The 72,089-nt window shown below is 41.4% G+C and overlaps 2 protein-coding genes across 5 annotated transcripts in view; one reads left to right on the plus strand and one right to left on the minus strand.

The window, feature by feature from the left end:
- Positions 1 to 14,108, plus strand: part of INTS6L (integrator complex subunit 6 like) — a gene marked incomplete at its 5' end in the record, with an annotated part of 49,384 nt that extends 35,276 nt beyond the window's left edge. For 3 of the 4 annotated variants that reach the window (XM_082681813.1, XM_082681812.1, XM_082681814.1), the window contains 9 exons: positions 1,266 to 1,360; positions 2,325 to 2,435; positions 4,643 to 4,861; positions 5,902 to 6,025; positions 7,378 to 7,520; positions 9,137 to 9,371; positions 11,105 to 11,476; positions 12,353 to 12,446; positions 13,172 to 14,108. In XM_082681813.1, coding sequence (XP_082537939.1) covers positions 1,266 to 1,360; positions 2,325 to 2,435; positions 4,643 to 4,861; positions 5,902 to 6,025; positions 7,378 to 7,520; positions 9,137 to 9,371; positions 11,105 to 11,476; positions 12,353 to 12,446; positions 13,172 to 13,274 — 1,496 coding nt within the window. In that variant the 3' untranslated portion in view covers positions 13,275 to 14,108. The remainder of the gene's footprint in view (positions 1 to 1,265; positions 1,361 to 2,324; positions 2,436 to 4,642; positions 4,862 to 5,901; positions 6,026 to 7,377; positions 7,521 to 9,136; positions 9,372 to 11,104; positions 11,477 to 12,352; positions 12,447 to 13,171) is intronic. The other variant, XM_082681815.1, reaches the window with a different exon arrangement.
- Positions 14,109 to 42,436: 28,328 nt separating this feature from the next.
- Positions 42,437 to 53,744, minus strand: LOC309817631 (integrator complex subunit 6-like; the record flags this gene model as incomplete). Its single annotated transcript, XM_082646901.1, has 4 exons — positions 42,437 to 42,518; positions 43,230 to 43,323; positions 51,629 to 52,000; positions 53,570 to 53,744. The coding sequence occupies 4 exons, from the start codon at positions 53,742 to 53,744 to the stop codon at positions 42,437 to 42,439; spliced, it is 723 nt and encodes a 240-aa protein (XP_082503027.1).
- Between the last annotated feature and the right edge of the window lie 18,345 nt (positions 53,745 to 72,089).

Raw genomic sequence — 72,089 nt, forward strand, 5'->3', positions numbered from 1 at the left:
GAGAGTGAATTTATAATATCTTTGATATTTATAGTAAGTGTGGCAGGTTCATGTTGGTTGATGTCTGGGAATATCAATTTTGAATTATTATATTAAAAAATTTCTTATCCTTGGAAGGAAATAATGAGATATTTTGGGAATTTTCCATGTAGTGTATACAATGCATTTGGATTATTTAAATAATTAAATTTGAGTGCAAAAATATAGGGGATATCTGCTTTTTTAAGGAAAATGTCTTTAGTTATATTAATAATACACTATATTCAAGAACCATACTTAGTTGTACAGAATTTTCAACTTCAACATACATCTCTACTTGCTTTTACTAGTGCCATCAGCCAATTGTTAACTAATGTTTGAGAGACCCAAAGTTTGGCTCAAAATGCCTGACCACTGAAATCAAGGAAATGAAGAGGGGGGAAATATGGATAAACAAAATATACACTGATTAAGGAGAATCCAAAACGTAATTTAGAGCGTGCCATCATTGCCCAGAAATTATTGAGGTATAATTGACATATTCTATTAGTCTCAGATGTGCAACATAATGATTCGATATTTGTATGTATTGCAAAATGATCACCACGATAAATCTAGTTAACATCCATCACCACACATAGTTCCAGTTCTTTCCTTGTGATGAGAAATATTAAGATCTACTCTCTTCGCAGCTTTCAAATATGCACTACAGCGTAGTTAATGTAATCATCACGCTGTACATTACATCCCCATGACTTATTTATGTTATAACTGGAAGTCTGTACCATTTGACCCCCTTCACCCATTTCACCCATCCCCCCACCCCAGCAACCACCAATCTGTTCTCTGTATCTATGAGTTCGTTTTGTTGTTGTTGTTCTTGTTGTTTTAACATTCTCTATTTAAATAAAAGAAATATTCCATCCACCAGTGACCATGGATTCCTTCTCAGGTGAAAATTACTACACTAGAGTTACCAATATGTAAGATAATATTTCACATAGATCAGAGTCCGTGTTTTAATATTATATTTTATGTAGCTTCACAGATGGAAGATGAATATGTAACCTGAGAATTTATTTCATTTTCTAGAAAACGGCTATATATAATTTTTTGGTACATAGTACCATAAAAAGATAATCAAATAAACTCCAATGAAATGTTCATCTAATGTAATTGAAACTGGAAATTTCTAGGAAATTATATAATAGATGTGGGTTGCTTGATTTAGATCTTGGGATTTAGGACTGGAATAGTATAATATTTTCTTGGATTTTCTCTTGCAGATGACTTGTTTAAAGTTCACAAGCTTAAGCCAAATGTGAAGTGGCGACAGGCTTTTGACAGCTACTTAAAAACTCTGCCTCCATACTACTTATTAGTATGTATTAACTCTATCCAATCAATCAAAAACTTCACCCCTGAAATAAGATAGTTTTATTTTTAATTTGTAAATTTGGGTCGCCATTGTCTTCTCAAATTATGTGTAAGAGCTTGGAGATGTCATGGCGGCACAAAAGAGGTCTGCTTATTTTATTTCCTTTAACTGCCATGGTTATTGTTATAAAACACATCTATGTTTCTCTTATAAAAACTAACCTTGTGAAATTATAATTTTGGAATTTAAGAAAAATAGGACTGGATTTATGTATTATATCAACTTCCCTTTTTAACTCTAGAAATTCGCACTATTGGGTTTTCCTCTGAAAAAAACACAAACAACCTCAAGACATTATATTTACTTATGGCTTGTTAAATGTGTCCTAGACACAGCATGAAGTAGGGGCACTGGTTAGAGGGAATCCAAAAAGAGTAAAAAATCACTTGGTGTCATTTGGATTTTTACAATTTGAGAAAAATATTCATAATTATTTTGAACGAGTCATATAAACTAAATCAAGATTATCAAAATCATTTCAGAGGTAGATGTGGTAAACTTTAAGCCAAGTTTCTAGAGGTGAAAAGGCAGAACCTTAAGTGGTACCATTGGTGTCACTGGGAGGAGAAATTGGGGTGTGTTAGTATTTACCATGGCAGGAATGGGGTGCACAATAAAATGCAATGTGAAATGATTTTATGACTTGGGAATTAAGACTGAAAGCAATTTACCTGTTTGAATTTGCTGTTACTTGCTCTTCTTATCCCACTCTCTTCTGATTTTTTTACTTTCTGCTCTTTACTTTTCTGCTATTTTCATTGCCACTTTTTAATGTTCCATGTTTGGTTTTATGTGCAGCACCTTGACTTCTAAGAAATGAATCATGTCCCTTTGCCCCTTATAACTGAAGTTTGAGTATTTTAAGATTTATTCTATTCTTACTGTTGTGTATTTTGTTTCCTTATAGCCATTAAAGAAAGCACTAAGGATGATGGGAGCTCCAAATCTGATATCAGATAATTTAGATTGTGGACTTAGTTACAGTGTTATCTCTTACCTTAAAAAACTCAGCCAACAGGTAGTATTGGTAAAAACAAACAAACAAAAATCCTTTGCCCTCAGAAGTGCATTTCCTTATTCTTTAGTATAACTGTAATTTTCAAATTAAATGTGTATATATTTCTACACTTTATGGATTAGTAATAATGTGATTCTCTATGGCTTCTAGCTTCACCATTAAACTGCAGTTAAGGGTCTGTCAGTATCATTTGATGCTGTGCCATTTCTCCTTTCGCTTGCCAGTTTGTTCTACCCACAAGCTGGTTGATATTTTGTGGCCTAGGAGGGGCAGAGGCTTAATAGAATTATCCATGGGTCACATTTTGTCTATCCTCAACCTAGTTTCTCCTCAAATCACGTTGGGCTAGAGCACCCCCCTTTTTAGGTCAGCACACTGAGGCATGGTGTGATTAATGACTTGCCTGAAATGCGTTTTTAGGCAATAAATATCAGTATGCTTTTTCTTGGAGAGGGGGAGATGAGACCAGCGTTCCTCGCACTGGAGGGTGACAGGCCCTCCATCTGTTCCCCCACCTCATTTGCATTATTCACCTTGTCCCTTGCCTGCCCCTCTCTATTAGTACCTCATCCTCCACTCACCCCTACTTATCGTACTTCTCACCTCTACCTAGCCCATTCTTGCAGGGTGGAAATGTTTGAGAACTACTGAGTTAGAGCTTTACTGCCATACAAATGTGTTATGTTACATGACAAATTAATGCAGCAGCTTTACTTTCTTCTTGTGCACAAATGTATTCCCAGGTAGGGAATAGTAGTAGCATTTGCAGTGACAATAATGCTTCAAGTTGGATATGTTTCAAAGTTGGGCCTTTAGAAAACAGAGCAAATAAGTGTCAGAGCAAATAACTGTCAGATTTCTGACACCAAAGAACCAAAATGACTCCACAATTTGGGATGCTGACACACCTTGCTAGGAACTGGCAAAAACTTAAGTATAGTCTGGAGTTTACCAGCTCCTACCAGACCACTGTGCTCATAAATGCAAAAGAAAGTAAAGGCAAACCCAGATTTCTGTTCTATCAAGTGTCCCCTTAACCCCTTTCCCTCTCTGCTAATAGATTTTTGTTGTTGTTGTTAAATGTTTTGTTTTGGTTATTTATTTATTTATTGATCTATTGATTTATATTTTTTTATTTGATGTTTACCTTAGGCCTTTAAGGCTGTGTCAGCAGGGTATGGCCAGAAGGAAGAATAGTGAACAGAGTTGAAACTCATGCAAGTTCTGGGGCTTTCTGGGACACGTTGCTTGTACAGTTTTATCAATGACCTTTCAGGACCAGTTTGTGGAAACAGACCCTTCATTTGCTCTTATCCCTTATTTCATGACTAAGTTTTTAAAAAGATAATAAACATACTTAATTCCAATAATTAGGGAAAATTTATGAGTATCTCTGACCAAGCCACAAGAAATTCAAAATTAATTTGGGCTTACTGGACATTGGTGGAATTCCACCTTTTAGAGAAAAAGAAAAGATCGTTACTAATTTATACTAGCTCTAATTACTAATTTAATTACTAATTTAATAACTCTATGTCACCAGTGTTCTTTGAACCATCTCAGATGTATGTAAATCACGAAATATGCCCAAATATATTGCTACAATACATTCTCAAGCAATATTTATCAATATGGTATAATAGTGTCTATTAAGAGGATTTTTTTTCTTGTGAGTTAGTAAGAAACTTACTGAGTACATATTACAAATTATTTACGTGGTAATATTTGTTAAGCATTACTTTTGGGGGGGTGGTCTGATATTAGAACTAAACACTATAAGTTTTTTTCAGATATAATGCAATCTATGTAATCTGAATTTTAGTACTAGTGTACTTCTATAAATACAGAGTTTTACCCTTTATGTCTGGGTCCGAAATGAATATGTTCACTTAGACTAGATTTTACAGTAGCAAAATGTGATTTTACATGTAATTCTTACCCATGGTTTTCATTCTCTCCATGATTCAATCATAATTTTGACACTAGACAAGAGAAAAAAGAAGTGTATTATTTGTCTTTCTAGCCCCCTCTCTCTGTTTGCTGTGGTAGTACAGAGAAGCACAGGAAAATGTTTAATTATCCGTTTTTCTGTGATTTGCGATTGAAATTTGTTCAATGGGGTTCTTAAAGTATTATCTTTCTTAAGTAGTAAAAACAATAGTGATAATATAGATCTTTTCATAACGTACTATGTACTTTCATTTTAGACCAAACTAGAGTCAGAACGAATACTAGCATCAGTGGGGAAGAAACCTCCCCAGGAAATTGGAATCAAAGTGAAAAATCATTCTGGAGGTGGCGTGTCCTTGACTCACAATAAAAATTTTAGAAAACTTTTGAAAGAAATCATAGGAGAAACAGCACCGAGACTGGCAGAATTGAATACCAAAGAATTTGCCGGCTTCCAAGTAGGGCTCTTAAACAAGGTAAACTGTGACATAAATAGATTGTTTGGGGTGGGGGGGGTGGTAAGGTCTGTGAAAGATAAAGGGGAGAAGGAACACGAGTAAGCAGAGAGAGCTTTCAGATCCCTTGCAGAACATTTGGTCCTAAACAAAATGTCCATAAGACATTTGGTCCACACCAAAAGGTCCTTGAAATCTGGTTCGATCCAAAACATATCCATGAGCATATTTGGTTCATGCCAAATGGTTTTGGACAGAACCAAATATCAAGGACCCTTTGGTGTGGACCACATGTCTCCATGGACATTTTGGACAGGACCAAGTGTGACCAATTATCAAGGACCTCTGGCGTGGACCAAATGTTGTACAGACATTTTGGACAGGACCAAATGTCTGCTAACCGTCAGATTATGCTGCTGAACTAACACTTGTGAGAGGGTGGGGGAAGGAAGGAGGAATGGGTATGAAGAGCCTCAGACATCAGTATAGCTTGTAGAAAATCTTAACCAGCCCAGAAGGGAAGCCTGGCACCACGATTTCCCATAGAGGAGCTCCGCATTGGGCAGAACTGGCCAGGCCCTAACATCCCCCATCATCCTCCATCACTGGCTGGGGGCAGCCTGGGGAAGAGCACAGCCTGGGCTCCAGTGCTGCCCCAGATCCCAAAGGTACTGGGGCTGGAGGTGCTCAGATCACTGCAGCCCTTGTAGGATCAGCCACTGCTTCCCGGATGGACATCCCAGCAGCTCACCTCCGTGGCTGCCGGCGGGCTACATCTAGATTACAAACAGTGGGCCTTGCAAGGCTTCCCCCGGCACAAATCTCAGGATTTGATGTTTTAAATGACATATTGAAAAAGGATATTCCCAGTGGCTTTAATGCTCTGTGGGTGTATTAGAATTCAGAACAGAGCCAGCGAAGGCAAATTTTCCACTGGCAAAATTCTACTGTAGTTAGTTGTAATGAATATCCCTCTCTTCACTAAGATTTTAAGAGGATTAGGAATTATATTTCTATATTAAAAGCCTCAGGAGTAACTGAAATTGTTTCATTTCAAATAGGATTTGAAACCTCAGACGTATAGAAATGCTTATGATATTCCACGTAGAGGTCTTTTAGACCAGTTAACCAGAATGCGATCCAATCTGCTGAAAACACACAAGTTTATTGTTGGACAAGATGAAGGTAAGTGAACAAAGAAGTACTTTTTGTTGATTAGGAAAATGTCAAGTATGACTCTCACGAAGATGTCTATTGCATAACGAGTAAGTTATTTTGTAATACTTTAATATTTATAATGCCTCTTTTCCTGAATCCCTTCAGCTACCCAGGCACAAGTTTATTGTTCTCGGGTTTAAAGGGAAGTGTGCATTAATCGGTGCATATATTATACTACACGTTGTAGCTCTTGTAAGTCTCAAAGCAACCCCATGAGATAGATGCTGTTTTTATGCCCATTTTTATGGACATTGGAACTGAGAGTGAGCATTTTAGTAGTTTGCCCAGGTTTAGTGAGTTGGAAAGTGGCAGAACCTAGGTCTATCAGATTCCGGAAATTGCATGCCCCGAAGCTATACCGCCCAGCCTACTGTGATGAATTCAATGCAAATTCCTCATTTACAGGAAAAGAATGAACCTGATATTGTCTAGGATAATTGGTGATGGTGTGTAATTCCCCTTTACTCCATTTTGCTCGATTTAAGCAGGGTCATTTGTCCATTAAAATGTGCAAATCTTAGCCTGGCCAACCTCCTGAAATTATACGCCATTTTGGTTTTGTTTTTGTTTTTTTGGCAGGGGGGACTTTTCTAGGAAGAGAGCCTGTAGATCTAATCAAATTTTCCAAGAGGGTGAGGCCCGCTAACCAAGATTCTCTGGATGATAAGAGAAAACCATGGAGCCTAGGCTCCTTTTTTTTAAAATAAATTTATTTTTAAAATTTATTTCATTTCTGGCTGTGTTGGGTCTTCGTTGCTGTGTGCGGGCTTTCTCTAGTTGCGGCGAGCAGGGGCTACTCTTCGTTGTGGTGCGCCGGCTTCTCATGGCGGTGGCTTCTCTTGTTGCGGAGCGCGGGCTCTAGAGTGCAGGCTTCAGTAGTTGTGCACGAGCTTAGCTGCTCCGCGGCATGTGGGATCTTCCCGGACCAGGGCTTGAACCCATGTCCCCCGCGTTGGCAGGTGGATTCTTAACCACTGTGCCACCAGGGAAGCCCTGAGCCTAGGCTCTTGAAAACACAAAATATGGGGGTTTGAGTTGGGATGGTGGTATAGGGAATGTCAGCCCATTCTCAAACTTGGTATGAAGAGTGAGGGAGTTGTTCTTGCCCTAGGGATTTGAGCTTGTAGGCCGTAGTGATGGTAGACTGAGTGATGAGTGGGATGAAGAGAGATGATTTTAGATCCAGGCTGCTAGATTCGAGATTTTAGACTGTCGGTTGCCAAGATACACAATGCTAAATCAGACTGTGATCATGTCCTCTCAAAAGGACCACACACTTCTGCTGTATAGTATCTGTTGCTTTTCCGGTGATTTTGCAGATTCCCTTCATAGTGTTCCAGTCGCACAAATGGGTAACTATCAAGAATATCTAAAGACACTGGCTTCTCCACTTCGAGAGATTGATCCAGATCAACCAAAAAGACTACATACTTTTGGCAATCCATTTAAGCAAGATAAGAAGGTGGGATACCTATTTCTATGTCTGCCTAGATCGTGATATTCTTGCAATAATTCCTTTCTTCTTGGCAACGTGTACGTAACTCAGAGGTTCTCCTTCTGTTTGTTTAAGAGATAAAATATGCCTCCAGGGCTCTTTGTGAATGGAAAGTGGGAGCCTCCTTATGCAAGAGTGTGTTGGTTAAACAAAGTGATAGCTGCCATTTACTGCTGTACATAGTAGGCGCTATTTTAAATGATAACATTGAATGCTCACAGCTGCAGATGAGTACTAGTCTGCCCTGTAATATGAAATCACAGCTCATAGTGGTCAAATGGTTCACCCCGAGTGACACAACTGATAAGAGCCAGGATTTGAACCCCCGTCTTTCCAGCTCCAGAGTCTGTATTTGTTCCCACCTCCACACACTAATTCCTTTAATATTGAGGTCACTGTTTATTTCCTCTGTTTACATTATTCAGCTCTGTAGTGCTGTATCTAGACAGTGATAAAAGTATTCCTCTTGAAATATGATGTACTAAGTGGTGTTGCCTGATTGGCTTGTTCTACATGTGAGATGTGTGCGTGTGCATGTGTGCGTGTGTGTGTGTATCTCTGTGTGTATAAGTGAGAGATATACTGACTTGACCATATAAACATGAAGACAAATGGAGATTATATCTGCATTCATAGAGGAGACCATTGTTATAAACGTGCAGACCGTGAAATAATGTCTTCTGTAGCAAAAGTAGACTGAAAGGTATTCTGCTTCACCTGAATCTTCAATTAACTGGAGTTTTCCTTAATCTTTCTGTGTCTTGGTTTCCTTGGTTTGTGGCACTGGAGATAACTATGACACCTAACTAATAGAGCTCTGTGGAGTATTGACTTAGTACCTGTACGCCATTTAGAACATTACCTGACACGTGGTACATGCTCAGTGACTATGTTTTCCCCTTTATGTACTGTTTTGCTTTGGGAAATGCTTTGGAAAAGTCATTTATTATGATTTTATTCAAATAATGGGAGTGCGCATTCTTGGATTATCCTTGGATGAGAACAGCTTTTAGTTAACCTTCTATACTGCTGGCTCTCATCCTTTATCTAGTCCCAAGGGTGAAAAGCCCCCTCCCTCATTTCTGTCCAGCACCAAGGTGGACATATTTGAATCTCTGTGAGATTGCTGTTGGGGGAATGACATTTTCCATCTACCTGCCCATCACCATTTTCATGCAGCATTCTATACAGTGACTATCAATATTTCTTAAGGATGGGTTTAAAGCACACAAAAGGGAATGAATTCCCTTACCAAGGGTTGATGCAGAATGGTTTGTATCTTCTTCAGAAAGGTCACTGTGGGTTTATTCCCACTTTGGAACTCTCATCGCGTTGCTCATTCCCCAAGCTTTCTGGTTAATCATGATTGTGTTATGTTTGACCTTACAACAAGTTTCCTCCTCATTCCACTTAGACTAGATTGAAATTGAGTAGCGTTTTCTGAGAACAGTCTCTGTGGGGTATGGCAAATCTTTGGCCGATGATTAAGATCTATATTGCTGATGTAGCGTATGATTGTATATGCATGTGAAGAGTTCGTGCAGTGTTGTCTTTAATGGAATATGTTCATTGATGTTTTCTAGGGAATGATGATTGATGAAGCAGATGAGTTTGTAACAGGGCCACAAAACAAAGTGAAACGTCCTGGAGAACCCAGCAGTCCTCTGTCATCTAAGAGAAGGCGGAGTATGTCCCTGCTGTTGAGGAAACCACAAACACCACCTACTGTAACTAACCACGTGGGCGGAAAGGGACCACCCTCAGCCTCGTGGTTCCCATCTTATCCAAACCTCATAAAACCCACCCTTGTACATACAGGTATAGAGTAGTGGTTGTGATTTCCTTATGGCCCCTAGAGGACTAAGACACTAAACAATTTTCTTTTCCTTTGTATTCATTTCTTTTGTATTCAGTTTTTGTTCGTTAAGTAAACCGTTATTAAACCATCTATGTGGTAGGTACCAAGGGCCCCGTGGGGAGTGGAGACTGTGTTTCAAGGATCTCAATATGTATGAGGGGAGGAAGATCCTTACTTTCATAGTAATTAACACAAGTTGGAGAAATGGCAAGAGATACGCCTGTTTGCTTTGCCAGGGCAAGGCGGAAGGATGTGCAGCCATTTGGAGTTGCTGAGTCAATAGGAGCAAATGGGCTCAATGAGGGATGGGTCTGCATGTGTGCTCTGTGTCCCCAATTCCTCTCTATGCTCCAGCCCAGTGCAGTCTGAACCAGCCTCCTCCATTCCACTGGATGGTGCCCAATACAAATCCCACATCCCACCATTTCTCTCCACTTTTCTGATCTGGGCTGCCCTCATGTCACCAAGCTACTCCAATAGCTTCTTATCTGATTTCCCTACTTCCCATCTTCTGCACATCTAAGTCACTTCCTGCCCTGCAGACAAAGTGATCACGCCAACACAGAAATGAGATCACGCCACATCCATGCTGAAGACCCATCATCACCTTTCCTAGGCACTCAGAACACAATCTGAGCTCCCGACCCTGGTCTCCCAGCTGTGCACGACCTGGCCCCGCCATCCTCTCCTAACACGTGGCCTGTCGTCTCCTCCTTGCTCTCTCTGCCTCTATCCTTTGCTCTGTGCTCCCTGGCCAGTCCCCTCCCCGGGGCTCTGCACGTGCCCTTGCCGCAGCCTGGAGCTCTTCCTCTGCACGTGCACAGGCCGGCTCTCTCTCCTCCTCCAGGCTCTGCCCAAAGGACACCTCCTCAGGAGGGCCTTCCCGACCACGTGGTCCGCTGGGGCTCCCCTCCTGCTCTCTGTCCCATCCCTGCTTGCCTCTTCCCTAACACGAATTCCAGCCGTAATAATTCTGTTGGATCGTTGTACACTTACTGCCTGGCGTCCCCATGAGCATGGAAGCTCCATAAGGGCGGGGATTGTTGGCGTCTGTCCTGTTGGCTGCCGCTCCCCGGCTCCTGGCACGGCGCCCGGCACAGAGCAGGACGAGTCAATGGAGAAGAGGTGTCAGACCTGGAGTAAAAAGAAACTCAGGTTTCTGAGAGAGAAAAGATGCATGAGGAAGATCTTATACTGACAGGGATTTGGGGTGGGGTGACGGGGGCCATACAGAGCCTTCAGGTCTAGTGGCCACCACCTGTGTTTCCTCAGAACTTTGGAGGGAGAGAGGCGGGAGTTTGGCGGGGGGGGGGGGCATGTAATCTGATGTCAAGCTCGGTAGAGCATGGCATTTCATAGGTAAAGGACAGGAATCATGCCACCAAGTGAGACTTGCTGCTTTTCAGCTTGTAAAGCACGAGCTGCAGCTCAACCCTCAGCACCAGGGACCTGAGCCTCTTTATTCGTTGTACTGTCTTACGTGGTTTCCATATGTGTTCATGGTGCCATGAAGAGAAGAAAGTGCGTTTGTCGTATTACTTCCTGAGCCCAATTTGAGGGGTCTCAGGCTCCATCTGGTACATCCTCTTGCTTTATGAAACAATTTCCTCAAAACTGAGGAGCACCGGGTGGTCCCTGTGGGGTTGCCATAATGCACCTACGTCACAGCTCCACTTGTTAATTTGGTTTCCAGATGTTACCGTCACTCACGATGTTCATGAGAAGATGGAAAATGGTCAAATCTCACCCGATGGCTTCTTGTCAAAATCTGCTGCCCCAGAGCTTATGAATATGGCAGGAGATAGTATCCCGCCCGACCAAGTGGATTGCCTGTCTGATGATTTCACTAGTCTCAGGAAAGATGACCTGATGTACAATCCTGGTAGTAATGCAGTCATAGGAGGAACCAAGAACTGCAGCGTCTCTGTAGATGATCGAAAAGTCTCGGTAACATCTGCTTTGGAAACTGGGCCAAATACATCGCAAATAACTCCTGCTATGGCACAAGGAATCAATGCTGATATAAAACACCAGTTAATGAAGGAAGTTCGAAAATTTGGGCGAAGTAAGTAGTGAAAGACCATCTATCAATAATATAATGGAGGTCCCTTTCCTTTTAGGATTCAGAATAGATTCAAGGTATCTCTTGAGGTGCATTTTGGGGAAGTATTGGGTTTTCACATAATTTAAAATGATTCCTCTGGCTTTACCTAAAAAAGACCCAATACACCTTTCTCTCTCTTTTTCCCCTTACTTACTGTAATAGTTTCCTTTTGCTGCTGTAACAAGTTATCACAAACTTCATGGCTGAAAACTGTATTATCTTAGAGTTGTGGAAGTCAGATCTGAAATTATTTTCACTGGGCTAGCAAGAAGGTGTTGGTAGGCCAGGGTTCCTTCTGCAGGCTCTAGGGAGAATCTGTTTCCTTGCCTCTTCCAGCTTCTACAGGCTGCCTGTGTTCCTTCGCTCGTGGGCCCTTCCTCCATCTTCAGGCCAGCAACTTAGCCCCTTCTCTCCTCTCTAACCTCTGCTCCCACCCTTACATCCTTTCTTTCTGACCAGCTCTACTGCCTCCCTTTTATAAGGATATTTGTGGTTACGTTGGGCAACATGTATAAACATGGATAATCTCCCCATCTCAAGAGCCATAACTTAATCACATCTGCAAAGTAAGGTCTCTTTTGCCATATAAGGTAACATGTTCACAGGTTCTCAGAATTAGGACATGGACAACTTGGGGGGCCATTATTCAGCAGGCCACATTTAATTAGTGTTTAGAGTTTCCGTAGCAGATATGTGCGGATATCTTGATCTGAGTATTTCAAATACAAACTATACCTAACTTTCCACACACAAGGAATGATTACTGATGATGTGTAAAGATTGAATTTTATTTTTCATCCATATTTTTAAAAATACTAATTTTTTTAATATCTTCAGAGTATGAAAGAATTTTCATTTTGCTTGAAGGAGTGCAAGGACCTCTTGCAGTGAGGAAACAATTCGTTGAATTTACCATCAAGGAAGCTGCAAGGTGGGTGTAAAGAGGAACTCTTCATTGTGTTTTTTGAAGCAGGAGGGCTGCCCAATGCAAGACAGGCGGAGGGATTGGTGCTGCCTTGCTTTTCTTTTTTTTTTTTTAATTAATTAATTAATTTAATTTTGGCTGCGTTGGGTCTTCATTGCTGTGCACGGGCTTTCTCAAGTTGCGGCGAGCGGGGGCTACTCTTTGTTGCAGTGCATGGGCTTCTCGTTGCGGTGGCTTCTCTCATTGCGGAGCACGGGCTCTAGGCGTGCGGGCTTCCGTAGTTGTGGCACGCGGGCTCACTAGTTGTGGCACGCGGGCTTAGTTGCTCCGCGGCATGGGGGATCTTCCCGGACCAGGGCTCAAACCCGTTTTCCCCTGCGTTGGCAGATGGATTCTTAACCACAGGGCCAACAGGGAAGTCCTGCCTGGCTTTCCTAAGCCCTGGCCCTCAGTCATAGTTACAACTGTCTGCAGAGGCGTTTAGATCAATACTACCTGAGGCCAATTCAATCATCCAGGTCTGTGGAGCCTTTTGCACTCCTCACAGTCTGAGGTGGGCTTGGGCTCTCAGCTGGTAATCTCGGTATTAGCTAAGCCCTATCTTTACACGGACATACATTTTCTATTTCCCATGTGAATGGCCATTCCAACTTTGTACCCCACACAGTGCCTCGCGCATCATAAATGCTTTAAGGACCTTTTGGATAATAAAATTTCTTTTTCTTTTTTAGGTTCAAAAGACGAGTCTTAATTCAGTACCTTGAGAAGCTACTAGAAAAAATAGAATCCCATCACCTTCTCAACAACGTTAATCACATCAACAGCAGATCATGATGTTAATGCAATGACCAAGGAGGAAAAAAGAATAAGTGTTCTGTGCTGTAGGATAGAATGGGATATTGTTGATTATCCTATGATGTTTTAGTCAAGGGAACTGCCTTCCAGAGGCTAAGAAAAAGCAGTGGAGCTTTTTGTTTTCAGTTTATCTGGCGGGAAAAGCTGGCTTTTGCCCTATGAGTTTTCTTTGAAAGTATTAATTGGTTATTTTGTTGTTACTTTTCCCAATTGAGGAAGGTGATGTTATTAATCCAGCAGGTTAAAATCAGTAAACCCTGTCGCCCCTACCACATGTGATAAGGGTTCACTCTTGAACTTGGCCGTCCTGGGCATTTCCAGAGTGACTAGGGGCTACGTGCAGGTGGGGCACTACTTGGTGCTCTTACTATGTCCTTCAGAAAGAATAGGTGTTCAGAGGCCAACTGGTAATCTTGTGTGTGCTGAACAAAGTTTTCAACCGTTCCTAGTTGTGCCTTTAAAACCATGCAAGATTCAGGACAGTTTGGATCAAAGAGTAAGAAAGCTGCTATTTGGGTAAGTTATTTCTCCATGGGAGAGGCAGGGGAAGTCACCAAACAATCTACCTCCAACTCTGTTCTATTTTGTCTAGAGACATTACAAAGTGCACCTGAGGCTGCCTCAACCCCTGACATTTGTTCTCGCATGTGACGACAGAAAGTCTTCAGGGGGACTTGTGCATTCTGTGCTTCAGAAGCACTAAAAGACAAAATAATGCATATATTTCCTTTAATGTTTATACAAAGGTTTATATGGGGCAGTATTGTTATCTTTGTATTAATTTGCAAAAATTTAAGTGTACAAAGAGATTTTGACTTGCATATATAAAATAAATCATTTTATTGATTTTTCACAAGGTCCCTGATGCTAGAGAAATTTCTAGTTTTCTGTTTCTTCTGATTTGTTATTCCTTTCAGAAAAAAAAAGTGCACACTGTTGTTGTTTTTATTAATAGATTTATTTTATTTCTTTACTTCTTTATTTTTTGGCTGCGTTGGGTCCTCCGTTGCTGCACTCGGGCTTTCTGTAGTTGCCGCGAACAGGGCCTACCCTTCATTGCGGTGCGCGGGCTTTCATTGCAGCGCCTTCTCTTGTTGTGGAGCACGGGCTGTAGGCGCGCGGGCTTCAGTAGTTGTGGCTCAGGGGCTCTAGAGCGCAGGCTCAGTAGTAGTGGCACACGGGCTTAGTTGCTCTATGGCATGTGGGATCTTCCTGGGCCAGGGCTCGAACCCGTGTCCCCTGCCTTGGCAGGCGGATTCCCAACCACTGCGCCACCAGGGAAGCCACCACACTGCTAAATTAAGATGTTAGCGGAAGGATGTAAACTTCAAAACGTCACTCACAGAACTTAGTGATATTGGTGAACGTGGTGTAGGGCACTCTGGGTAGGGTCCTCCAGGAACACTGGAAACACCGGGAAAACAATGATCGGAATCAAGTTTATTGGAACTCTGGAAGATCATCAGAGGTTTACAGCAACCAAGCGAATGTTAAGTCTGAAGAAGAGCCATGAAATGTGACAGGAGAATTTGCTGGCATTTTAAGTTATTCTTGCCCCAGCCCTTGCCTAGTAGAGCAGCTGTCTTGACGATGTCAGCGTGCATTCCAAGTGAGGGTTCCTGGCTCAGGAGGGAGGAGAGTAAGACCTTACTCCCAAGGAATTGTGTTTGTCTAGAAGGCTCCCTGAAGGACTGACGCAAGGGGATTTTTTGCATTTCTATTGTCTTAACTCTAAGCTCTTTTAGAGTGGAGAAGCAGCTATGTGAAGGACGTTCCTCAGAAACATTGAAAGGCAAGTGAATAAGCTGCCGATGCTTATGGCAAACAACAGACATGCCAAAATTCTGGAAAGAAAAACTGAGGAGTGAGATACTTTGGAAAAGTAAGGCTTTGAAATGCTCCCATGTATATCTGGGTATCTAGAAAGCCATGTGCATGCCCAGGGCAGGACTCAGTCAGAAAAGACCGGAGAAGACAGTAAGATTTCACCTCTGGCTAATCTTTAGGGTCAGCACAATAAATGACTAGAACAACTAGTTAGAACATCAGTAAGGAGGGACTTCCCTGGTGGCGCAGTGGTTAAGAATCCGCCTGCCAATGCAGGGGACATGGGTCTGAGCCCTGGTCCGGGAAGATCCCACATGCCGCGGATCAACTAAGCCCGTGCGCCACAACTACTGAACCTGTGCTCTAGAGCCCACAAGCCACAACTACTGAGCCTGCGGCCACAACTACTGAAGCCCGTGTGCCTAGAACCCGTGCTCCGCAACAAGAGAAGCCACCACAAGAGATGCCCACTCACCGCAATGAAGAGTAGCCCCCGCTCACCACAAGTAGAGAAAGCCCACGCGCAGCAACGAACACCCAACGCAGCCAAAAATAAATAAATACATAAAATTATATTTAATAAAAAAGGAGCTCAGTAAGGAAATAGAGGCCTTGAACAGCACTATAAACCAATTAGGTCTAATAGACACCTATACAACACCCCACACCACAAGAGCAAAGTACATATTCTTCTCAGGTACTCATGGAGTATTCTCCAGGGTTGACCATATATTAAGCCACAAAACAAGTCTCAATAAATTTTATAACATTGAAATCATACAACAAATCTTCTTTGCCATAATGGAGTCAAACCAGAAATCAGAAACAGAAGTTGGAGCCTCACCTCATACCATATACCAAAATTAATTAAAATGAATCAGTACCTACCTATAAGAGTTAAAAACACAAAATTCTAAGAAGGAAACTTTGGAGTAATAGTTTTTGACCTTGGATTTGGCAATGGTTTCTTAAATAAGACACCAAACACACAAGCAACAAAAGAAAGATATAGATAATTTGACTTCATTAAAATTCAAAGCTCTTGTGCGTCAAAGGACTCAATCAAGAGAGTGTGACAGGGCAGCCCATAGGATAGGGGGAAATATTTGCAAAGCATATATCTGATAAGGGTCTAGTGTCCATTATATAAATAGAATTCTTTCAACTCAACAACATAATCTAAGGAAGAAATAGGCAAAGAACTTGAAAAGACATTTCTCCAAAGAACATATACACATGGCCAACAAGCACATGAAAAGATGCTCAGCACCATTAGTCATTAGGGAAATGCAAATCAAAAGCACAATGAGATACCATTTCACACCTACTAGGATGGTAATAATCAAAAAGAGAAAGAGCAAGTGCGGAGGATGCAGAGAAACTGGAATGGAGCACTGATACATGGTACAGCATGGATGAACATTGAAAGCAGTATGCTAAGTGAAAGAAGCCAGAGGAATCAGAGCACATATTGTATGATTCCATTTATATGAAGTATCAAGAACCGGCAAATCCATAGAGATTGAAAGTAGATAACTGGTTGTGAGGGGCTGGGGAAGGGGGAAATGGGAATGACTGCTGATGGCGTTTCCTTTTAGGATCGTAGAATAGTTTTAGAACCAGATAGTTCTGTGATGGCTGCACAACGTTGTGTGAAGGTACTTTATGCCATTGAGTTGTACATTTTAAAATGGTAAATTTTACGGAATTCCCTGGCAGTCCAGTATTTAGGATTCCGCGCTTCCACTGCCAGGGGCCTGGGTTCGATCCCTGGTCGGGGAACTAAGATCCCACAAGCCACGTGGCGTGGCCAAAAAAATAAAAGGGTGAATTTTACGTACAATTTACAGCAACAAAATGCTCCAGAGCAGCCCAGCTGCCATCTGACACCACTTGATGCCATATGGAGCAGAGTGATTGCCAATCTCAGCCATGCTCAAATTCCTGACATACAAAATTATAAGATGTAATAGTGGCTTGTTTTGTTTTTTTTTTTTAAATCACTGACTTCTGGTTTCTGGTTCCTCATGTAAAGAGCTTGGAAGCCACCACTCTGTCCCAACAAGTAGAAGACTGAACAGACTGGATCTGTAAGAGTGGGAGGACATCGGGCAAACCTCCAATATTGGTGAGACGGACAGACAAATAATAGGGAGTCATGGCTTACTGGAGCAGAGATTCATGACTGAAAACCACTGTGAGAACCAGTGCCGGGGTAGGAAAACCTGAACTATAACTGACAAATTGCTAGGTGCTCAGTGTGGACAGTCTGAGAATTAAAAACTCCAACTTTTGGTTGTCAAGATGTCAGTTCTTCCCAACTTGATCTATAGATTCACTGCAATCCCAATCCAGATCCCAGCAAGTCCTCTTGTGGATATAGATAAACTGATTCTAACGTTTATATGGTGAAGCAAACAGTATTGAAGGAAAAGAACAAAGTTGGAGGACTGATGCTACCTGAGTTCAAGACTTACTGTAAAGCTACAGTGAAACCTAAATGTCCATTGACAGAGGAATGGATAAAGAAGATGTAGTACATATATACAATGGAATATTACTCAGCCGTAAAATGAATGAAATAATGCCATTTGCAGCAACATGGATGTACTTAGATATTGTCACACTGAGTGAAGTAAGTCAGGCAGAGAAAGACAAATATCATATGATATTGTTTATATGTGGAATCTAAAGTAAGGTACAAATGAACCTATTTACAAAACAGAAATAGAGTCACAGACGTAGAAAACAAACTTATTGTTACCAGGGGGAAAGGGGGGAAGGGATAAATTGGGAGATTGGGATTGACATACACATACGACTATATATAAAATAGGTAAGTAATAAGGACCTACTGTGTAGCACAGGGAACTCTACTCAATACTCTGTAATGACGTATATGGGAATAGAATCTAAAAAAGAGTGGATATATGCATATGTATAACTGATTCATTTTGCTGTATAGCAGAAACTAACACAACATTGTAAATCAACTATACTCCAATAGAAATTAATTTAAAACTAAAGCTACAGAGGTGCGCGAGGAGAGGGGATTCAGAGCACCGTCTAAATGAGCTCCAGAGATGGGCGTGAGCCATGGCTATCAGCGCGGACCCCAGAGACGGGCATGAGACGCTAAGGCTGCTGCTGCCGCCACCAAGAAGCCTGTGTGCGAGCACAGGTCACTATCTACACCTCCCTTCCGGGGAGCCTGTGCAGCCCGCCACTGCCAGGGTCCCTGGACCCAGGGACAACTCACCCGGGAGAACGCACGGCGCGCCTCAGGCTGGTGCAACGTCACGCCGGCCTCTGCCGCTGCAGGCTCGCCCCGCACTCCGTGCCCCTCCCTCCCCCCGGCCTGAGTGAGCAAGAGCCCCCGAATCAGCGGCTCCTTTAACCCCATCCTGTCTGAGCGAACAACAGATGCCCGCCGGCGACCTACACGCAGAGGCGGGGCCAAATCCAAAGCTGAGCCCCTGGGAGCTGTGAGAACAAAGAAGAGAAAGGGAAATCTCTCCCAGCAGCCTCAGAAGCAGCAGATTAAAGCTCCACAATCAACTTGATGGACCCTGCATCTGTGGAATACCTGAATAGACAACCAATCATCCGAAATTGACGAGGTGGGCTTTGAGAGCAAGATTTATGATTTTTTCCCCTTTTCCTCTTTTTGTGAGTGTGTATGTGTATGCTTCTGTGTGAGATTTTGTCTGTATAGCTTTGCTTCCACCATTTGTCCCAGGGTTCTGTCCGTTTTGTTTGTTTGTTTGTTTTTAGTATAGTTTTTAGTGCTTGTTATCATTGGTGGACTTGTTTTTTGGTTTGCTTGCTCTCTTCTTTCTTTTTTTAAATTTTATTACACTTTTATTTTAAATAATATTTTTTATTTTAATAACTTTTATTTTATTTTTTCTTCCTTTCTTTTTTTTCCTCCCTTTTCTTCTGAGCTGTGTGGCTGACAGGGTCTTGTTCCTCTGGCCGGGTGTCAGGCCTGTGCCTCTGAGGTGGGAGAGCGAGTTCAGGACACTGGTCCACCAGAGACCTCCCGGCTCCACGTAATATCAAACACCATAAGATGCGGTCCTGCCCACCAGAAAGACAGGATCCAGCCTCATCCAGCAGAACACAGGCACCAGTCCCCTCCACCAGGAAGCCTACACAACCCACTGAATCAACCTTAGCCACTGGGGACAGACACCAAAAACAACGGGAACTACGAACCTGCAGCCTGCAAAAAGGAGACGCCAAACACAGTAACTTAAGCAAAATGAGAAGACAGAGAAACACACAGCAGATGAAGGAGCAAGGTATAAACCCACCAGACCAAACAAATGAAGAGGAAATAGGCAGTCTCCCTGAAAAAAAATTCAGAGTAATGATAGTAAACATGATCCAAAATCTTGGAAATAGAATGGAGAAAATAGAAGAAACGTTTAACAAGGACCTTGAAGAACTAAAGAGCAAACAAACAATGATGAACAACACAATAAATGAAATTAAAAATTCTGTAGAAGGAATCAACAGCAGAGTAACTGAGGCAGAACGGATAAGTGACCTGGAAGATAAAATAGTGGAAATAACTACCAGAGAGCAGAATAAAGAAAAAAGAATGAAAAGAATTGAGGACAGTCTCAGAGACCTCTGGGACAACATTAAATGCACCAAGATTGTTTTTTATAAATTTATTATTTATTTGTTTATTTTTGTCTGTGTTGGGTCTTCGTTGCTGCACGTGAGCTTTCTCTAGTTGCTGCGAGCGGGGGCTACTCTTTGTTGCGGTGCGTGGGCTTCTCATTGCGGTGGCTTCTCTTGCTGTGGAGCACAGACTCTAGGTGCGCGGGCTTCAGTAGCTGTGGCACGTGGGCTCAGTAGTTGTGGCTTGCAGGCTCTAGAGAGCAGGCTCAGTAGTTGTGGTGCACAGGCTTAGTTGCTCTGCGGCATGTGGGATATTCCCGGACCAGGGCTTGAACCCGTGTCCTCTGCATTGGCAGGCGGATTCTTAACTGCTGCGCCACCAGGGAAGACCCTAAATGCACCAACATTTGAATTATAGGGGTCCCAGAAGAAGAAGAGAAAAAAAAAGGGACTGAGAAAATATTTGAAGAGATTATAGTTGAAAACTTCCCTAATATGGGAAAGGAAATAGTCAATCAAGTCCAGGAAATGTAGAGAGTCCCATATGGGATAAATTCAAGGAGAAACACACCAAGACACATATTAATCAAACTATCAAAAATTAAACACAAAGAAAACATATTAAAAGCAGCAAGGGAAAAACAGCAAATAACACACAAGGGAATCCCCATAAGGTTAACAGCTGATCTTTCAGCAGAAACTCTGCAAGCCAGAAGGGCGTGGCAGGACATATTTAAAGTGATGAAGGAGAAAAACCTACAACCAAGATTACTCTACCCAGCAAGGATCTTGTTCAGATTCGACAGAGAAATTAAAACCTTTACAGACAAGCAAAAGCTAAGAGAATTCAGCACCACCAAACCAGCTTTACAACAAATGCTAAAGGAACTTCTCTAGGCAGGAAACACAAGAGAAGGAAAAGACCATACTTAATCTCTAAATAGAGGCAATAACAAAATCATGATTCTGTCTAACCTGATGCATCTCTCCCACAACCAAGAAAACACTAACCTTTCTCTGAAAGAATGCACCTAGAGGGGTGGGATAGGGAGGATGGGAGAGAGGGAGACGCGAGAGGGAAGAGATATGGGAACATATGTATATGTATAACTGATTCACTTTGTTATAAAGCAGAAACTAATACACCATTATAAAGCAATTATACTCCGATAAGGTGTTAAAAAAATGTGTCTTGGCATATTTCTCCTTGGATTCACACCCCAGTTTAATATCCTGTATCTTAAACACTGAAAAATAAAATTAACTAATAATACATCTTGTGTTAGAAGATAAGGAGATGAGAGGCTGTCAAAGTCAAAATTATTTGGTTAATATATATGTGAATCAATTCATACAAAAACAAAGAAGTAATACAATCATTACAGTCCTTGTTTATGCATATGGTTATGTGGTTACTTCTACTATCCATCCCACATTTTTTTACCCTCACAAGCCCTTTCCCTGGTGATTGTCGTTTTCGTGATGGGGTGACCCAGCGTTTCACTCCGGAGATTCATGGCCATTAGGAGTCCTGAATGAATTAGGATGGTGTAGTTTCCGTTGACTTTAATCAGTGGGCGTGAGAGCACTGACAGGTCTCCTACAGGAGCTGTTACAGTGTTGAATAGAAGGGGTGATGGCTGGCATCCTTGTCTTGTTTTTTATCTTACATGGAATACTTCCACTTTTTCATATAGGAATAACGTATGCTATAGATTTCTGGTGTGTAACCTTCTTAACATACTTGCAAATTTTTCTTTATGAATAGTTGTTGCATTTCATCCCATGTGTTGTCCGCATTCATTGGGATATTGTATTACTTTCCTCTTTTAATCTGTCAATAAAATACGATGGTTCTATTGCCGGTAAGCTCCAAATTCACCTTTTTGTCCTGCTTCCATGAAAATGTTCTGGGTCCTTTCCATTTTTTTCTTGTGGCAGTTGTTACTGAAGTTTACCACTAGAGGGAGCCAGAGACAGTGAAAAGCTAGAGTTTTGCTTCCTGGTCCTGGATTGCTGGCACAGCTGGCTTCCGCTGGACACCAGGCTTCTCCAGTGCCAGCCTCTGCACCTCACGTGGCTTCTCCAGGGCCCGGCTGGTGCAGGGCAGTGTGGCCAGCACCACTCCATAGCCAGCAGCTTCCTTTAGACCTCCCTGGGGCAGTAATATATCAGAGTGTTTCTGGTGAGACACTTCCCCATGTACAACATTGCCAGTCACCTCAGGAAGATTTCCAGCAAATTCCAGAGGGCAGATTTCCAGAAAGTTCCACTGGTGTGGCTCCACTACAACTTTATTGACATTCTGTGAGTTTCTGCCAGGCTCCTCCAGCCAGGTGAGAATTTCAACACTAGGAGAGGCGATCATTTTCCTTGGGTGGAAAAGTATCTCCTGTGTGGGTTAGTTGAGTACTTTATTTCAGCCCTGTAGTGAGGTGCTGTCTCCAGGGCACTCCTAGCTCAGCCATGTTTCGGGAGGGACTTTTCCTTGGGTGACCTATCTCAGCCTTGGGACAAGGGATTTTGCCTTGGGTGCTTCATCTCTAATTTCAGAGGGTGGCACCGCAAAAATTCTCTGCCACACATTGAGTCACAGCTGGGCCTCTCCAGCAAGATCTAGACTTCCGCCCTTGAGGGGGTGGTTCCTTGTATCCTCACTCTAAGCATGGTGAGGACTTTTGCTGGTCTTTCATCTCAGCCTGAGGGTGGTTACTCTTCCTGGGAGAGGGCTCTTACATGAATGCGCTATCCCATCCCCAGGGGTGGATGGTTGGTTCCTCGTGGGCTCTGTCTCAATCTCTGTGGGGTGGGGCTATTTCTGAGGTGCTCTATCTCAGTCCTAGAAGGGAACTTTCCATAAGTGCTCTCTCTCTCTCAGTCCTGAGGGATGACATTTCTTGGGGGCTCGATCTCGCCCTTGGGGAGGGATACTTTTCCTTGGATGCTTTATATTAGCACTGTAGAGGACTCGGTTATGTTGAGGATGCTTTCCTTGGTTGCTCTATCTCTGTCCTGGGGTGGGGGATGACTATGCTTTCTCTAGGTGCTGTATCTCAACCCTGCGGGGGACACTTCCTTGGGTGTTCATCAGGGTGAAGTTGGGGGGTGCTTTCCTTGGATGCTGGACCTCAGCCTGGGTTGGGAACTCTTCATTGGGTGCTCTATCACATGTTTGGGAGGGCAGATTTCCAGCAGGTTCTGCCACTGTGGTACCACAATGCCTTCCCTGTCATTCAGTGATCCACTTCCAGACTTTTCCAACAAGGTCTGAGTTTCAGCTTGGGGAGGGTGCAGTGGGATTCTCATGGGCGCTATATCTCAGCCCAGGAGGAGTACTCTTTCTTGGTGGCTCTATATCATGTTCTAGAGCATGAAGTTCCAGCAAATTCCACTGGTGTGACACTACAACATCTTCTCTGCCACTATGCGAGCCACAGCTGGGCTTCTCCAACATGGTCTGGATTTCTGCCCATGGAGTGGAGGGGAGTGACTCTTTCTCTAGTGGGGGGTGCTCTTCTCTGGGTGCTCTGTTGTCCATCTGGGGTGGGAGGACATTTCCTTGGACGCTGCAGGCTGTGGCTTCTTCACTGAGTGCTCTCTCAGCTCGGGTGGGGACAATTTTCTTTGGATGTTCTACCTCAACCTGAGGCTCTTCTTTGGGAACTCTCTCAGCTGTGGGAAGGGTCAAATCAGTGGCTGCTTTATTTTAGTCTTTGTTGCCCGGCATCAGCTCTTCAGTTGGGGGGGGGGGGGTGGGGAGTATCCTTGGGTGTACATTTCAGCTGTGGAGGGATATCTAACTCGGATATTCTGTCAGTCTGGGATAATGGCTCATCATTAGCGTGCTTTGTATTACTTTTGGGGTGGGAGCTCTTTCTGTGGTTCTTTCTCCGTCCTGGCAGACAACTCTTCCTTGGGGACTCTATCTCAGCCCTGTTAGGTATAGGCTTTTCCTTGGATTCTCTATCTCAAACCCTAGGTGGCTTGTCCTTGGTATTCTCTTTCAGCATTGCTGGGATTTTCCTTAACTCTAAGGAATAGGACTTTTTCTTGAGTGCTCTATCCCCTGGGGAGGATTCTGCTTTGTGTCCTCTAACTCTACCCTGAGAGGATATAACTTGGTGCTCTGTCTCAACTTGGAGGGGATAGGGTGGTGGAGAATTGTACTTACGGTACTCTCTCTTTCCCAGGAGGGGTTTGAAGTCTTCTTCAGGGACTCTAAGTCATCCATGAAGAGGACTCTTCTTTGGGTCTCTATCTTAGCTCTGTAGGAAAGACTCTTCCTTGGGAGCTCTATCACAGCTCTCCCTGGTGCAGGGGCAGTGTGGAGGGACTTTGCCTTCGGTGCTCTATCTCAGCCTGGGCAGAATTCTTCCTTGGGTGCTTCTTCTCAGCTCTGAGCAGGAGAGTCTTCTTTGTGGTATCTAACTCAGTCTTTGGGGCGTCCTGCCTTGAGTGCCTTAAGTCAGCCAAGGTTGGGGGGGACTGGCTTTCCCTTGAATGTTCTGTCTCAGCAATGGCTGGGGGATGGGGGTTAGGGGATGGATTTCCTTGGGTGCTATAACAAATTATCATAGACTGGGTGGTTTATCAACAACAGAAATTTATTTTGTATGGTCTGAAAGCTGGAAGTTTAAGATCAGGGTGCCAGCATGGACAGGTTCTGGTGAGAGCTCTCTCCCAGGTGGGACTTCTCCTTTTTTTTTTTTTCCTTTACCTCACACCCACATCCATCTGATCCATCAGCAAGTCCTATTAGCTTAAATCCAGTGAGATGACCATGTGGTTTTTCTCCTTCAATTTGTTAATATGGTGTATCACATTGATTGATTTGCGTATATTGAAGAATCCTTGCATTCCTGGAATAAACCCCACTTGATCATGGTGTATGATCCTTTTAATGTGCTGTTGGATTCTGTTTGCTAGTATTTTGTTGAGGATTTTTGCATCTATGTTCATCAGTGATATTGGCCTATAGTTTTCTTTCTTTGTGACATCCTTGTCTGGTTTTGGTATCAGGGTGATGGTGGCCTCATAGAACGAGTTTGGGAGTGTTCCTCCCTCTGCTATATTTTGGAAGAGTTTGAGAAGGATAGGTGTTAGCTCTTCTCTAAATGTTTGATAGAATTCTCCTGTGAAGCCATCTGGTCCTGGGCTTTTGTTTGTTGGAAGATTTTTAATTACAGTTTCAATTTCAGTGCTTGTGATTGGTCTGTTCATATTTTCTATTTCTTCCTGGTTCAGTCTCGGCAGGTTGTGTATTTTTAAGAATTTGTCCATTTCTTCCAGGTTGTCCATTTTATTGGCATAGAGTTGCTTGTAGTAATCTCTCATGATCTTTTGTATTTCTGCAGTGTCAGTTGTTACTTCTTTTTCATTTCTAATTCTATTGATTTGAGTCTTCTCCCTTTTTTTCTTGATGAGTCTGGCTAATGGTTTATCAATTTTGTTTATCTTCTCAAAGAACCAGCTTTTAGTTTTGTTGATCTTTGCTATCGTTTCCTTCATTTCTTTTTCATTTATTTCTGATCTGATTTTTATGATTTCTTTCCTTCTGCTAACTTTGGGGTTTTTTTGTTCTTCTTCCTCTAATTGCTTTAGGTGCAAGGTTAGGTTGTTTATTCGAGATGTTTCCTGTTTCTTAAGGTAGGCTTGTATTGCTATAAACTTCCCTCTTAGAACTGCTTTTGCTGCATCCCATAGGTTTTGAGTCGTCGTGTGTCCATTGTCATTTTTTCTAGATATTTTTTAATTTCCTCTTTGATTTCTTCAGTGATCACTTCGTTATTCAGTAGTGTATTGTTTAGCCTCCATGTGTTTGTATTTTTTGCAGGTGTTTTCCTGTAATTTATATCTAGTCTCATAGCGTTGTGGTCGGAAAAGATACTTGATACAACTTCGATTTTCTTAAATTTACCAAGGCTTGATTTGTGACCCAAGATATGATCTATCCTGGAGAATGTTCCATGAGCACTAGAGAAAAATGTGTATTCTGTTGTTTTACGATGGAATGTCCTATGAATATCAGTTAAGTCCATCTTGTTTAATGTATCATTTAAAGCTTGGGTTTCCTTATTTATTTTCATTTTGGATGATCTGTCCATTGGTGAAAGTGGGGTGTTAAAGTCCCCTACTATGAATGTGTTACTGTCGATTTCCCCTTTTATGGCTGTTAGTATTTGCCTTATGTATTGAGGGGCTCCGATGTTGGGTGCATAAATATTTACAATTGTTATATCTTCTTCTTGGATCGATCCCTTGATCATTATGTAGTGTCCTTCTTTGTCTCTTCTAATAGTCTTTATTTTAAAGTCTATTTTGTCTGATATGAGAATTGCTACTCCAGCTTTCTTTTGGTTTCTATTTGCATGAAATATCTTTTTCCATCCCCTTACTTTCAGTCTGTATGTGTCTCTAGGTCTGAAGTGGGTCTCTTGTAGACAGCAAATATATGGGTCCTGTTTTTGTATCCATTCAGCCAATCTGTGTCTTTTGGTGGGAGCATTTAGTCCATTTACATTTAAGGTAATTATCGATATGTATGTTCCTAGTCCCATTTTCTTGATTGTTTTGGGTTTGTTATTGTAGGTCTTTTCCTTCTCTTGTGTTTCTTGCCTAGAGAAGTTCCTTTAGCAGTTGTTGTAGAGCTGGTTTGGTGGTGCTGAACTCTCTCAGCTTTTGCTTATCTGTAAAGGTTTTAATTTCTCCATCAAATCTGAATGAGATCCTTGCTGGGTAGAGTAATGTTGGTTGCAGGTTTTTCTCCTTCATCACTTTCAATATGTCCTGCCACTCCCTTCTGGCTTGCAAAGTTTCTGCTGAAAGATCAGCTGTTAACCTTATGGGGATTCCCTTGTGTGTTATTTGCTGTTTTTCCCTTGCTGCTTTTAATATGTTTTCTTTGTATTTAATTTTTGACAGTTTGATTAATATGTGTCTTGGCGTATTTCTCCTTGGATTTATCCTGTATGGGACTCTCTGTGCTTCCTGGACTTGATTAACTATTTCCTTTCCCATATTAGGGAAGTTTTCAACTATAATCTCTTCAAATACTTTCTCAGTCCCTTTCTTTTTCTCTTCTTCTTCTGGAACCCCTATAATTTCAATGTTGGTGCGTTTAATGTTGTCCCAGAGGTCTCTGTGACTGTCCTCAGTTCTTTTCATTCTTTTTCCTTTATTCTGCTCTGCAGTAGTTATTTACACTCTTTTATCTTCCAGGTCACTTATCCGTTCTTCTGCCTCAGTTATTCTGCTATTGATCCCATCTAGAGTTTTTTTCATTTCATTTATTGTGTTGTTCATCATTGTTTGTTTCATCTTTAGTTCTTCTAGGTCCTTGTTAAATGTTTCTTGCATTTTGTCTATTCTATTTCCAAGATTTTGGATCATCTTTACTATCATTATTCTGAATTCTTTTTCAGGTAGACTGCCTATTTCTTCTTCATTTGTTAGGTCTGGTGTGTTTTTATCTTGCTCCTTCATCTGCTGTGTGTTTTTCTGTCTTCTCATTTTGCTTAAGTTACTGTGTTTGTTGTCTCCTTTTTTGCAGGCTGCAGGTTCGTAGTTCCTGTTGTTTTTGGTGTCTGTCCCCAGTGGCTAAGGTTGGTTCAGTGGGTTGTGTAGGCTTCCTGGTGGAGGGGACTAGTGCCTGTGTTCTGGTGGATAAGGCTGGATCTTGTCTTTCTGGTTGGGAGGTCCACGTCTGGTGGTGTGTTTAGGGGTGTCCATGGCCTTATTATGATTTTAGGCAGCCTCTCTGCTAATGGGTGGGGTTGTGTTCCTGTCTTGCTAGTTGTTTGTTATAGGGTGTCCAGCACTGTAGCTTGTTGGTCATTGAGTGAAGCTGGGTGCTGGTGTTGAGATGGAGATCTCTGGGAGATTTTCGCCATTTGATATTATGTGGAGCTGGGAGGTCTCTTGTGGACCAGTGTCCTGAAGTTGGCTCTCCCACCTCAGAGGCACAGCACTGACTCCTGGTTGCAGCACCAAGAGCCTTTCATCCACATGGCTCAGAATAAAAGGGAGAAAAAGTAGAAAGAAAGATTTAGTAGAAGTAGAAAGAAAGAAAGGAGGGAGGGAAGGAGGGAGGGATGGAGGGAGGAAGGAAGGAAGGAAGGAGGGAAGGAAGGAAAAAAGAAAGAAAGAAGATAAAGTAAAATAAAATAAAGTAAGATAAAATATAATAAAGTTATTAAAATAAGAAAAAAATTATTAAGAGAAAAAAAAAACAGACGGATAGAGCCCTAGGACAAATGGTGGAAGCAAAGCTATACAGACAAAATCTCACACAGAAGCATACACATACACATTCACAAAAAAAGGAAAAGGGGGAAAAATCATAAATCTTGCTCTCAAAGTCCACCTCCTCAATTTGGGATGATTCATTGTCTAAAGGGGGGAAGGAAGGAAAGAAAGAAGATAAAGTAAAATAAAATAAAGTTATTAAAATAAAAAGTAATTATTAAGAGAAAAATTTTTAAAAAAACGGACGGATAGAACCCTCGGACAAATGGTGGAAGTAAAGCTATACAGACAAAATCTCCCACAGAACCATACACATACACACTCACAAAAAGAGGAAAAGGGGGAAAAATCATAAATCTTGCTCTCAAAGTCCACCTCGTCAATTTGGGATGATTCGTTGTCTATTCATGTATTCCACAGATGCAGGTACATCAAGTTGATTGTGGAGATTTAATCCACTGCTTCTGCGGCTGCTGGGAGAGATTTCCCTTTCTCTTCTTTGTTCTCACAGCTCCCAGGGCTCAGCTTTGGATTTGGCCCCGCCTGTGCGTGTAGGTCGCCAGAGGGCGTCTGTTCTTTGCTCAGACAGGACGGGGTTAAAGGAGCCTTTGATCCGGGGGCTCTGGCTCACTCAGGCCAGGGGGAGGGAGGGGCACGGAGTGCGGGGCGAGCCTGCGGCGGCAGAGGCCGGCGTGACGTTGCACCAGCCTGAGGCGCGCCGTGCGTTCTCCCGGGTAAGTTGTCCCTGGATCCCGGGACCCTGGCAGTGGCGGGCTGCACAGGCTCCCCGGAAGCGGGGTGTGGATAGTGACCTGTGCTCGCACACAGGCTTCTGGGTGGCGGCAGCAGCAGCCTTAGCGTCTCATGCCTGTCTCTGGGCTCCGCGCTTTTAGCCGTGGCTCGCGCCCATCTCTGGAGCTCCTTAAGCAGCGCTCTTAATCCCCTCTCCTCGCGCACCAGGAAACAAAGAGGCAAGAAAAAGTCTCTTGCTTCTTCGGCAGCTCCAGACTTTTCCCCGGACTCCCTCCCGGCTATCCGTGGTGCACTAGCCCCCTTCAGGCTGTGTTCACGCCGCCAACCCCAGTCCTTTCCCTGGGCTCCAACCGAAGCCCGAGCCTCAGCTCCCAGCCCCGCCCGCCCCGGCGGGTGAGCAGAGAAGCCTCTCGGGCTGGTGAGTGCTGGTCGGCCCTGATCCTCTGTGCGGGAATCTCCCCGCTTTTCCCTCCGCTCCCCTGTGGCTGCACTCTCCTCCGCGACTCCGAAGCTTACCCCCTCCACCACCCGCAGTCTCCACCCGCGAAGGGGCTTCCTAGTGTGTGGAAACTTTTCTTCCTTCACAGCTCCCTCCCACTGGTGCAGGTCCCGTCCCTATCCTTTTGTCTCTGTTTATTCTTTTTTATTTTGCCCTACCCAGGTGCGTGGCGAGTTTCTTGCCTTTTGGGAGGTCTGAGGTCTTCTGCCAGCGTTCAGTAGGTGTTCTGTAGGAGTTGTTCCACGTGTAGATATATTTCTGGTGTATCTGTGGGGAGGAAGGTGATCTCCGCGTCTTACTCTTCCGCCATCTTCCTGGAAGCCTCGACTTCTCCTTTTATCCTCCATCGTGGAAAGAGAGCCAGTTAGCTCTTTGGCCTCTTCTTATGATGGCACTAATCCCATTCCCATGAGGGTGGAGCCCTCATGACCTATTACCTCCTAAAGACTCCACCTCCAAATACCATCACACTGATATTAGGGTTTCAGTATATGAGTTTTGAGGGGTGGGCACATTCAGTCCACTGCAGGTGGTCTATTTCAGCTTTGGAGATAGTGACAGCTCCTTATATCTGCTCTTTCTATATTTAGAGCTCTCTTGACTTCTTACTAGACAATCTCTTGATACTCTATTCCCCGTTATAGTCAATAATTCTTTATATTAAATGTTCATTGTTCAAATTACTATCTGGTTTCTGTCTCTTGACTCAACACAGTCTGAAACAGAATTGGTGCCGTGCACGGTCCCTAAGGTAGACCCTTAGGATGAGATTTGGGAACTTATTTGATTGTGCCTTTGGGCTTGAGCACAGTGCTCTGCTTCTTGCTAATGGGAAATGGCATGAAAGTAATCCATGGCATGAAGTGACATCACAATTTGTAAAACTGTCATGATGGATGATTGCCATAAAGTGCCAACTGAAGTAGCGGGGAGCCAGTGTACCAAAATGGTTCCAGCAATGCACAAGAGTTCACTTGCATCATATCCTCACAAATATATGGTGTAGTCTGTCATTAATTGTAGCCATTCTGGTGGGTGTTTAATGGTATCTCATTATGGCTTTAATTTGCTTTTCTCTGATGATTAATGAGTTGGAGCATCTATTTATGTTTAGTAGCCATTTGGATATGTCCTTATGAAGTACCTTTTAAGGAATTTTGCCCATATTTGGATTGTCTTTTTCTTATCAATTTGTAGGAGTTCTGAGTTCAACTCCTTTGCTGGATGTATATACTATGAATATCTTCTATGAGTCTCTAATTTACTTTTTTTTTTAACATCTTTACTGGAGTATAATTGCTTTACTTTTTCAGTCTCTTAATAGTGTCTTTTGATGAAAAGAAGTTCTTAATTTAATTAAATCTGACTAATCAATCTTTTTTTTTTCGTATCTTGTTTAAAAATCTATGCCCAGAGTCATGTACCACAATGTTCATTGCAGCTCTATTTACAATAGCCAGGACATGGAAGCAACCTAAGTGTCCATCGACAGATGAATGGATAAAGAAGATGTGGCACATATATACAGTAGAATATTACTCAGCCATAAAAAGAAACGAAATTGAGTTATTTGTAGTGAGGTGGATGGACCTAGAGTCTTGTCATAACAGAGTGAAGTACATCAGAAAGAGAAAAACAAATACCGTATGCTAACACATATATATGGAATCTAAAAAAAAAAAAGTTTATGTAGAACCTAGGGGCAGGACAGGAATAAAGACTCAGATGTAGAGAATGGACTTGAGGACGCAGGGAGTGGGGAGGGTAAGCTGGGACGAAGTGAGAAAGTGGCATGGACATATCTACACTACCAAATGTAAAACAGATAGCTAGTGGGAAGCAGCCCCATAGCACAGGGAGATCAGCTCGGTGCTTTGTGACCACCTAGAGGGGTGGGATAGCGAGGGTGGGAGGGAGACGCAAGAGGGAGGGCATATGGGGATATATGTATACGTATAGCTGATTCACTTTGTTATAAAGCAGAAACTAACACACCATTGTAAAGCAATTATACTCCAATGAAGATGTTAAAAAAAAAATCTGTGCCTACCCCAAAGTCATGAAGATGATGTCCCAAGTTTTCTTCTAGATCTCTGACCCATCTCAAATAAATTATTGTGTATGCAATGAAGTAAAGGACAAGGTTCATGTTTCCTGTATGGTTATCTAGTGAACTTATTAAAAAGGAGATTATTTCCACATAGATATGCAGTTAAATTTTTCTGCAAATTTACCTATTTCACCTAAGTTTTCAATTTTAATATAAAGTTGTTCACAGTATTTACCATCCCCTTTTAAAATCTTTGCTGGATCCATAGTTATGTCTCCTTTTTCATTCATAATGTTATTTATTTGTGGATTCTTTCTCTCGATCAGTTTCGCTAAAGGTTTGTCTATGTTTTTGTTGCTTTCAAAGGACAAATTTTTGGTTTTGTTGATTTTCCCTATTGCAGTCTCTTTTTCTATTTAATTAATTTCTGGTTTATTTTTACTAGCTCCTTCTTTCTATTTTGTTTGCGTTTATTCTACTGTTCTAACTTCTAATGCTGGGCACAGATAATTAATTTTCAGGCTTTTTCTTTTCTAACATAGACTATACAAGACTATAACAAGACTATACAATTCTCTCCTGGGTCCACTTTCACTTCAGCCAAAACATTTTTAAGAAAACATCATTCATTTCCAAGTATTTATTTGATAGAGTGTTTTAAAATCTCTGAATACATTTTATTGTTGTTGCGAATGACTTCTAATTTCATTTTGGTTGGAGAGTATGGTCTTCATGAAATTAAATATTTTAACATTGTTGAGACTGAAGATGATTTTTATGTGTATGCGCGAGAAGAATTTATATTCTGATTGTTGGATGCAGGCTTCTGTAAATGGCCATAAATCAAGCTTGTTAATTGTATTGCTAATATTTATGCATTTACTAATTATTTTTTCTGTTTCAACTAACAATAATTTAGAGAATTGTGTTAAAAATCTTCCACAATAAAGGTGAATTTTTCAATTTCCCTCAGTACTTTTATTTATTCTCTTCATATATATATATATATATATATATATATATATATATAAACATCTTTTTTGGAGTATAATTTCTTTACAATGGTGTGTTAGTTTCTGCTTTATAACAAAGTGAATCAGTTATACATATACATATGTCCCCATATCTCTTCCCTCTTGCGTCTCCCTCCCTCCCACCCTCACTATCCCACCCCTCTAGGTGGTCACCAAGCACTGAGCTGATGTCCCTGTGCTATGCGGCTGCTTCCCACTAGCTATCTATTTTACATTTGGTAGTGTATATATGTCCATGCCACTCTCTCACTTCGTCCCAGCTTACCCTCCCCGCTCCCTGCGTCCTCAAGTCCATTCTCTACATCTACGTCTTTATTCCTGTCCTGCCCCTAGGTTCTTCAGAGCCATTTTTTTTTTAGATTCCATATATATGTGTTAGCATACGGCATTTATTTTTCTCTTTATTAGGTGCATTCAAGTGTACAATTGTGAAACGTTTCTGGTGAAATAAACGTTGGTTATTTTATAGTGAGCTTTTATACTCAAATTATGCATTCTTAAAGTGTCTTTTATCTGATATTAGCATGACTACCTCAGCTTTCTTTTGATTAATTTTTGCCTTTTATGAAATATTAATTTCTTTACATTCAATCATTCTGTGTCCTCAATTTTTAAATATTTCCCTTTTAAAGAGCATAAAACTAGAATTTTTAAAAACTCCATTCTGGCAACCTTAACTGGCAAATGTGCTCTATTTACATTCATTATCATTACACATAATATTTGGACTTCTATTTAGCAAGTTACTTTGTGCTTTTTCTTTGTACTTCATGCTTACGTTCTCCTTTATTTTTAATTTTTTAATTTAAATTTTGACAGTGAATGAAGCATGAATGAATGCTGTTGTGGATTTTTTTTCCTTTCTGATAACTAAGCCTATTTGTAGTTTGCATTTTTTATTTGCTTACATTGGGTCCACTTTGGCTTGATTTTTGTATTTGGTGTGAGAAACGTGTTCAACTTTATTCTTTTGCTTGTAGACATCCAATTCTCCCAGCAACATTTGTTGAAAAGACTATTCTTTCCCCATTGAAAGGCTTAGCACCCTTGTCAAAATGTAATTGACCATAAATTAAGGTTCTATTTCTGGACCCTTAGGTTTATTCCTTTGACCTATATGTCAGTCCTTATGCCAGTGCCATACTTTTTTTTTACACAGTCTTGATTATTTTAGCTTTGTAGTAAGTTTTGAAATCTGGAGATGTTTGTTTCCCTACCTTGTTCTTTTTCAATGTTCTTTTGGTTTTTTGGCTATTTGGGTTTCATTCATTTTCTTATGAATTTCAGAGTTACTTTGTCAATTTCTGAAAAAAAAAGAAACCTAGCTGGGATTTTGATAGGGATTTTATTACATCTGTAGATCAATTAGGAGAGTATTGCCAACTTAACAGTAACAAGTTTTCCAATCCATGAACATGGGAAGTCTTTCTAGTTATTTATACCTTCTTTAAATTCTTCCTGTATGGTGTAGTTTTCAGAGTACACGTTTTGTATTTCTTTTAATAAATTTGTTCACAACTGTTTTATGTTTTTAAATGTCATTGTAAATGAGATTGTTTTAACTAAATTTTCTGATTGGTTATTGATGGTGTAGAAAAATAATTGATTTTTGTATATTGCTCTTGTATCCTGCAACTTTATTGAGCTTATTTATAAATTAGTTTGGATATATTTTTAGTGGATTCCTTAGGATTTTCTATGTACAAAATCATGTTATATGCAAATCGTGATAGTAACAATTCTTCCTTTCCAAACTGGATGCATTTTATTATGATTTCTTGGCTAATTTTCCCTGCTAGAACTTCTGGCACAATATTGAAAAGAAGTGTTGAGAACAGACGTCCTTGCCTTGTTTCCAATGAGAGGGGAAGCATACAGTCTTTCATATCATAGCTTACATATTTCATAGCAATGTTAGGTCTGGGGTTTTTGTAGATGCCTGTTATCAGGTTGAGGAAGTACCCATCTATTCCAAGTTTACTGGGTATTCTTATCATGAAAATGTTTTGATTTTGTCAAATGCTTTTTCTGTATCTATTGACACAGTCATATGTTTTTTTCTTGTCCTTTCTTTTGTTAATATGATGTATTACATCAATTAATTTTCAGATATTAATCCAACCTTTCATCCCTGCCATAAATTCTGCTTGTTCTTGGTGTATAATCCTTTTTATGTGTAGCTGGATTTGGTTTGTCAATATTGTGTTGAAGATTTTTTTCATCTATATTCATGGTGTTATTTTTCTTGTGATGTCTTTGTCTAGATATGGTATCAGGGTAATACTAGCCTCATAGAATAAGGTAGTGTTCTTTCCTCCTTTTTTTTTTGAAGAAATTGCTAAGGATTCCTATTCTTTCTTTCTTAAATGTTTGACAGAATTTACATGTAAAACCATCTCATCTGGGCTTGTACTTGTGGAAAGATTTTTAAGTTTCTAATTTAATCCCTTTCCTTAGTATAGTTCTACTTATATTTTTTAGTTCTTCTTGAACCAGTTCCATAATTTGTGTCTTCCAGGAATTTTAAAATTTCATCTAAATTATCTAATTTTTTGACATAAAGTTGTTCATAATATAATCCCTCTAATTTCTTTAAGGTCAATATTGATGTTCCCACTTTCCTTCCTGATTTTGATAATTTGAGCACTTCTTTCTTTTTTCCTTGGCCAGTCAAGCTGAAGGTCTCTTGATTTTTTTTTTTTAATCTTCCCAGTGAACAAACTTTTGATTGCATTGATTTTCCTCACGATTTTTCTGTTTTATAATTCATTGATTTTCCACTCCAATCTGCATCATTTCCTTCCTTTTTCTTTCTTTCATTAAATATATAAATTTAAAACTTCAAGGGTAACTAAAATTATTTGCTTCAATTAAAGCGGGATTCGAGACCTCAGACATATAGAAATGTTTATGACACTGCACGTAGTATTCATCTAGTTAACTAGAAGGAGGGCTGATCTGCTAAAAACAGACAAGATTTTGCATGAAGGTGCTCATTGCGTGAGTAGGTTATTTTGTAGTACTTCAATATTTCGAATACCCATTTCCACTGAATCCCTACATCCACCCAGGTCCAAGTTTATTTTTCTCAAGCTTAAGGAGAAGTGTGTTTTAATCAGCACACACTCTACCTTCTTCATGCTTTATTTCTTGTAATCCTTAAAACAGCCCATGAGGTAGATACTGTTTTATGCCCATTTTATGGAAATAGAAACTTCTAGTAAGGCTCTAAGTAGTTTCCCCAGGTTTAGCCAGTTGAAAAATGGCAGAATCTAGGTCCATAAGATTCAGATACTGCACACTCAAATACTATATTACAGTGCCTACAGCAGAGGATTCCTTGTTTACATGGAAATAATGAAACTGATAGTATCCAGGATAATTGGTGTCAGTCTGTAATGCCTCTTTACTCCATTTTGTTGATTTTAAGTGCAATCATCTGTCCATTAAATTGACCAGCTTTCAGAGCTGGACACAGGCCTGAAATTATATTCCAAGTTTTGCGTGTAAGGTGACGTTTCTGGGAAGAAAGTCCATAGATTTAATCAAAATATCCAAAGAGGTCAATGCCCACTACCCAGGGTTCTCTGAGGAGAGAGTGCCATGGAGCCTAGGCTCTTTCAAATAAGGAAGAAGAATGGCCTTTTAGTTGGGATGGTGCTATAAGGGAGGTCAGCCCATTCTCAAACTTGGCTTGAGGCATAAGGGAGTTGTTCTAGACCTAGTGGTTTGAGCTGCTAGGCAGTAGTGATGGTGGACTGAGAAATGATTTAGATGAAGACAGATGATTCTAGCTCTTAGAACATGATATAGATCCTAGATATGAGATTCCAAACTCTATTTGGTGCCATGATATATGTTGCTAACACAGTCTATGGTCATGTCCTCCCTAGAGGATCGTACATTTGAGCTGTATAGTATTAATTTCTTTTCCAGTGATTTTCCACTTTCCCATCAGAGTGTTCTACTCACACAAATAGTTAACTATGAGGAATAGCTGAAGACATTGGCCTCCCCACCTCAAGAGATTGATCCAGGTCAACCTAAAAGGGTTTACACTTTTAGCTATCTGTTTAAAAATGATAAGAAGGTAGGGTAACTATTTCTATGTGTGTCCAAATTTTGATATTCTTAGTATAATTATTTTCTTCTTCAAAGGATAAATATAAATCTTAGGCTTTACTTCTACTTATTTAAATGATAAAATATGACATAGGGATTCTTGTGTAAACAGAAAGTGGGAGCCTCCTGATCCAAGATGTGTTGGTTGAACAGAAATAATAGTTATTTATTGGACTAGGACCTGGTGGTGTTTTTTATTCTTTTTTAAAATTGAGGTATAGTTAATTTACAATGTTGTGCTAGTTTCAAGTGTACAGCAAAGTGATTCAGTTATACATATATATATTCTTTTTCAGATTCTTTTCCATTACAAGTTATTACACGATATTGAGTATAGTTCCCTGTGTTACACAGTGGGTCCTTGTTGTTTACCTATTTTATATATAGTAGTGTGTTAGGAGCTGGTGTTTAAATTATAACATTTAATGCTCACAACTGTTCTGTAGATGAGTATTACTATCTGTCCTTTAATAAGAAGAAATCAAGGCTGACAGTGGTCAAATGCCTTGCCCTGAGTGACACAGCTGATAAGAGATAGAGCCAGGGTCTATATTCTTTCCCACCCCACAGTAACTCACTTAATATCCAGATTACACTCTACTTCCTGTTCCCATTATTCAAGCAACTTGTGCTCTATCTAGACAATAACTGAGTGTTCCTCTTGAAAAATGAAGTACTAGGGAATTCCCTGGCAGTACAGTGGCTAGGATTCCATGCTTCCACTGCCAGGGGCCTGGGTTTGATCCTGGTCAGGGAACTAAGATCCTGCAAGCCGCACGATGTGGCCAAAAAAAAAAAAAAAGAAAGAAAGAAAAGAAAAATGAAAAAAGGTGCAAAGAGGACTATATCTGCACTCATGGAGGAGATCATCGATATAAAGGCACAGAACATAAAACAATCTCTTCTGTAACAAAACTAGATTGAAAGTTATTCTACTTTACCCCAAAACTCTTCAATTAATTGGAGTTTTTCTTAATCTTCTGTGCCTTAGTTTCCTCATTTTTAATAATGCAGATAATAATCACACCTAACTCATAGGGTTTGGTGAAGGATTGAGTTAATACACGTAAAGCTTTTAAAACAGTACCTGGTAGAGAGTAAATGCTCAATGAAAATGTTTTCGCCCATTATGGGCTCCTCTTTTATGGGAAATGCAAATGGTTTGGGAAAATATTTTTGTCGAAACTGTATTCGGATAATGCAGAGGCATATTCCTGGGTTATCCTTTGATGAAAACAACTCTCAGCTAACCTATTCTACCCTTCGATTTCATGTTTCATTTGCCACCAACACTGAAAAGCACTCCCTACACCTGCCCAGCCCCAAAAGTGACATATTTGCATCTCCATAGATCACAGATGGGGAGATTTACATTTTCAATATTCTACCTTTCACCATCGACATGTACCATTTCATAAAGTGTTAATCAGTATGTTAATTGATTTAAAGCACAAAATGACTAAAAAGATATTTCCTTTATTCCTCACCTAACAAGCACTGAAGCAAAATGGTGTGTATTTCTCCAAAGACATAAGCATGTGTTTTATCACTTTGGTTAATGAGAACCAGTCATTCCCCAGCATTCTTAGTAATCAGGGTTGTACCATGTTTGGCTTTGGATAACACCTTGTATTTTACCTTTTCCTTATTTCACTTAGACTAGATTAAAATTGGATTGCATTTTCTGAGAACACAGTGTGTGTTGGGTGGCAGTAAATCTTTGGCCCATGATTTAAACTTCTTTTAATGACATAAATGCATGGCTGTATATGGGTGTATGCATATGAAGACTGTGATTTTCCAATGATTGCATTTTGTCTCTAATGGAATATGTCCACTGACGTTTTTCAGCAAACAAAGCATGATGAAGCAGGTCAATTTGCAGCAGAGCATCAAGAACAAATGAAACATCCTGGAGAACCCAAGAGCCTCTCATCCTCTAAGAGAAGGCGGAGAATGTCAGCGTGGTTCAGCAAACAGGAAGGAGAGGGGGAACCCCATCTCTAGGGTTCAGCCATGTCAAAGGAAACTTATAGTTATGTCCTTGGAGGATGGACAGATATGAGCATGTTTGCCAGTAGAGGGGCAAGGCCCTAGTTACGGCCAACCATTTGAAGTTGCTGCAAGAGTTAGAATAAAGCAGGTTCCTGAGGCAGAAGGAGATGACGGGCTAAACAAGAGGACGGGTCTGCTCACGTTCTGCCTGTCTTCACACTCTGTTCATGCTTTAACCCAGTGCAGTCTGGCTCCTTCTTACTGTATTCCAATGAAACAGGGTCAAGGTCACCAGCACCTGCTACACTTCGGCATTAATTTCTCAGCAGCACGTGATACAGTTGTTCACTCCCTCTTCCATGGAAAACTTTTAGGTTCCCCAGACACCACATTCTCCTGGATTCCTTGCCCCCTTACAAGTGACTCATTTTCTTTCTTCCCTTTCTGGTTTTTTTCTCTTCTTTCCCGCCTCTAAGTATTGCAGGGACCCAAAGCTGAATATTGGGCTCCTTTCTCTTCAATCTACTATCTCCCTAGGTGACCCCATGCAGTCTTACAACTTTAAATATGATTCACACTACAAGAACTCTCACCTTTGTACCTCTAGACCACAACTTGCTCCTGAAATTCAGGCTCATATACAACTGCTTACATGGTATCTCCAATGACTATCTACTACATATCTAAAATCCAACCGGTTCTACGTGTTTGAACTTCTGACCTTTCCCTCTCCAAAAATGCTCTACTTTCAGCCTTCTCTATCTCAGCTAATAACACCATCCATCAGGTGTAACATACATAAAGGTGTAACAACCTGCTGTCCACAGATATGGAGGGCATGGGAGGGTTTAGAAGCCCTAGTATTTAAAGTTTGTAGATATCCATAGTATAAATAGTCCCACCATGGCCTAGGTTAAGCTACCAATGTGAGGTCACTGAATCAGGATCAGGAAAGTTTGGCCACACTCCATTCTTGCGAGCAGTTGCCTAATACCTGCGCACACTTGGTACTATGATCTACCCAGTAGTTTAGGCTAAAACACCCAGATTCACTCGAGATTCCTGTTATTATTATTTATTATTCTCTCACTTCCATCCTTTAGCAAGATCAGCAACTTGATGCCCAATAAAAATCCCGCATCCCACCATTTCTCTCCATTCCTCTGATCAGGGCTGCCCTCATGTCACCAAGCTACTCCAATAGCTTCTTATCTGATTTCCCTACTTCCCCTCTTCTGCACATCTAAGTCACTTCCTGCCCTGCAGACAAAGTGATCACGCCAACACAGAAATGAGATCACGCCACATCCATGCTGAAGACCCATCATCACCTTTCCTAGGCACTCAGAACACAATCTGAGCTCCCGACCCTGGTCTCCCAGCTGTGCACGACCTGGCCCCGCCATCCTCTCCTAACACGTGGCCTGTCGTCTCCTCCTTGCTCTCTCTGCTTCTGTCCTTTGCTCTGTGCTCCCTGGCCAGTCCCCTCCCCGGGGCTCTGCACGTGCCCTTGCCGCAGCCTGGAGCTCTTCCTCTGCATGTGCACAGGCCGGCTCTCTCTCCTCCTCCAGGCTCTGCCCAAAGGACACCTCCTCAGGAGGGCCTTCCTGACCACGTGGTCCGCTGGGGCTCCCCCTCCTGCTCTCTGTCCCATCCCTGCTTGCTTCTTCCCTAACACGAATTCCAGCTGTAATAATTCTGTTGGATCGTTGTACACTTACTGCCTGGCGTCCCCATGAGCATGGAAGCTCCATAAGGGCGGGGATTGTTGGCGTCTGTCCTGTTGGCTGCCGCTCCCCGGCTCCTGGCACGGCGCCCGGCACAGAGCAGGACGAGTCAATGGAGAAGAGGTGTCAGACCTGGAGTAAAAAGAAACTCAGGTTTCTGAGAGAGAAAAGATGCATGAGGAAGATCTTATACTGACAGGGATTTGGGGTGATAGAGTGTGAATATCAGACATCTTGACATTGAGACTTTCAGCTTTTCAACTTGTAAAGGGCATTGAGACAATAAATCATGAGTGTCAGAGCTCTGTGAATGTTTGCTTAGCAGTTGAACTGTCCAGCTCATTTCTGTATGTATTGAGAGTGCCAAGAAAGAAAAAGTGCTCTATTGTACACTCTTTGCTCAGTCCTATTTGTCTGTTGTTTGCCATAAGCATCGGCAGCTTATTCACTTGCCTTTCAATGTTTCTGAGGAACGTCCTTCACATAGCTGCTTCTCCACTCTAAAAGAGCTTAGAGTTAAGACAATAGAAATGCAAAAAATCCCCTTGCGTCAGTCCTTCAGGGAGCCTTCTAGACAGCTTTAAACAAACACAATTCCTTGGGAGTAAGGTCTACTCTCCTCCCTCCTGAGCCAGGAACCCTCACTTGGAATGCACGCTGACATCGTCAAGACAGCTGCTCTACTAGGCAAGGGCTGGGGCAAGAATAACTTAAAATGCCAGCAAATTCTCCTGTCACATTTCATGGCTCTTCTTCAGACTTAACATTCGCTTGGTTGCTGTAAACCTCTGATGATCTTCCAGAGTTCCAATAAACTTGATTCCGATCATTGTTTTCCCGGTGTTTCCAGTGTCCCTGGAGGACCCTACCCAGAGTGCCCTACACCACGTTCACCAATATCACTAAGTTCCGTGAGTGACGTTTTGAAGCTTACATCCTTCCGCTAACATCTTAATTTAGCAGTGTGGTGGCTTCCCTGGTGGCACAGTGGTTGGGAATCCGCCTGCCAAGGTAGGGAACACGGGTTCAAGCCCTGGCCCGGGAAGATCCCACATGCCACAGAGGAGCTAGGCCCGTGTGCCACAACTACTGAAGCCTGTGTGCCATAACTGCTGAAGCTTGCATTCCTGGAGCCTGTGCTCCACAACATGAGAAGCCACCGCAATGAGAAGCCCTCACACCGCAAGGAAGAGTAGCCTCTGTTCGCGGCAACTAAAGAAAGCCCACGCACAGCAATGGAGGACCCAACGCAGCCAAAAAATAATAAATTTATTTTAAAAAACCCAACAGTGTGCACTTTTTTTTTCTGGAAGGAATAACAAAGCAGAAGAAACAGAAAACTAGAAATTTCTCTAGCGTCAGGGACCTTGTGAAAAATCAATAAAATGATATATATATGCAATGTCAGAATCTCTTTGCACATTTAAATTTTTGCATATTAACACAAACATAACAATACTGCCCCATATAAACCTTTGTATAAACATTAAAGGAAATATATGCATTATTTTTTCTTTTACTGCTTCTGAAGCACAGAATGCACAAGTCCCCCTGAAGACTTTCTGTCGTCACATGCGAGAACAAATGTCAGGGGTTGAGGCAGCCTCAGGTGCACTTTGTAATGCCTCTAGACAAAATAGAACAGAGTTGGAGGTAGATTGTTTGGTGACTCCCCGTGACCCGCCCACGGAGAAATAACTTACCCAAATAGCAGCTTTCTTACTCTTTGATCCAAATTGTCCTGAATCTTGCATGGTTTTAAAGGCACAACTAGGAATGGTTGAAAACTTTGTTCAGCACACACAAGATTACCAGTTGGCCTCTGAACACCTATTCTTTCTAAAGGACATAGTAAGAGCACCAAGTAGTGCCCCACCTGCACGTGGTCCCTAGTCACTCTGGAAATGCCCAGGATGGCCAAGTTCAAGAGTGAACCCTTATCACATGTGGTAGGGGCGACAGGGTTTACTGATTTTAACCTGCTGGATTAATAACATCACCTTCCTCAATTGGGAAAAGTAACAACAAAACAACAAAGTAATACTTTCAAAGAACACTCATAAGGCAAAAGCCAGCTTTTCCCGCCAAATAAACTGAAAACAAAAAGCTCCACTGCTTTTTCTTAGCCTCTGGAAGGCAGTTCCCTTGACTAAAACATCGTAGGATAATCAACAATATCCCATTCTATCCTACAGCACAGAACACTTATTTTTCCTCCTTGGTCATTGCGTTAACATCATGATCTGCTGTTGATGTGATTAAACGCTGTTGGGAAGGTGATGGGATTCTATTTCTTCTAGTAGCTTCTCAAGGTACTGAATTAAGACTCGTCTTTTGAACCTAAAAACGAAAAAGAAATTTTATTATCCAAAAGGTCCTTAAAGCATTTATGATGCGTGAGGCACCGTGTGGGATACAACGTGGGACTGGCCATTCACATGGGAAATAGAAAATGTATGTCCGTGTAAAGATAGGGCTTAGCTAATACCGAGATTACCAGCTGAGAGCCCAAGCCCACCTCAGACTGTGAGGAGTGCAAAAGGCTCCACAGACCTGGATGAATGAGTTGGCCTCAGGTAGTATTAATCTAGACGCCTCTGCAGACAGCCGTAGTTATGACTGAAGGCCAGGGCTTAGGAAAGCAAAGCAGGACTTCCCTGGTGGCACAGTGGTTAAGAATCCTCCTGCCAATGCAGGGGACACGGGTTCGAGCCCTGGTCCAGGAAAATCCCACATGCCGCAGAGCAACTAAGCCCGTGAGCCACAACTACTGAGCCCGCGTGCCACAACTACTGAAGCCTGTGCACCTAGAGCCCGTGCTCCACAACAAGAGAAGCCACCGCAATGAGAAGCCGTCGCACTGCAATGAAGAGTAGCCCGCGCTCGCTGCAACTAGGGAAAGCTCATGTGGAGCAACGAAGATCCAATGGAGCCAAATAATTAATTAAAACAAAAAAGAAAAGCAAGGCAGAACCAATCCCTCCGCCTGTCTTGCATTGGGCAGCCCTCCTGCTTCAAAAAACACAATGAAGAGTTCCTCTTTACACCCACCTTGCAGCTTCCTTGATGGTAAATTCAATAAATTGTTTCCTCACTGCAAGAGGTCCTTGCACTCCTTCAAGCAAAATGAAAATTCTTTCATACTCTGAAGATATTTAAAAAAATTAGTATTTTTAAAAATATGGATGAAAAATAAAATTCAATCTTTACACATCATCAGTAATCATTCCTTGTGTGTGGAAAGTTAGGTATAGTTTGTATTTGAAACACTCAAATCAAGATATCCGCACATATCTGCTACGGAAACTCTAAACACTAATTAAATGTGGCCTGCTGAATAATGGCCCCCCAAGTTGTCCATGTCCTAATTCTGAGAACCTGTGAACATGTTACCTTATATGGCAAAAGAGACCTTACTTTGCAGATGTGATTAAGTTATGGCTCTTGAGATGGGGAGATTATCCATGTTTATACATGTTGCCCAACGTAACCACAAATATCCTTATAAAAGAGAAGCAGTAGAGCTGGTCAGAAAGAAAAGATGTAAGGGTGGGAGCAGAGGTTAGAGAGGAGAGAAGGGGCTAAGTTGCTGGCTTGAAGATGGAGGAAGGGCCCACGAGCAAAGGAACACAGGCAGCCTGTAGAAGCTGGAAGAGGCAAGGAAACAGATTCTCCCTAGAGCCTGCAGAAGGAACCCTGGCCTGCCAACACCTTCTTGCTAGCCCAGTGAAAATCATTTCAGATCTGACTTCCACAACTCGAAGATAATACAGTTTTCAGCCACGAAGTTTGTGATAACTTGTTACAGCAGCAAAAGGAAACTATTACAGTAAGTAAGGGGAAAAAGAGAGAAAGGTGTATTGGGTCTTTTTTAGGTAAAGCCAGAGGAATCATTTTAAATTATGTGAAAACCCAGTACTTCCCAAAAATGCACCTCAAGAGATACCTTGAGAGGAACTTCCGGGAAGATGGCGGAAGAGTAAGACGCGGAGATCACCTTCCTCCCCACAGATACACCAGAAATACATCTACACGTGGAACAACTCCTACAGAACACCTACTGAACGCTGGCAGAAGACCTCAGACCTCCCAAAAGGCAAGAAACCCCCCACGTACCTGGGTAGGGCAAAATAAAAAAGAATAAACAGAGACAAAACGATAGGGACGGGACCTGCACCAATGGGAGGGAGGTGTGATGGATGAAAAGTGTCCACACACTAAGAAGCCCCTTCGCGGGCGGAGACTGCGGGTGGCAGACGGGGGCAGCTTTGGAGCCGCGGAGGAGAGCACAGCAACAGGGGTGCGGAGGGCAAAGCGGAGAGATTCCTGCACAGAGGATAAGGGCTGACTGGCACTCACCAGCCCGAGAGACTTGTCTGCTCCCCCGCCGGAGCGGGCGGGGCTGGGAGCTGAGGCTCAGGCTTCGGTTGGAGCGCCGGGAGAGGACTGGGGTTGGCGGCGTGAACACAGCCTGAAGGGGTTAGTGCACCACGGCTAGTCGGGAGGGAGTCCGGGGAAAAGTCTGGACCTGCCGAAGAGGCAAGAGACTTTTTCTTGCCTCTTTGTTTCCTGGTGCGCGAGGAGAGGGGATTAAGAGTGCTGCTTAAGGAGCTCCAGAGATGGGCGCGAGCCGCGGCTAAAAGCGCGGACCCCAGAGACGGGCATGAGACGCTAAGGCTGCTGCTGCCGCCACCAAGAAGCCTGTGTGCCGACACAGGTCACTCTCCACACCTCCCTTCCGGGGAGCCTGTGCAGCCCGCCATGCCAGGGTCCCGGGATCCACGGACAACTCCCCCGGAAGAACGCACGGCGCGCCTCACGCTGGTGCAACGTCACGGCGGCCTCTGCCGCCGCAGGCTCGCCCCGCACTCCGTGCCCCTCCCTCCCCCCGGCCTGAGTGAGCCAGAGCCCCCGGATCAGCGGCTCCTTTAACCCCGTCCTGCCTGAGCGAAGAACAGACGCCCTCCAGCGACCTACACGCGGAGGCGGGGCCAAATCCAAAGCTGAGCCCCTGGGAGCTGTGAGAACAAAGAAGAGAAAGGGAACTCTCTCCCAGCAGCCTCAGAAGCAGCGGATTAAAGCTCCACAATCAACTTGATGTACCTGCATCTGTGGAATACCTGAATAGACAACGAATCATCCCAAATTAAGGAGGTGGACATTGAGAGCAAGATTTATGATTCTTCCCCTTTTCCTTTTTTTGTGTGTATGTGTATGCTTCTGTGTGAGATTTTGTCTGTATAGCTTTGCTTCCACCATTTGTCCGAGGGTTCTATCCGTCCCTTTTTTTAAAAATTTTTCTCTTAATAATTACTTTTTATTTTAATAACTTTATTTTATTTTACTTTATCTTCGTTCTTTCTTTCCTTCCTTCCCTCCTTTAGACAACGAATCATCCCAAATTGAGGAGGTGGACTTTGAGAGCAATATTTATGATTTTTTATTCTTTTCCTCTTTTTGTGAGTGTGTATGTGTATGCTTCTGTGTGAGATTTTGTCCGTATAGCTTTGCTTCCACCATTTGTTCCTGGGTTCTATCCAACCATTTTTTTGATTTTTGGGTTTATTTTGCTCTTAATAATTATTTTAATAACTTTATTATATTTTATCTTAATTTTACTTTATCGTCTTTATTTTCCTTCCTTCCCTCCTTCCTTCCTTGCTCCCTCCCTCCCTCCTTTCTTTCTTTCTTTCTACTTCTACTAATTCTTTCTTTCTACTTTTTCTCCCTTTTCTTCTGAGCCGTGTGGATGAAAGGCTCTTGGTGCTGCAGCCAGGAGTTTGTGCTGTGCCTCTGAGGTGGGAGAGCCAACTTCAGGACCGTGGGCCACAAGAGACCTCCCAGCTGCACATAATATCAGACAGCGAAAATCTCCCAGAGATCTCCATCTCAACACCAACACCCAGCTTCACTCAACGACCAGCAAGCTACAGTGCTGGACACCCTAGGCCAAACAACTAGCAAAACAGGAACACAACCCCACCCATTAGCAGAGAGGCTGCCTAAAATCATAATAAGTCGACAGACACCCCAAAACACACCACCAGACGTGGACCTGCCCACCAGAAAGACAAGATCCGGCCCCATCCACCAGAACACAGGCACTAGTCCCCTCCACCAGAAGGCCTACACAACCAAGAACCAACCTTGGCCACTGGAGACAGACATCAAAAACAACGGGAACTACGAACCTGCAGCCTGCAAAAAGGAGACCCCAAACACAGTAAGATCAGCAAAATGAGAAGACAGAAAAACACACAGCAGATGAAGGAGCAAGGGAAAAAACCACCAGACCTAACAAATGAAGAGGAAATAGGCAGTCTAGCTGAAAAAGAATTCAGAATAATGATAGTAAAGATGATCCAAAATCTTGGAAATAGAATAGACAAAATGCAAGAAACATTTAACAAGGACCTAGAAGAACTAAAGATGAAACAAACAATGATGAACAACACAATAAATGAAATGAAAAACACTCTAGATGGGATCAATAGCAGAATAACTGAGGCAGAAGAACGGATAAGTGACCTGGAAGATAAAAGAGTGGAAATAACTACTGCAGAGCAGAATAAAAGAAAAAGAATGAAAAGAACTGAGGACAGTCACAGAGACCTCTGGGACAACATGAAACGCACCAACATTCGAATTATAGGGGTTCCAGAAGAAGAAGAGAAAAAGAAAGGGACTGAGAAAGTATTTGAAGAGATTATAGTTGAAAACTTCCCTAATATGGGAAAGGAAATAGTTAATCAAGTCCAGGAAGCACAGAGTCCCATACAGGATAAATCCAAGGAGAAATACACCAAGACACATATTAATCAAACTGTCAAAAATTAAATACAAAGAAAACATATTAAAAGCAGCAAGGGTAAAACAGCAAATAACACACAAGGGAATCCCCATAAGGTTAACAGCTGATCTCTCAGCAGAAACTCTGCAAGCCAGAAGGGAGTGGCAGGACATATTGAAAGTGATGAAGGAGAAAAACCTGCAACCAAGATTACTGTACCCAGCAAGGATCTCATTCAGATTTGATGGAGAAATTAAAACCTTTACAGATAAACAAAAGCTGAGAGAGTTCAGCACCACCAAACCAGCTCTACAACAACTGCTAAAGGAACTTCTCTAGGCAAGAAACACAAGAGAAGGAAAGACCTACAATAACGAACCCAAAACAATTAAGAAAATGGGAATAGGAACATACATATCGATAATTACCTTAAATGTAAATGGACTAAATGCTCCCACCAAAAGACACAGATTGGCTGAATGGATACAAAAACAGGACCCATATATTTGCTGTCTACAAGAGACCCACTTCAGACCTAGAGACACATACAGACTGAAAGTAAGGGGATGGAAAAAGATATTTCATGCAAATAGAAACCAAAAGAAAGCTGGAGTAGCAATTCTCATATCAGACAAAATAGACTTTAAAATAAAGACTATTAGAAGAGACAAAGAAGGACACTACATAATGATCAAGGGATCGATCCAAGAAGAAGATATAACAATTGTAAATATTTATGCACCCGACATCGGAGCCCCTCAATACATAAGGCAAATACTAACAGCCATAAAAGGGGAAATCGACAGTAACACATTCATAGTAGGGGACTTTAACACCCCACTTTCACCAATGGACAGATCATCCAAAATGAAAATAAATAAGGAAACCCAAGCTTTAAATGATACATTAAACAAGATGGACTTAATTGATATTTATAGGACATTCCATCGTAAAACAACAGAATACACATTTTTCTCTAGTGCTCATGGAACATTCTCCAGGATAGATCATATCTTGGGTCACAAATCAAGCCTTGGTAAATTTAAGAAAATCGAAGTTGTATCAAGTATCTTTTCCGACCACAACGCTATGAGACTAGATATCAATTACAGGAAAAGATCTGTAAAATACACAAACACATGGAGGCTAAACAATACACTACTGAATAACGAAGTGATCACTGAAGAAATCAAAGAGGAAATCAAAAAATACCTAGAAACAAATGACAATGGACACACGACGACTCAAAACCTATGGGATGCAGCAAAAGCAGTTCTAAGAGGGAAGTTTGTAGCAATACAAGCCTACCTTAAGAAACAGGAAACATCTCGAATAAACAACCTAACCTTGCACCTAAAGCAATTAGAGAAAGAAGAACAAAAAAAGCCCAAAGTTAGCAGAAGGAAAGAAATCATAAAAATCAGATCAGAAATAAATGAAAAAGAAATGAAGGAAACGATAGCAAAGATCAACAAAACTAAAAGCTGGTTCTTTGAGAAGATAAACAAAATTGATAAACCATTAGCCAGACTCATCAAGAAAAAAAGGGAGAAGACTCAAATCAATAGAATTAGAAATGAAAAAGGAGAAGTAACAACTGACATTGCAGAAATACAAAAGATCATGAGAGATTACTACAAGCAACTCTATGCCAATAAAATGGACAACCTGGAAGAAATAGACAAATTCTTAGAAAGGCACAACCTGCCAAGACTGAACCAGGAAGAAATAGAAAATATGAACAGACCAATCACAAGCACTGAAATTGAAACTGTGATTAAAAATCTTCCAACAAACAAAAGCCCAGGATCAGATGGCTTCACAGGCGAATTCTATCAAACATTTAGAGAAGAGCTAACACCTATCCTTCTCAAACTCTTCCAAATTATAGCAGAGGGAGGAACACTCCCAAACTCATTCTACGAGGCCACCATCACCCTGATACCAAAACCAGACAAGGATGTCACAGAGAAAGAAAACTATAGGCCAATATCACTGATGAACATAGATGCAAAAATCCACAACAAAATACTAGCAGACAGAATCCAACAGCACATTAAACGGATCATACACCATGATCAAGTGGGGTTTATTCCAGGAATGCAAGGATTCTTCAATATATGCAAATCAATCAACGTGATACACCATATTAACAAATTGAAGGAGAAAAACCACATGATCATCTCAATAGATGCAGAGAAAGCCTTTGACAAAATTCAACACCCATTTATGATAAAAACCCTGCAGAAAGTAGGCATAGAAGGAACTTTCCTCAACATAATAAAGGCCATACATGACAAACCCACAGCCAACATCGTCCTCAATGGGGAAAAACTGAAAGCATTTCCACTAAGATCAGGAACAAGACAAGTTTGCCCACTCTCACCACTCTTATTCAACATAGTTTTGGAAGTTTTAGCCACAGCAATCAGAGAAGGAAAGGAAATAAAAGGAATCCAAATTGGAAAAGAAGATGTAAAGCTGTCACTGTTTGCAGATGACATGATACTATACATAGAGAATCCTAAAGATGCTACCAGAAAACTGCTGGAGCTAATCAATGAATTTGGTAAAGTAGCAGGATACAAAATTAATGCACAGAAATATCTGGCATTCCTGTACACTGATGATGAAAAATCTGAAAGTGAAATCAAGAAAACAATCCCATTTACCATTGCAACAAAAAGAATAAAATATCTAGGAATAAACCTACCTAAGGAGACAAAAGACCTGTATGCAGAAAATTATAAGACACTGATGAAAGAAATTAAAGACGATACAAATAGATGGAGAGATATACCATGTTCTTGGATTGGAAGAATCAACATTGTGAAAAGGACTCTGCTACCCAAAGCAATCTACAGATTCAATGCAATCCCTATCAAACTACCACTGGCATTTTTCACAGAGCTAGAACAAAAAATTTCACAATTTGTATGGAAACACAAAAGACCCCGAATAGCTAAAGCAATCTTGAGAACGAAAAACGGAGCTGGAGGAATCAGGCTTCCTGACTTCAGACTATACTACAAAGCTACAGTAATCAAGACAGTATGGTACTGGCACAAAAACAGAAATATAGATCAATGGAACAGGATAGAAAGCCCAGAGATAAACCCACGCACATATGGTCACCTTATCTTAGATAAAGGGGGCAGGAATGTACAGTGGAGAAAGGGCAGCCTCTTCAATAAGTGGTGCTGGGAAAACTGGACAGGTACATGTAAAAGTATGAGATTAGATCACTCCCTAACACCATATACAAAAATAAGCTCAAAATGGATTAAAGACCTAAATGTAAGGCCAGAAACTATCAAACTCTTAGAGGAAAACATAGGCAGGACACTCTATGACATAAATCACAGCAAGGTCCTTTTTGACCCACCTCCTAGAGAAATGGAAATAAAAACAAAAATAAACAAATGGGACCTAATGAAACTTCAAAGCTTTTGCACAGCAAAGGAAACCATAAACAAGACCAAAAGACAACCCTCAGAATGGGAGAAAATATTTGCAAATGAAGCAACTGACAAAGGATTAATCTCCAAAATTTATAAGCAGCTCATGCAGCTTAATAAGAAAAAAACAAACAACACAATCCAAAAATGGGCAGAAGACCTAAATAGACATTTCTCCAAAGAAAATATACAGACTGCCAACAAACACATGAAAGAATGCTCAACATCACTAATCATTAGAGAAATGCAAATCAAAACTACAATGAGATATCACCTCACACCAGTCAGAATGGCCATCATCAAAAAATCTAGAAACAATAAATGCTGGAGAGGGTGTGGAGAAAAGGGAACTCTCTTACACAGTTGGTGGGAATGTAAATTGATACAGCCACTGTGGAGAACAGTATGGAGGTTCCTTAAAAAACTAAAAATAGAACTACCATATGACCCAGCACTCTCACTACTAGGCACATAGCCTGAGAAAACCATAATTCAAAAAGAATCATGTACCAAAATGTTCGTTGCAGCTCTATTTACAATAGTCCAGAGATGGAAACAACCTAAGTGTCCATCATCAGATGAATGGATAAAGAAGATGTGGCACATATATACAATGGAATATTACTCAGCCATAAAAAGAAATGAAATTGAGCTATTTGTAATGAGGTGGATAGACCTAGAGTCTGTCATACAGAGTGAAGTAAGTCAGAGAGAGAGAGACAAGTACTGTATGCTAACACATATATATGGAATTTAAGAAAAAAAATGTCATGGAGAACCTAGGGGTAAAACAGGAATAAAGACACAGACTTACTGGAGAATGGACTTGAGGATATGGGGAGGGGGAAGGGTAAACTGTGACAAATCGAGAGAGAGGCATGGACATATATACACTACCAAACGTAAGGTAGATAGCTAGTGGGAAGCAGCCGCATAGCACAGGGAGATCAGCTCGGTGCTCTGTGACCGCCTGGAGGGGTGGGATAGGGAGGGTGAGAGGGAGGGAGACGCAAGCGGGAAGTGATATGGGAACATATGTATATATATAACTGATTCATTTTGTTGTGAAGCTGAAACTAACATACCATTACAAAGCAATTACACTCCAATTAAAAAAAAAAGAGATACCTTGAATCTATTCTGAATCCTAAACGGAAAGGGACCTCCATTATATTATTGATAGATGGTCTTTCACTACTTACTTCGCCCAAATTTTCGAACTTCCTTCATTAACTGGTGTTTTATATCAGCATTGATTCCTTGTGCCATAGCAGGAGTTATTTGCGATGTATTTGGCCCAGTTTCCAAAGCAGATGTTACCGAGACTTTTCGATCATCTACAGAGACGCTGCAGTTCTTGGTTCCTCCTATGACTGCATTACTACCAGGATTGTGCATCAGGTCATCTTTCCTGAGACTAGTGAAATCATCAGACAGGCAATCCACTTGGTCGGGCGGGATACTATCTCCTGCCATATTCATAAGCTCTGGGGCAGCAGATTTTGACAAGAAGCCATCGGGTGAGATTTGACCATTTTCCATCTTCTCATGAACATCGTGAGTGACGGTAACATCTGGAAACCAAATTAACAAGTGGAGCTGTGACGTAGGTGCATTATGGCAACCCCACAGGGACCACCCGGTGCTCCTCAGTTTTGAGGAAATTGTTTCATAAAGCAAGAGGATGTACCAGATGGAGCCTGAGACCCCTCAAATTGGGCTCAGGAAGTAATACGACAAACGCACTTTCTTCTCTTCATGGCACCATGAACACATATGGAAACCACGTAAGACAGTACAACGAATAAAGAGGCTCAGGTCCCTGGTGCTGAGGGTTGAGCTGCAGCTCGTGCTTTACAAGCTGAAAAGCAGCAAGTCTCACTTGGTGGCATGATTTCTGTCCTTTACCTATGAAATGCCATGCTCTACCGAGCTTGACATCAGATTACATGCCACCCCCCGCCAAACTCCCGCCTCTCTCCCTCCAAAGTTCTGAGGAAACACAGGTGGTGGCCACTAGACCTGAAGGCTCTGTATGGCCCCCGTCACCCCACCCCAAATCCCTGTCAGTATAAGATCTTCCTCATGCATCTTTTCTCTCTCAGAAACCTGAGTTTCTTTTTACTCCAGGTCTGACACCTCTTCTCCATTGACTCGTCCTGCTCTGTGCCGGGCGCCGTGCCAGGAGCCGGGGAGCGGCAGCCAACAGGACAGACGCCAGCAATCCCCGCCCTTATGGAGCTTCCATGCTCATGGGGACGCCAGGCAGTAAGTGTACAACGATCCAACAGAATTATTACGGTTGGAATTCGTGTTAGGGAAGAGGCAAGCAGGGATGGGACAGAGAGCAGGAGGGGAGCCCCAGCGGACCACGTGGTCAGGAAGGCCCTCCTGAGGAGGTGTCCTTTGGGCAGAGCCTGGAGGAGGAGAGAGAGCCGGCCTGTGCACGTGCAGAGGAAGAGCTCCAGGCTGCGGCAAGGGCACGTGCAGAGCCCCGGGGAGGGGACTGGCCAGGGAGCACAGAGCAAAGGATAGAGGCAGAGAGAGCAAGGAGGAGACGACAGGCCACGTGTTAGGAGAGGATGGCGGGGCCAGGTCGTGCACAGCTGGGAGACCAGGGTCGGGAGCTCAGATTGTGTTCTGAGTGCCTAGGAAAGGTGATGATGGGTCTTCAGCATGGATGTGGCGTGATCTCATTTCTGTGTTGACGTGATCACTCCGGCTACAGGGTTAGACAGTGAGGGTCAGACTCTAGCAAGAATAGCAATCAGATCAGATAAGAAGCTATTGTAGTATCTTGTTGAAAGATCATGTCAGAGGGGAGTAGACAGAGAAAAAATGGTGGGATTCAGGAATCTTTACAATAATATTTACAGGGAAAATGACAAGGGTAAGCAGAAAAAAAGAATGAAAGCGGGTTACGAATATGAGAGGAAAACCAGTAGGTCACAGAGTATAGCAATCCCAGAAAGTTTCCATGAAGGAGAGAGTAAACAACTGCGTCAAATATGGCTGAGAAATTAATAGCAATCTCAGCCAAAACTAGTGAGATTGATGAGAACAGCTCCAGTAAAGTGTAGGAGGCAGAATCCAGACTCTACTGGCTAAGACCATGAAGAGGAGGTGAGAACAGTCATTCTTACCATCTTCCATGGACATGGATGAGGCCCAAACAGAGGATCCTCCTTCTTGTTCCTGTTTCACAGACAGCAGGTCCATACTCAGCTTTTCCTTAGATGAAGAAGGATTCTCGGGTTCTCCACAAAGTTCCATTTGGTTTTCAGGCCCTACAGTAAACTCCGCTTCATCACTTATCATTTACTGAGAAACATCAATGCACATGTTCCATTTGCAACAAAACTCCAACAATCACAAAGTTGCAAACAGTTTGCATATGTATATATAACCAAGAAGTTGAATCATTAATTTGAGTTTTCACCATGGTCCAATATTTACCATACCTCAACAAATACTCTTTTCAGAAAATGCAACTGAATTTTAATCCAGTCTATAGTTTAAAAAAGGAGGAAGCTGGGACTTCCCTGGTGGTCCCGTGGTTAAGACCCCGCCTTCCAAAGCAGGGAGTACAGGTTCGATCCCTGGTCAGGGACTAAGATGCCACATGCTTTGGGGCAACTAAGCCCATGCACCACAACTACTGAGCCCCACGCACCACAACCTGAGAGCCCGCATGCTGCAACTACAGAGCCCATGTGCTCTGGAGCCCATGCGCCACAACTAGAGAGCCTGCATACTACAACTACTGAGCCTGCGCACCCTGAAGCCCATGCACCACAACTAGGGAGAAGCCCGAGCGCCGCAATGAAGAGCCCATGCACCACAACGAAAGATCCCACGTCCCGCAGCTAAGACCCGATGCCGCCAAAAATGAATGAATGAATAAGTAAATAAATAAATATTTTTAAATAAGTAAATAAATAAAAATTTTCAAAGGATGAAGCTAATACACAAGGTGCTGTCCAAAGCCAAACACGGTGTAACCATGAGTAATCAGAATGCTTGGGGAATGGGCAACTCTCAACAAAAAAGGGCATTACTTTTCTAAGGGGAAATAATTCCCTTTCTTTGTCCTCATTTTATTTATTTTTCAAATCAGTTTACAGTTTTTTTTCCTTTTTATTTATTTTTTGGCTGTGTTGTGTCTTCGCTGCTGCGACCGGGCTTTCTCTAGTTGCGACGAGCGAGGGCTTCTCTTGTTGCAGAGCACGGGCTTCTAGGCATGTGGGCTTCAGTAATTGCAGCACACGGGCTCAGTAGTTGTGGCTCGCAGCCTGTAGAGCACAGGCTCAGTAGTTGTGGTGCACGGGCTTAATTGCTCTGCGGCATGTGGGATCTTCCCAGACCATGGATCAAACCCGTGTCTCCTGCATTGGCAGGCGGATTCTCATCCACTGTGCTTCTTTGTCCTCATTTTAGAAGGTCAATATAAACTGATAACAACATCTCACAAGGACATTTGAAGAAAAGAAAACTATAGGTCTTTATACTAATATCTCTCCTGAACTTAAACCCAATAATCCTAAACCAACAAATAATAAAATACAATAATATATAAAAAGGATATACATCCTGTCTTGATGAGGGTATACTGCAGGGAGGTAAGATTGGTTTAAAATTCAAAAATCAATGTAATGCTTAACAACACTTAACAACAACAACAAACCAAGGGAAAACCTTATGATCACTTCTATAGATGGGTTAAGTTTCAGCACCTATTCATGATAAAAAACTATCCACAATCTAGAATAGAAGGCAACTTCCTTAATCTGATAAAGTGTATCTACCCCCTAAAAATCTATAGCAAATGTCACACTTAATGATGAAATATCAAACATTTCTCCCTGCGTTTGGAAAATAGGATGTTCACTATCCATCAACAATTTACTGATGGTTCTAAAAAGTGAAGTATTACCAGGAAATTATAATAGTTGTAAAGTTTGGAAAGGAAAAAGTAAAACTGTCATTATTCACAGATGGCATTACATAGAATATGCAAAAGAATATAAAATCATTAGAGTTAATAAGTGAACTTAATCAACTTATCAGTTATAATAAAAACCACTTTGTGGTTATTATTATTACCAGTTTTCTATTCCCATATAATAGCAACAAATAATTAGAATATGAAATTTTAAATACCATTGATAATAGTATCAAAAACATCAAATATCTAAGTAAATAGTGCTAGAGCACAACACAAAAAGTATAAAACATCACTGAGAGAAAGTAAAGACCTCAGGAAACAGAAAGAAATACTTTTTGCATGGATTGCAAGATTCATTATTGAGTTGTTACTGTCAATTCTCTCAAAAATGATCTCTACTAATCCAATTTAAAATCCCACCATGAGAAAAGACGGCCTCTTCAATAAGTGGTGCTGGGAAAACTGGACAGCTACATGTAAAAGAATGAAATTAGAACACTCCCTAACACCATACACAAAAATAAACTCAAAATGGATTAGAGACCTAAATGTAAGGCCAGACACTATCAAACTCTTAGAGGAAAACATACGCAGAACACTCTATGACATAAATCACAGCAAGATCCTTTTTGACCCACCTCCTAGAGAAATGGAAATAAAAACAAAAATAAACAAATGGGACCTAATGAAACTTAAAAGCTTTTTCACAGCAAAGGAAACCATAAAAAAGACGAAAGGATGAAAAGACAACCCCCAGAATGGGAGAAGATATTTGCAAACTGGCAAAGGATTAATCTCCCAAATATACAAGCAGCTCATGCAGCTCAATATCAAAAAAACAAAAAACCCAATTCAAAAATGGGCGGAAGACCTAAATAGACATTTCTCCAAAGAAGATATACAGATTGCCAACAAACACAGGAAAGGATGCTCAACATCACTAATCATTAGAGAAATGCAAATCAAAACTACAATGAGATATCACCTCACACCAGTCAGAATGGCCATCATCAAAAAATCTAGAAACAATAAATGCTGGAGAGGGTGTGGAGAAAAGGGAACTCTCTTGCACTGTTGGTGGGAATGTAAATTGATACAGCCATTACGGAGAACAGTATGGAGGTTCCTTAAAAAACTAAAAATAGAACTACCATATGACCCAGCAATCCCACTACTGGGCATATACCCTGAGAAAACCATAATTCAAAAAGATACATGTACCACAATGTTCACTGCAGCAGTATTTACAATAGCCAGGACGTGGAAGCAAGCTAAATGTCCACTGACAGATGAATGGATAAAGAAGATGTGGTACATATATACAATGGAATATTACTCAGCCATAAAAAGAAACGAAATTGAGTTATTTGTAGTGAGGTGGATGGACCTGAAGTCTGTCATACAGAGTGAAGTAAGTCAGAAAGAGAAAAGAAAATACCATATGCATATATATGGAACCTAGAAAAATGGTACTGATGAACCTAGTGGTAGGGCAGGAGTAAAGATGCAGATGTTGAGAACGGACTTGAGGACACAGGGGAGAAGGGGAGGCTGGGGCAAAGTGAGAGAGTAGCACTGACATACATACACTACCAAATGTAAAATGGATGGCTGGTGGGAAGCTGCTGCATAGCACTGGGAGATCAGCTCCATGCTTTGTGACCACCTAGAGGGGTGGGATAGGGAGGGTGGGAGGGAGCCTCAAGAGGGAGGAGATATGAGGATATATGTATATGTATAGCTGATTCACTTTGTTTTACAGCAGAAACTAACACAACATTGTAAAGCAAATATACTCCAATAAAGATTAAGAAGAAAAAGAAGGAAAAAGAAAATAAAATCCCACCATGTTGCATTTTGGTGAAAATTGACAAGCTGATAGTAAAAAGTGTATGGAAATTAAACGGCTTAGAATAGCTAAGACAATCTTTAAGAAAAACAAAGTTGGAGGACACGCACTACCAGATTTGAAGACTTGCTACAAAAGTACTGTAATTAAAACAGTCTAGTAATGGAGCAAGAATAGGCCAATACACGAATGGAAGAGGACAGAGAATCTAGACACAGATCTGGAAATATGCTAAACAGCTGAATTTATGACACAAGGTCCCCGGCCAACCACTGTGGATAAGATAGTGTTTTTAATATGTCCAGTTATGTACACGGGAAAAAATAAAGCTTGCTTCTTACATCATCCCATTCCACAAAAATTTATTAGAGATGAATGGGAGATCTGGTGGAAAATTCAGAATATTATCTTCATGGCTTTAAGGTAGGCAAAAATTTATTTTTGAGGATAAAAAAGGACTAACCAAAAATAATAGACTGTCTAATTAGACATAATTAAATTTGAAACTTCTGTTTACCAAAAAGACATGATTAAGAGAATGAAAAAGCAAAACATGTATATAGAAGATACTCAAAATTTTGTAGATATATAAATTGGATAAACATTTATACATTTAATTATTCATATATATCTATGTATTATATAATCAATTTAAACAATGTATATAAATATTTGTGCATATTTATGTATGTATATATAACTGGATATATCCCTCTCTCCAAAAAATCAGTGAAATCCAGAATATATGCAGAACTGTAAATCAATTTAAAACTTACAAACATCCTAATAAAATATGGGCAAAAGACCTGAAAAGGCACTTCGTATAAGACATACTCACAAGGCCAATCCATATCTAAAAGGTGTTCAGTTTCATTAATCAGCAGAGGAATGCAAGTTTAGACATAATGAGAAGTCACTGCACACCCACCAGAATGAAATGAAAGACTGCCTGTAGAGCAAGTGTTTGTGAATATGTGGTCCAACTGGAACTCTCATACATTGCTTGCTGAACCCAGATTTCCACCTAGAAGCTCAAGGACATAGTTGAAAGGTTAGCTAGAACTCTCTTAAGGCTGAGATAAAGAAGTCAAGAAAATACTATTGAGCAATCTGCTTTGAGTTGCAGCAAGGTAATTCTTGGAGCAATAGAAAGCATGAACTAATGGAGAGTTTCTTTAAGGTGTTGCTGTGTGAACAACTCAGCCTTGAGTTCTCTCTGCAAAAAGTGGGAAGTGCCCTAGTCTGTTTCAGGAGAACAGTTTTAATAAGACCCTGTGAGAGGGAGTAGGCATATTCCCCTCAAAGGAAAAAATAGACCAAAACAACAGACATCAACCTTGCTAGTGAAGAAAAAGCGTATCCCCAAATGTTGGCTATTGTTACTTCTCCTTTAGTGAATTGCTTCTTCTTGAAATGCTCTTGACTTTCCCAGCTACTATGTTTGCCCTTTTCATACTGAGTTATATCTTTTTATATGTTGAGAACATATACCTCATATCTCTATTATTCATTGTAAATTTTTCCCCTAGCTCGTTGCAAGCTATGCAGTATTCTTTTCTTAAAAAAATTTTTGCTGTTTAAGATATTTGGAATGAAATAAACCTAATACAGAAAATAAGGAAAGAAGTTAAAAGGAAGGCAAGACAACACAACTTTCCCTATAAATGTTAAAATTAAATAATAACCGGGAGTTCTTATGGTCAAGATGATAAGAAAATATGCCTTCACACAAACTTCTAAATTGCTGCAATTTTTCTGGAGGTGCATCTTTCATGATTTCTTCCCATGAGATACTACTTCTACTAATTTATAGAGATGAATTTTATAAATGCTTACATATAAATATTGTATTATACATAAAGATTTATAAAATTGAAAAATCACAAATAAATTGGATGCTTAACAATGCAGATGTAAATAAAAATCATTATATAGCTATATGATTAAATACTTTGCAACCATTAAAACACAAGTTTCAGAATAACATTTGTGATCTAGAGAAAAGGCTTCTGACATAAGTTAGAAAAAAATGTAGCAAATTCTAAGATATGTAGTATGATCTTAACTTGGGGTAAAAAGCATAAATATTTGCACATTAAAAAACTGCTAAAAGCCCAGCAATTCCACCCCTGGATATATATCCGAAAAAAGCAGAAACACTAATTCGAAAAGATACATGCACCCCAATGTTCATAACACCATTATTTACAATTGCCAAGATATAAAAAGCAACCCACGTTTCCATCAACTGATGAATGGATAAAGGAGATGTGGTATATATGTACAATGGAATACTGCTCAACCATAAAAAAGGATGACATTTTGCCATTTGCAGCAACATGGATGGACCTGGAGGGTATTATACTAAGAGAACTAAGTCACACAGAGAAAGACAAATAGTGTATGATATCACTTATATGTGGAATCTAAAACATACAACAAACAAGCGAATGTAACAAGAAAAAAGAGATTCACTGATAACAGAGAACAAATCAGTGGTTACCAGCGGGGAGAGGGAACAGGGAGGGGCAATATAGGGGTAGGGGACTAAGAAGTACAAACTAGTACGTATAAAATAAACTACAAGGATATACTGTGTTATACAACACAGGGAATATAGCCAATATTCTATAACTATAAATGGAGTATAACCTTTAAAAACTGCAGGTCACTATATTGTACACCTGTAATTTATATATTACTGTACATCGATTATACTTCAATTTAAAAAAAGGAAAAAATAAGCAGAGGTTAAAAACGGCTAAAAGGAAAGATAACAAATGTTTTACTGTTTTCTGTTTGTAAATATGCAATTTTATTTTCTCCCAATAGAAGTTTTGTTTTTAAAATCAGCATAAAAGTATGCAACTGAAAGAAAAGAAAAAAACACACCAAAACCCCAGAAATCTAGAAGTACCTCACCACCCCAGGGCTGAGACACAGCATCCAAGTAACAGCGTTAGAGCACCCAACTAAGATGTCCCCCCAAAGGCTGAGACACCACATCAAGCAGAATCCACCCCATGAGGCGGACACAAGAGCCCAAAGAAGAGTCCTCAGCCATGGCTGAAACAGAGGACCCAAGAACCAGGAGCCACCCCTACATAAGCGAGATAAAGTGCCCAAGAAAACGTCCTCACCTCGGTCTAAGAAACGGCACTCAAGACAGAGTTCCCGTCCTGGGCAGGGGCCAATCTTCCAAGGAACAGTCTCAGTTGCCTCGGATCCCACAGGAAGCCCCAAGAACGAGCCCAAACCCCCAGTGCTGAGAAAGTGCCCAAGGGAAAGTTCTCTCCCGCAACGGCTGAGCCACAGCCCCCAAGGGAGAGGTCCACCCTAGTCTCAGAGCATCCTTGGAATGGCACCCCATCGGCTGTGACAGCACCAATGCTAAGTCCTCTCAGAATGGAGAACAGTGCTCCCACTAACAGTCCCCACGGGCCACGAGCAGATCACAAGCAAAAGCCACCCAATCAGAGTGGACACAGAGGGTCGAAGGACAAGTGCCCCCCCATGCTGAGCTGGGCACCTGAGGAGAGGCTCTCACAAATGAGGGAGAGCCAAGGGAGAGGGAGCCACAGCCCTGGGGTGACCCACCCAGGAAACCTCCCCTCTCAGGGCTGGGACAGACACCAAGAAGCGCTCGGCCCCCAGGCCTGCCATGGGCCCCAGCGGGAGTGCCCCCTCACCCGCGTGGGGAGAATCACACCAGATAAACCCTCCCGGACCTGAGCAGGAGTGCCAGGGGTGGCCTGTCCCCGACAAGGCTGAGCTAAGGCACCCGAGGAATGGCCTCCCCGGGGCTGAGGCCAGCCCCCAAGGCAGCGTCTCCCCAGAGTTGAGGGGGTCCCACCCTGGACGGAAAACACACGGACTGACACCTTCCGGGGCAGAGAGAAGGCCCCTGGGGAAAAGAGTCCACACTCCCACTGTCCATCCTGACCTTAACGGAGGAGCCTGGAAGCAACTCACAAAATGGCGATAAATGGGTGGAGCCTCACGGGTGGAACTTTCTGGAGTGTGTCCTGAGGTAGTTGCTGGACATACACCCTCTAGGGTCCCTGGGAGTGAAGTACACAAGTAAGCGTCTCACCAGAAGCCGATGTGTTATTGCCTGAGGGGGCTCGAGGGAAGCCTCTGGCCACAGTTGCTGCCGGCACGAGCTCCCCACCACTGCGCACTGGGGACGCTTCCGCCTAGAGAGGTAGCCGCCCAAAACCCAGAGCCAGCTTCCGCTGGCGTTGCCTCTGGCTCCCTCTACAGGCTGACTTCTGTGTTCACGTCAGCAAGAAGAAAAAAAATAAAGGGACCAGAACCACTTTCACAGATCAGGCCAAAAGGGTGACTTCAGAGCTGAGAGGTAAAAAATCCAAAACTGGCACACTATAGTACAGAAAAAGAGGAAAGTTATATCATCAAAAACTCAACAGATATTCATGAGGATAAATTAAAAGCATTTGTTAAGACAGGTGTCTACCGGAAATCTACAACCCACTTTATTCCTAGGGGAGAAACAGAAGTATTCAACTTAAAATCAAAGCAAGACAGACCTACTAGAGAATGGACTTGAGGACACGGGGAGGGGGAAGGGTAAGCTGGGATGAAGTGAGAGAGTGGCATGGACTTATATATACTACCAAATGTAAAATAGATAGCTAGTGGGAAGCAGCCGCATAGCACAGGGAGATCAGCTCGGTGCTTTGTGACCACCTAGAGGGGTGGGATAGGGAGGATGGGAGGGAGGGAGACGCAAGAGGGAAGAGATATGGGGACATATGTATAACTGATTCACTTTGTTATAAAGCAGAAACTAACACACCATTGTAAAGCAATTATACTCCAATAAAGATGTTAAAAAAAACAACAGAATATCCAGTTCTCTTGGATTCCTTTTTTTCAAATTTACTTCCCCAGGGGCACTTCATAGTGTCCTGAATTGCGATGAAGAGTGGCCCCCCGCTTGCCACAACTAGAGAAAGCCCTCGCACAGAAATGAAGATCCAACACAGCCAAAAATAAATAAATAAATAAATAAACAAAAAGACACGCACATCCCAATGTTCATAGCAGCACTATTTACAATAGCCAGAACATGGAAGCAACCTAAATGTCCATCAACTGAGGAATGGATAAAGAAGATGTTGTACATATATACAATGAAATATTACTCACCAATAAAAAGGAACGAAATTGGGTCATTTGTAGAGATGCGGATGGACCTTGAGTCTGTCATGCAGAGTGAAGTAACTCAGAAAATAGCGTATATTAGCACATATATGTGGAATCTAGAAAATGGTAGAGATGATTTGCAAAGCAGAAATAGAGACACAGACATAGAGAACAAACTTAAGGATACCAAGGGGAAGGGGGTGGGTGGGAGGAATTAGGAGACTGGGATTGACATATATACACTATTGATACTATGTACAAAATAGATAACTAATGAGAACCTGCTGCTTTAATCTTAAAATTCTTCCAAGCAAGAGAGAGGAGTTAATGTAGCAGGAGGCAGAGCCATGAGTTTGTGGCCACTTGCTCATGCAAAGTACTTGTGGCTTCAGGACCTACTTGAATCCACTCTTGTACATACCTCTTCCATTTGATAGCACGCTGCTTCTGTGCATACCCTCCACTGTGACTTGGTGGGTAATAAAACACCCGCGTTATGATGGGCAGCTCAGGTGGCATGGGAACTTGGTGTCCCGTGGTCAAGCATTCAGTCTCTACTAAGGCCCAGGAGTAGGGCAAATGTTTCTCACATGTACTAGAATGATGTTTGCCTCCAGGAAATTAGTGCAAGTTCAGAGCTGGGGTCCTATAATCCTAGAGAAATTGGAGTATTTCTCTTCCCCTAATAAGCTAAGACTGCAGTGAAAATCACAATTACAAAAGCAAAAGAGACAGTCTTCTATTTTTCATATTTGTCCAATCAGGATATACAATTGAATAAAAGGGTTTAGAAATTGGTTTTTGTTTTAATACAAAAAAAAAAGAAACCATTCTTGTAAAAAGTGTCTGAATAGACTAAAGATTTCTAGTGATATCTGAATAAGATTCAAAACTTAACTTTTTGTTCGGGGGATTGTATTTAAAAGTTCAACCCCTGTCTGCTAAAGCTAATCATTATTGTTAATTGATAGATAGGGGAGAAGAAACCTTATTAAGTTGCATCTATTAATCTTTTGATCTGGAATTTTATACACATTTTCACTTTCAAAGCTTATTTTTTACTTGATTAAGCCACAGCAAAATTATAGAAAGCTGCAGCCCCCAGGGATATAAAGAATGCTCCAACAATGTGAAATCACAGATGCTTGGCCAGAAAGCCACGCATCTGAGGTTTTGTCAAAGAACTGGAAGCCATGGTAGTTATTCTCCTCAACACCAACATCCTTCCAGAATTCAAAGCTTATTTTTTTGTGTGTATGGAAAATAGTTTTTCTTTTAATTGAAGTATAGTTGTTTTACAATGCTGTGTTAGTTTCAGGTGTACAGCAAAGTGATTCAGATATACAGATAGATAGATAGATAGATAGATAATTCTTTTTCAGATTCTTTTCCCTTACAGGTTATTACAAGCTATTGAATATAGTGCTCTGTGCTACACAGTAGGTCCTTGTTGTTTATCTGCTTTATGTATAGTAGTGTGTATCTGTTAATCCCAAATTCCCAATTTACCTCTCCCCGACTTTCCCCTTTGGTAACCATAAGTTTGTTTACTATGTCTGTGAGTCTATTTCTGTTTTGTAAATAAGTTCATTTGTATCATTTTTTTTAGATTCCATGTATAAGTGATATATGATATTTGTCTTTCTCTGTATGACTTACATCAGTTAGTATGATAATCTCTAGGTCCAGCCATGTTGCCGCAAATGGCAGAATTTCATTCTTTTTATGGCTGAGTACTATTCTATTGTACGTATATACCACATTTTTTTGAAGTATAGTTGATTTACAATATTGTATTAGTTTCAGGTGTACAGCAAAGTGATTCAGTTATACATACATCTATATCTATTTTTTTCAGATTCTTTTCCCTTATAGGTTATTACAAAATATTGAGTATAGTTCCCTGTGCTATACAGTAGATCCTTGTTGCTTATCTGTTTCATGTATAGTAGTGTGTATCTGTTAATCCTGAATACCCAATCTATCTCCCCATCCTTTCCCCTTTGGTAACCATAAGTTTGTTTTCTGTGTCTGTGGGTCTATTTCGGTTTTGTATATAAGTTCATTTGTATCATTTTTTTTTAGATTCCACATATAAGCGATATCATATGATATTTGTCTTTCTCTGCCTGACTTACTTCACTTAGTATGACAACCTCTAGGTCCATCCATGTTGCTGCAAATGGCATTATTTCATTCTTTTTTATGGCTGAGTAATATTCCATTGTATAAATATACCACATCTTCTTTATCCATTCATCTGTTGGTGGACACTTAGGTTGCTTCCATGTCTTGACTACGTAAATAGTGCTGCTATGAACATTGGGGTGCATGTATATTTCTGAGTTAGAGTTCTCATCTTTTCAAGATATATGCCCAGGAGTGGGATTGCTGGACACATGGTAACTATATCTTCAGTTTTTTAAAGAAGCTCCATACTGTTCTCCATAGATATTGCACCAATTTACATTCGAACAGTGTAGGAGGGTTCCCTTTTCTCCACACCCTCTCTAGCATTTATTATTTGTAGACTTTTTGTTGATGGCTATTGACTGGTGTGAGTTGATAACTCATCGTAGTTTTGATTTGCATTTCTCTAATAATTAGTGATGTTGAGCAGCTTTTCATGTGCTTCTTGGCCATCTGTATGTCTTCTTTGGAGAAATGTCTATTTAGGTCTTCTGCCCATTTTTTGATTGGGTTGGGTTTGGGGGTGGAATTTTTGGCGTTGAGCTGTATGAGCTGTTTGTATATTTTGGAAATTGATTCCTGTTGGTCGCATCATTTGCAAATATTCTCTCCCATTCTGTAGGTTGTCTTTTCATTTTGTTTATGGTTTCCTTTGCTGTGCAAAAGCTTTTAAGTGTAATTGCAAAGCTTACTTTCAGTACAGTAGAATTTATGTAAAATTGTCATAGCAGTAAAAAGTATTAAAATGAAATTGTTAGAGTGTTAATGTAAGAAGCCATTTCACTCTTGACACAGTTATTTGGAAGGGATTGCTTTACTGGTTCTATAATTTTAAAAATATGTTTGTTAAACACCCTGTCAGAAGAGAGTCATTTTCATTATTACAGATTCCTATACTGTTAAGATTCACCTGTGCTTTGGAATGTTCATGAAACATACTTCCTTTTGGAATATATTTTATTGCTAAGAAAGTTTAAACATTGCTTTCACCTCAGTGTAGAAATACCATTGTTTTGTTCTTCTTTCAATGCTACTAAAATAAAACTCATTTTCCATTTAAAATATCCCACTACAGCAGTACTTATATTAGTGTTTGATTGAGTATTCAGAAGACTGGAATCTTGAAGGGACACCTTTAGAACCCTGCCTACCACACAGGCCCAAAGTGGACAGCTGCAGCACTCCAGTACACTCTGGGACAGCCCGGAAGGATATGGTGAAGGGTAAGCCTCCCAGAGGGAAGAACTTTGAGCAGTGCACCTGGTTGTTCATTCTGCCTGGAGGAGAGATGGCCACAAGTATGAGTGCATATCCATGCATAGGTCATGTCCGAATTATTGGCTGAAGGGTCAGGGACTTTGAGGATGCATGATTGAACATTTGGGACAAGGAGGCCCAGGGAAAAAGTATGTGGATACACCTGTCCAAATCGATAGATGATATGAAGGTATTTGTGTCTTACGAGAGTTCTCAGCAAATAAGCTTAGCAGAGCAGAATTTTAATAATCTGATGGATAGGATATTCATTATCTAGACATCAATCAGCCTCTTTCCCCAGCATTCAGGTCACAACCCAATGGGCTCAAGAACCAAGTGGCCAAGTGGCAAGAATGGAGGTTCTTCTCAGCAACATGGGCTTTCACTTGCCAAGGCTGATGTCACTATAATCACTGCTGAGGGCCCGATCTGCAAGAAGCAGAGACCAACAATGATATGGCATCAGTCTCCAGGGTGATGGGCCAGTTACCAGGTGGCAGGTGATTACACTGGACCACTTCTATTAAGGAAGGGGCAGTGCTTTGTCCACACTCAAATAGACACTCTAGATATGGATTTTCCTTCCCACCTGAAGTGCTTTGGAGAAACGAATATTTATAGACTTGAAAAATGCCTTATTCACCATCATGGTATTCCAATCAGCATCACTTCTAAATAAGGAACCCATTTCACAGGAAACTAGTGCAGCAATGGAGCACTGTTCATGGAAGTCACTGGTCTTATTGTGTTTCCCCTCATCCTGAAGTGAAATGACCTTTGGAAGACTCACATATGTTTTTAGCTAGGTGGTAAAAACTTGAGGGGCTGGGGCAACAACCTCTAGGAGATGGTAATGCTCTATCTAGGTATTTATATGCATAGATATATGGTGCTATTTCTCCCATAAAATGGATTCATGGGTCCTGCAATCAAGGTATGTAAATGGGAGTGCCTCTCCTCACTATTAACCCTGGAGATACAATAGAAAAACGTTGTGTCTTGTCCCCACAACTAGAGCTCTAGCTCTTCTGAGGTAGAGATCTGAGTTCCAAAGAAAGAAGTGCTTTCACCATGGGATACAACAATGACTTCATTGAATGGGAAGTTGGAACTTCCAGCTGACCACTTTGGACTCCCCATCCCTCTCAAGCAACAGGCGAAGAAGGGCTATACTGTCCTGGCCTGAGTGATTTAACCTGACTATCAAAGGCAAGTTGATTACCTACTACTAAAGGGGCTATGGAGGACTATGATATATCTAGAGAGCTGCTTGATACTCCCATGTTTTGTGATTAAAGTCAGCAGACAGTGTATGTAATATCAAATCATCACAGTGTACACTTTAAATACCTTACAATTTTATTTGTCAATAAAGCTGGGGAGAAAAGTCAATGGATAATTATAATAACCTAATTGAGGCAGAACGTCTAATGGCCAAAGCATTCAAGAATGAACGCTGAGGGGCTTCCCTGGTGGCGCAGTGGTTGAGAGTCCGCCTGCCGATGCAGGGGACACGGGTTCGTGCCCCGGTCCGGGAAGATCCCGCATGCCGCGGAGCGGCTGGGCCCGTGAGCCATGGCCGCTGGGCCTGCGCTTCCGGAGCCTGTGCTCCGCAACGGGAGAGGCCACAACAATGAGAGGCCCGCGTACCGCAAGAAAAAAAAAGAATGAACGTTGAGTCACCTCCCCAGGGAAAGAACCATGAAGAGCTGAGTGCTGGCTGAGGACAATGGTATTAAAAGAAGGTAGTTATGGGCTTCCCTGGTGGCGCAGTGGTTGAGAGTCCGCCTGCCGATGCAGGGGACACGGGTTCGTGCCCCGGTCCGGGAGGATCCCACATGCCGCGGAGCGGCTGGGCCCGTGAGCCATGGCCGCTGGGCCTGCGCGTCCGGAGCCTGTGCTCCGCAGCGGGAGAGGTCACAGCAGTGAGAGGCCCGCGTACCGCAAAAAAAAAAAAAAAAAAAAAAAAAGAAGGTAGTTATAAATACCAGCAATGTGACCTGCTGCACAAACCAGGACTGTAATAGTATTTAGCCTGATGAGTTAATAAGATACCCCTCCTCAAAGGGAAAACAAATAAATAGGAAAGCAAACTATATTTTCAAAGAAAATTCTTAGGGCCAACGCCAGATTTTACTGACATAGAATCATAGCAATAAAAAGCTCCACTGCTTTTTCTTTCTGGAAGGCAATTCCCTTGAATGCCATATTCTAGGAAACTTCAGCAATATCCAGCACCATCCTACAGCACAGCAAGCTTTTCTTTGTTTCTCACTGATGGTTGTAATAGGATTATGTTTTGATGTAATTAACTTTGTTGTGAAGATGGTGGGAATTTATTTTTCTAGTACCTTCTCAAGGTGCTGAATCTTCTTTTAAATCTGAAAATAAACAGGTATTTCACTAACCAAAAGATGCCTAAAACACCTCTGTTGTATAAGACATTGTGAGGGATACAAAAAGGAGCTTACAATCTACCTGGGATTATAAAATGAAACCCCATGGAAAGTTTCAGGATACAAAATCAACACACATAAAGCACTTGCATTTCTATACACTAACAATGAACAAACTGAAATGGAAATTAAGAAAACAATTCCATTTATAAGAGCATCAAAAAGAATAAAATGCTTAGAAATAAACCTAACAAAGAAGGTGAAAGATTTGTACACTGAAAACTACAAAACATCGCTGAAAGAAATTTGAGAAGACACAAATAAATGGAAAGGCATCCCATGTTCATGCATTGGAAGATTTAGTATTGTTAAGATGCCCATACTAACCAAAGCAATCTACAATGTAATCCCTATCAAAATCCCAATGTCATTTTTTACATAAATAGAAAAATTGATCTTAAAATTCTTGTAGAATCTCAAGGGATACTGAATAGACAAAAAAAATTTGAAAAAGAATAAAATTGGAAGACTTACATTCCTGATTTCAAAGCATATTACAAAGCTATAGTAATTAAAACAGTGTGTTGCTGGCATAAAGGCACACAAATAGACCAATGGAATAGAATAGAGATCCTAGAAATAAACCCTCACATATATGGTCAAATGCTCTTCTATATGGGTGTCAAGACTACTCAATAGAGGGACCTCCCTGGCAGTCCAGTGGTTAAGACTTCGCCTTCCAATGCAGGGAGTGTGGGTTCAATCCCTGGTCAGGGAGCTAAGATCCCACATGTCTCACAGCCAAAAACCCAAAACATAAAACAGAAGCAATATTATAACAAATTCAATAGACTTAAAAAAATGGTCCACATCAAAAAAAATCTTTAAAAAGAAAAAGAAAAAGACTACTCAATGGAGAAAAGAGTGTCTTCAAAAAAATGGGACTTACCTGGTGGTCCAGTGGTTAAGACTCCACACTTCCACTGCAAGGGGCGCAGGTTTGACCCCCTGGTCAGGGAACTAAGATCCCGCATGCCACGCAGCATGGCCAAAAAATAAAAAAAAAATTTAAAAATGGTGTTGGGAAAACTGCTTATCCATATAAAAAGAATGAAGGGACTTCCCTGGTGCTCCAGTGGCTAAGACTCTGTGCTCCCAATGCAGAGGACCCAGGTTTGATACCTGGTCAGGGAACTAGATCCCACATGCTGCAACTAAGAGTTCACATGCCACAACTAAAGATCCCACATACCGCAACGAAGATCCCACATGCAGAAATTAAGACCTGGCACAGCCAAATAAGTAAATAAATATTAAGAAAAAAAAGAATGAAGTTGGATTCTTATCTTACACCATAAACAAAAATTAACTCAGAGTGGATTAAAGACCTAAATGTAAGACCTAAACTATAAAACTCCTGGAAGAAAACATAGGGGAGAAGCTTCATGATATTGGACTTGGCAATAATTTCTTGGATATGACACTAAAAGCACAGACAGCAAAAGCAAAAATAAACAAACGCTGTAATGCAGAAAAGGCTTTTGCAGGGGAATGAGTTCAGAAGTTCAGTTTAAACACATGGAATGGATTGAGTTTTAAATGTCTCTTAGACATGCCAGTGGAGATAACATGTATGTATTTGAATTTAAGTCTGGAGTTCAGGAGTAAGTTGTAGCCTAGAGGTATAAACTTAGGAATTGTTGAAATACACATCATATTTAAAGCTCTAAGACTATGTGGGATCATCTAGGGAGAGAGTATATTCAAGGGAAGAAGGCCCAGGATCCAGATTTGGGGTCCTACAATATTTAGTGGTGGGAATGAAAAGAAACAACTAGAAAAGGAGAATGAAAAGAGTATCGGCAAACAGGGAAGAAATCAGGGAAATGTGGTTTCTGGAAACTCAAGAAGATTTCCAGGAAGGAGTGAGTGAAAAACTGTATCAAATACTGCTGAGAAGTTAAAAGCAACATGGAGCAGACACTGGGGACTTGACATGACAGTTTCAGTGGAGCGGAAGTTGCAGAAGCCAGACTCCTCTGGATTAGAATATGAACAGGAGGTGACAACATGCAGACCCATCCTCTTGTTGAGCCCATCCTCTCCTACTGCTTCAGGAACCTGCTCCATCCTCCTAACACTTGCAGCAACTCCAAATTGTTGCACCTTATTAGATTCTTTCTCTTCCACTTGCAAACATGTTCATATCTCTCTGCTCCTCAAAGACATAATTACCATTTTCCTTCCTATTTCATTAACAGCAAGGCCATACTCTACCTTCTCTTAGATGAGGAAAGACTACTGGGTTCTTTAGGACTTTTCATTTTGTTTTCAAGTCCTGCAGCAAAGTCATCAGCTTCATCAGTCATCATTCACTGAAAAAAATCAATCAACATATTCCATTAATACAACCATCACAAAATTCAACCATCACAAAATTCAAAGTCTTCAAATGTGTATACAACCATGCGTTTGCACCATTAATATGATTTTAATCATGGGGCAAAAATTTGCCATCCCCCAAGAAACACTCTGTTCTCAGAAATGCAACTTAATTTTAATCCAGTTTAAGTGAAATAAGGAAGTTAAAATGCAAGGTGTTGACCAAAGCCAAACATGGTACAACCATGATTAATCAGAATGTTTGCGGAAACAGCAGCTCTCATCAACCAAAAGGGAACAAACGCATAATTACCCATTGAAGAAGTACAACTCATTCTGCATCAACCCTTTTTAGAGAAAGTCATTCTTTTGTGTGTGTGTCCTTTTATACTTTAAACTCATCATTAACAAATACTGATTACCACTTTACCCAGTGCTACACATAGATGGTGAAGGGTCGGGGGGTTTGAAAATGTAAGTCCCCTCACCCCCAAACACAAGGAGATTCAAATATGCCCACCTAGGTGCTGGATCGGTGGGGGGGACTTTTCAATGTTGGGGGATAAGGATCAGAAGTATAGAAGGCCATCCTTAAGCTGTTATCATCCAAGGATAACAAAGACTATGTCCCCCCCCCCATTATTTGAATAGAGTCATGATAAAGAATGTTTGCATTTCCCATAATAGAAGAGTCCAAAGAGGGTGAAAACATTTCATTGAGCACTTACTACCTGCCAGGTACAATTCTAAATGTTTTACATCTATTAACTCACTTAATCCTCTGCAGAACCCTATGAGTTAGGCGTGATTACCATCTTCATTGTTATAAATGAGGAAACCAAGGCACAGAAAGATTAAGGAAAAATCTAATTAACTAAGGATTGGGGTAGATGGAATACAATTATATCTAGTTTTTGTTAGACAAGCATTATTGCATGTTCTGTACCTTAATACCAATGGTCTCTTCCATGAGTACAGATATAATGTGCCTCTCCCATCCCTGCCAGGACTGAGATAGAGCTCCAAAGAAGAGCCACCCTTCAGGGCTTAGAAAGAACACTCAAGGGAAAGTACCACTCCCAGGACAGTTAGAGCACCCAAAGAAATGCCCCCACCAGGGCTGAGATAACAGCTCCCAAGGAACGCTCTGCTACTGCATAGCTGAGATAGGGTCCCCAAGGAAACTTCCTCCTCCAGTACTGACATAAACACCCAAGAAAGAGTGTCATAACTTGGCTGAAATAGAGTACCCAATGAAAAGTCCTCTCCAGGGCTTAGAGGGAACGTAAGGGGAAAATACTCCCCTCCAAAAGGGTTGAAATCCAGTTCTTGTTGGAGAGACCCAGCTGTGACTCAACGTGTGGCAAAGAATTTTTGTGGTGCCACAAACCCACCCTCTGGGATTAGAGATGAAGCACCCAAGGAAGAATCCCTTTGGCTGGGGCTGAGATCAAACACCCAAGGGCAAGCCCCTC

Source organism: Grampus griseus, assembly GCF_964374135.1.
Source record: "Grampus griseus genome assembly, chromosome: X".
NCBI lineage: Eukaryota > Metazoa > Chordata > Mammalia > Artiodactyla > Delphinidae > Grampus > Grampus griseus.